The sequence below is a fragment of the Mesocricetus auratus genome, unplaced genomic scaffold (assembly GCF_017639785.1).
Source record: "Mesocricetus auratus isolate SY011 unplaced genomic scaffold, BCM_Maur_2.0 Super-Scaffold_100010, whole genome shotgun sequence".
Classification (NCBI taxonomy): domain Eukaryota; kingdom Metazoa; phylum Chordata; class Mammalia; order Rodentia; family Cricetidae; genus Mesocricetus; species Mesocricetus auratus.
This window is the reverse complement of record NW_024429194.1, coordinates 66,398,042-66,458,989: the sequence shown is the minus strand read 5'-3', so window position 1 is coordinate 66,458,989 and position 60,948 is coordinate 66,398,042. Positions and strand designations below refer to the sequence as shown.

The 60,948-nt window shown below is 48.8% G+C and overlaps 2 protein-coding genes and 1 long non-coding RNA gene across 7 annotated transcripts; 1 reads left to right on the top strand and 2 right to left on the bottom strand.

The window, feature by feature from the left end:
* Positions 1-941: 941 nt before the first annotated feature.
* Positions 942-17,441, top strand: Kcnh3 (potassium voltage-gated channel subfamily H member 3). 3 transcript variants are annotated; one of them, XM_013111247.3, is made up of 15 exons: positions 942-1,141; positions 2,411-2,644; positions 2,994-3,128; positions 3,900-4,033; positions 4,378-4,621; positions 4,877-5,034; positions 5,124-5,331; positions 8,351-8,623; positions 8,816-9,015; positions 9,440-9,689; positions 12,912-13,129; positions 14,312-14,643; positions 15,513-15,619; positions 16,315-16,424; positions 16,512-17,441. In XM_013111247.3, the coding sequence occupies exons 1-15, from the start codon at positions 1,066-1,068 to the stop codon at positions 17,112-17,114; spliced, it is 3,282 nt and encodes a 1,093-aa protein (XP_012966701.1). In that variant the 5' UTR covers positions 942-1,065; the 3' UTR covers positions 17,115-17,441. The 3 variants fall into 3 exon arrangements, with proteins under 3 accessions (XP_012966701.1, XP_021081194.1, XP_021081193.1); XM_021225535.2 differs by lacking the exon at positions 942-1,141 and having other exon boundaries at positions 2,305-2,644; positions 16,318-16,424; XM_021225534.2 differs by lacking the exon at positions 942-1,141 and having other exon boundaries at positions 2,305-2,644.
* Positions 2,154-3,041, bottom strand: LOC121142877. Its single transcript, XR_005879990.1, has 2 exons — positions 2,954-3,041; positions 2,154-2,592 (listed from the first exon to the last, which is right to left on the bottom strand). It is a non-coding gene; the product is annotated as an uncharacterized LOC121142877 (long non-coding RNA).
* Positions 17,435-27,662, bottom strand: Mcrs1 (microspherule protein 1). 3 transcript variants are annotated; one of them, XM_005067213.4, is made up of 15 exons: positions 27,550-27,661; positions 25,843-25,962; positions 25,121-25,259; positions 24,666-24,804; positions 23,974-24,132; positions 23,717-23,826; positions 22,423-22,531; positions 22,026-22,164; positions 19,795-19,870; positions 19,489-19,517; positions 19,278-19,370; positions 19,025-19,107; positions 18,784-18,871; positions 18,405-18,532; positions 17,435-17,840 (listed from the first exon to the last, which is right to left on the bottom strand). In XM_005067213.4, the coding sequence occupies exons 2-15, from the start codon at positions 25,850-25,852 to the stop codon at positions 17,754-17,756; spliced, it is 1,389 nt and encodes a 462-aa protein (XP_005067270.1). In that variant the 5' UTR covers positions 25,853-25,962; positions 27,550-27,661; the 3' UTR covers positions 17,435-17,753. The 3 variants fall into 3 exon arrangements, with proteins under 3 accessions (XP_005067270.1, XP_040609784.1, XP_021081196.1); XM_040753850.1 differs by lacking the exon at positions 27,550-27,661 and adding an exon at positions 26,887-27,334; XM_021225537.2 differs by lacking the exon at positions 25,843-25,962 and having other exon boundaries at positions 27,550-27,662.
* Positions 27,663-60,948: the final 33,286 nt, after the last annotated feature.

The window sequence follows — 60,948 nt, the reverse complement described above, 5'->3', positions numbered from 1 at the left end:
CCGACCTCGAGCAGTCTCCGGCCCTCGTGCAGCCTGGGAACCGGCGACAGAAACTTGAGGCGGAGGGCTTGGGGTTCGCCTGTCCAGCGCGCCCTCTGCGCTCTGGGGGGGGGGGGTCTCAGCCAAGGCGTCTGGACTTCACTCCTGGGGCTCCCCACCCTCGAGTTTCCTCAACACCTGCCTGTACTTTTCAAGGGGCAAGCAGAGTCGGGGCGGAGGGGAAGCTTGGCTGCTCAAAACCGGTTTCAGAAGCACCCCTTTTCGGAGTACTCTGCGCAGTTTGAGTTCCTCAAGGGGCACAGACCTCCAACTACTGGACCTGCCCCGCCGCCTGGTCGCCAGTTTCTTTTCTCACGACGATTTTCTCGTTCCGAAGCACATCTACAACACACACATACACGCGCACGCACACACCCCCAAATCCTCCTCTGGTCCCTCTGGAGGAGAAGGGGCGCCCCAGGCTGCTCCCGAGGCTGTCAGTCTGAGCCCACCCGGCAGTGGTTCTCGCCTCGGGGAGCGTGACAGCGCTAGGGGGCGACAGCCTTCCCTGCCCCCCACCAAGGTCCCTAGGGGAGGGGGATCCCTCCGCGGGAGGCCTGTCTCTTTAAGGAGGCGGCCCTGACTGGGTGTGCCCCGTCTCCATGGTTACCCCGGTGCAGGCGGCGGTGCGGGAGGTAGGCTGCCGCTTCTCCCCGACAGACGGAGGGAGCTGCGGGGACCCGGCGCCGAGCCGAGCCGAGCCCGAGCGGGAGCCACCCCGCCAGCCGAAACGGGAGCCGCGGGCGGGTGGACGAAAGGTGCCGAGTGCGCGGTGGCCGCGGGGCCTGCAGCCCGGAATCCGTGGGCGGCGAGGGGTCGCGCGCCATGCTCCCAGCCCCGACGGCGCGGACGCCCCCTCGCGCGCCGGCCGCCGGTGGGGCCTGCGAGCCTGGGCCGGGCATTGCCCCCCGACGGCTACTCTAGGGGGCGCGGGGCCCGGCGGGGGGCGGCCGAGCCAGGCGCCCTCCCCGGGCGCTGAGTCCCCGCGCCCCGGAGGGATGGGGCGGGCGTCCACCGCCGCCTAAGATGCCGGCCATGCGGGGGCTCCTAGCGCCGCAGAACACCTTCCTGGACACAATCGCCACGCGCTTCGACGGGACGCGTGAGTCAGGCCCTAGCCCCCTAGCTTCCGGACTGCCACCTGCTGCTTGGCACCCACCGGTCTCCCCTCTTCCTCACCCCTCTTGAAGCCGGGGCCATCCTCTCCTTCCAGTCACTTCAGGTTTCCCAGAGATTTTCAGGGTCAACACTGCTAGCAGATGTCCCTAGGCGCGGAGGGTCTGGGTTGAGTCAATAACCCATTGCCCTTCTCAGAGAAGACCAGGCACTGTTGTTGCAAGGGCCGAATCCGGTGACGCGGGACCAGGGCCGGTGGACAGCGCAGAGGGCTCAAAACCCAGATTTAAAAATAAGATTTGCAAAGGAAGATAGAGTAGGCGGAATTCAGCAGATACTGTGTGTGCAAGCCCATCGCATAGCCTAAACACATCGCTTGGAATGCCTACCCAGCCCCAAAGATGAGCTTGGGGACTCCCATCGGGACTGGGGAAGTTTGGAAAAGGCAACTTGAGCTCCCAGATTCTGGGTTCCTGGGCTCTGAACACAGGGAAACATAAAAACAGGGTCCCTCCCCCTATCACTCCCAGCGGGGCTTCCCAGTTCTAACTAGCACCCTCCCTCCTGGTGTAGACAGCCCATAGGAACTCATCACTGAGCTCTCCCTCCCTCCACCCCAGACTTCTCCATCTGCTTTGGGCTTGAAGCCTGCTGATTCAGCACCCCTCATTCCCCCAATACATGCTTGGCTCCAGGCTCTGTTCAGTCACTATGCGTACACCCCCATCCTTGATAGCATTCACTAGTTCCTGAGCCCGGGCATGCAGCAAGGGTGCAAACACAGAACAGGATGGACAGTGGCCTGGGTTGCTTCCCAGACCAAGTGGGTCTCCGTGGGAGGAGCCATGCAGCCAACCTGCTTATCCAATTGGTGGGTGAGCCTGGTAGAAGCACAGGTGGGCCGAGAGCAGGTGCAGTCTCTGGGAAACCCCTAACCCCACCCCTTATTCAGACTGCTCAGGACACGCTCCCCGGGGTACAATACCATACCACACAGGTTGCATGTAACACGCTGCATTGACGTATGCTGATCCTCAAACACACTCAGACATATTCAGCTGGGAGCTGACCCTTGGGGATACTGACTGACTAGCAGACATGCTTCATTCATAAACAGGTCTTGGCCAGTACACACAACACCCCTGGGGCATGAAAGCCCACCCTTCGGTGGGTTTCGAGGGTGTTTTGAGACGCAGGCTGGTAGGTGAAGGTGCCCTTCAGTTCATGCTCTCTTCTGAGAGGCGTTCTCTTGCAGACAGTAACTTCGTGCTGGGCAACGCCCAGGTGGCAGGGCTCTTCCCTGTGGTCTACTGCTCTGATGGCTTCTGTGACCTCACGGGCTTCTCCAGGGCTGAGGTCATGCAGCGGGGCTGTGCCTGCTCCTTCCTCTACGGGCCAGATACCAGCGAGCTGGTTCGTCAACAGATCCGCAAGGCCCTGGATGAGCACAAAGAGTTCAAGGCTGAACTGATCCTGTACCGGAAGAGCGGTAAGGCACCATGGTGCCAACTCACCTCACCTTCGGTGTCGCCCTGGTGGGCTGGGCTCGCACCCCATTCGTGGCCTTGCCCGTCTTCCCATGGACCTGTCCACTCTTCAATCCCTTTCTCTGCCCCCCAGTCTCAGCCTGCACTCCCAGTCTTGACTTTCTCATATTCAGAAGCGGGGAGCACACACCTCAGACTGTCTGGCAGTCATGTCTGCTCTCCTCTGCTCCCTCTCCTAAGCCCTGTCCTAAATGAACTCACAGGGCTGCTGCCTCCCCAGGAAGCTGGTTTCAGCTTGCTTCTGCTGTTACCTTGGGTGGGCAGAGAATGGAAGTCTGTCTCTTTGCCTAGGGCTTCCATTCTGGTGTCTCCTGGATGTGATACCTATAAAAAATGAGAAAGGGGAGGTTGCCCTCTTCCTGGTCTCTCACAAGGACATCAGTGACACCAAGAACCGAGGAGGCCCTGACAACTGGAAAGAAAGAGGTGGGTGCCAGGCCCTGTTGGTTCAGTCGTCTGGGCTTGGACACTGGATACCTCCAGCCTATCCTGGGCTCCCTGAGTCCCACGCGCTCTGACAGAATGGTTCAGGATACTCTGATGTTCTGGGATGGGAGTCTTGTCCAAATCTGCTAGTTGAAACAAAGTTGAAGTTGTTAAATCAGTGTTACTCAGCAAATGGGGGCTGGGAAGCCTCCCTTTCCCCGCTAACAATGCCGCACACATACTCACCGGCCTCCTTTCCACAGAGCATGCCTTATGGCAAAGCCCCCTCCAAGGGCTGGGAAGGCCTTCCAGGTCACAGAGCTGTCGGTAGGCACTGGTCCAAGACCTCATTGGTATCTGGGATGCTGGAAGTTCAGTCCATTCCCACTGCTCTATCCTCACTCGGCCCCGGGTTTACCTCTTCTCGGTGTCAATCTTTAGTGCGGGCTCTTCTGAGCTTCCACGCCTCTGCTGGAAGCATCACGCTGGCTCTGCGTCTTGAGACCTTCTTAGAAACTTCCTCTCCCGGGGCATTTCTTCACTGACTCCTTTTATTGTCTTGCTGGATCCAGACCGGCAGCTGACCCTGGAACTAGTGTACTGAGTGCCCCTGGGACCGCACAGCTCTGATTGACAGGTGACCCGGTGATGTGAGGAATGCCCAACCCCTCACTCTGAATAGACAAAAGGGTCAATGAGCCAGATCAGACTAGCAGCTAGTGTCCTGTACCCAGGATCCTATTACCATCACAGGACCCTCTTTCTGTGCAGGTGGTGGCCGGCGCCGATATGGTCGGGCAGGAAGCAAAGGTTTTAATGCCAACCGGCGGCGGAGCCGAGCTGTTCTCTACCACCTCTCTGGCCACCTACAGAAGCAGCCTAAGGGCAAGCACAAGCTCAATAAGGTGGATTGAGCACTTGGGTGTGTGTTTGGTGTGGGTGCAGGGTCTGGCAGGCTGAAGAGAGCTGGGAGGGGGTCCCATGAGCCCTTTGTGGGTGGAACGAAAGAAGGAATGTGTCGCGTCTGAACCATCGGATGTTCTAAAGAACACCTTGGCTTTGGAGTCAATCCTGGCTCTGCTCCTAAGCAATTTTTCGGCCTTGGCCAACCCTGTCCTCAGCCTTCTGGTCTGTAAGTAAGACCCATGTCAGGGACACATTGAGAGTGCAGAGAAAGGAGATGAATGCTCCTGAGTTAACCTTGGTCCTATCCTTTCTTCTCTACCTGGACCCGCCCCTCCTCACTCAGGGAGTGTTTGGAGAGAAGCCAAATTTGCCTGAATATAAAGTCGCTGCCATCCGGAAGTCACCCTTCATCCTGCTGCACTGTGGAGCTCTGAGAGCCACCTGGGATGGCTTTATCCTGCTTGCCACACTCTACGTAGCCGTCACGGTGCCATACAGCGTGTGTGTGAGCACAGCACGGGAGCCCAGTGCTGCCCGTGGCCCACCTAGTGTCTGTGACCTGGCTGTGGAGGTCCTCTTCATCCTTGGTATGTGTAACGTTGCCTGCTGCTCCACTTAGGGCCGCACGCACGCACGCACACACGCATGCACACACGCATGCACACACGCATGCACACACGCACCTTAGGCTTTTGTAGGGATCATTCTTTGGATGGTTTCCATTGCTCGACAAGCTTAGTCAGGCCACCAGTGTGAAGGCCTGGGGCAGGACCAAGCACTGGACATGTAGGTACCTGTAGTAAAGAGCTGTATCCTACTGACATCTGCTCCTTGTCCCACAGATATTGTGCTGAATTTTCGTACCACATTTGTGTCCAAGTCAGGCCAGGTGGTATTTGCCCCAAAGTCTATCTGCCTCCACTACGTCACCACCTGGTTCCTGCTGGATGTCATAGCAGCGCTGCCCTTTGACTTGCTACATGCCTTCAAGGTCAACGTGGTCAGTGTGGCTGGGCTGGGTGGTGAGCTTGGGACTGACACCGGCAGGGCTAGAGTTGGCCCGGGATGACCTCCCTTCCCCAATCCTAGTACGTTGGGGCTCACCTGCTGAAGACTGTGAGGCTGCTGCGCCTGCTGCGCCTGCTGCCGAGACTGGATCGGTACTCTCAGTACAGCGCCGTGGTGCTCACCTTGCTCATGGCTGTGTTCGCGCTGCTCGCCCACTGGGTGGCCTGCATCTGGTTCTACATCGGCCAGCAGGAGATTGAGAGCAGCGAATCCGAGCTGCCTGAGATCGGTACGGCAGGCTGAGAGGAGGGACGCATGCATGCCACGGGGAGGATGGCAGGTGCCAGGATGTGACCATCTGCGTGTGGGAATGTCAGAGAAAGGGTGTGCATGTATGTGATGGCCGCCACCAGGTGGGGACAGCCCAGTGGCTCCCTGGGGAGTCTCAGTCACCCACAGTATCCTCCTGATGACCAGACCTAGATCTCATTTCTCAAGCTCTTGCCCAGCTGTAGGTCAGGTAAGGACCTGCTGGCTTCCTTTAGTGCCGTCTTTTTTGAAGCTTGTCCCCCACAGGTTCTCCAGGTCACTGCACCTCCTTTGTCTCCTCCAGCTCGTCTGTCTGTCATGTGTATCCGAATCCATGCTTTACCTGAGCCTAAAAAGCAGCCTTCTATCCCAGCATCCTCCCTTGTTCGGTTCTCCTCCTTCCACTAACCACCCACTCAGTCTTAACCCTTTCCACCCTCACCTCTCCACGCCACCCACAGGGTTCTGATTTCCCAGCACTGAACCCCAGCAAGGCCCCTTGCTGCCAGCCACGCTCTTGCTGTGTGAGGTGGGGCCCTAGGCTGAGCCCCTCTTCCCAGGGCCTCCAAGTCCCGCAGACTCCAGACAGGTCTTGGTTTTTGTTTTCAAGACAGGGTTTCTGTGTATCTCTGGTTGTCCTGTAAATCAGGCTGGACTCGAACTCACAGAGCTCCTTCTGCCTCTGCCTCCTGAGTGCTGGAATTAAACGCACAGGCCACCAACACCCAGCTTTCAGATAGGTTTTATTTGCATCTCTCCGCCCTACTACAGCAAGCCATGGTGTCTCCATAAGGACATTACAACTCTCCACCTTCCCATTTAGCTGTCCTGTTCCAGCCAGTCTAACATCTGGTGCCTCCCAGACTGGGAACATCTTTCTTCCACACCTCCAGCCCTGTCAGCTTCTCAGTAACTGAAATTTGTTGAGTTTCCAGCTGCTCGGGTGACCTCAGTGAGGTCACCAGTCAGTCTCAGAACTTGCTCTGATCAGTTCCCCTGAGATGCCGGGGTTCCTGCGAACCTTCTCCTTGCCAGGGGCTTGGAGACGGTGTGTGCCCAGAGGAGCCACTTGGCAGCTCCCCCGAGGCCTCTAGTTGCTGAGCACGAGGAACGGGGACACTCCAGCTTGTTGGTACTTGCCTTTCCCAGGGGAGTATATAGTACAGGCCGCTCTGGGTCAGCAAGCACCCCAACCCTGTCTCCCTGTCACCTCCAAATAGCCCCAAAATACCAAATTCTCAGGTGAACCCCATTCTTTGCAACTGATCCAGACAGCCTTGGTCCAGAGACCACACAAGATGGCTCAGTGAATGAGGTGCTTGCTGCCAAGCCTGGCAGACCTGAGTTTACTCCCCAGGCCAACAGGATAGAAGGAAAAGAACCAACTTCCACAAGTTGTCCTCTGACTTCCACATGCTGCCATGACATGTGCACACACAGAAGGGAGGGAGGGAGGGACAGAGGGAGAGGGAGGGATGGAGGGAGAAAGGAGGCAGGCAGGCTGGCTTTAAAAAAAAAGCCCTCCCTAACTTTTTTTTTTTCAAGACAGGGTTTCTCTGTAGCTTTGGAGGCTGTCCTGTAACTCACTCTGTAGACCAGGCTAGCCTCGAACTCACAGAGATCCGTCTGCTCTGCCTCCCGAGTGCTGGGATTAAAGGCGTGCGCCACCAACACCCAGCACCCTTCCTATCTTCTCTCTCTTTTTTTTTTTTTTTGGTTTTTTACAAGACAGGGTTTCTCTGTATTGTTTTGGAGGCTGTCGGTCCAGCCCGGCCTCGAACTCACAGAGATCTGCCTGCCTCTGCCTCCCGAGTGCTGGGATTAAAGGCGTGTGCCACCACCGCCCGGCCCCTTCCTATCTTTTAAGGTTAAGCACACATATCTCATCTTCCTGGGAGCTGTTTAGCTCCTACCCGGCAACCCTTAGGTTTAACCCCCCCCCCTCCTCTGGCCCCTCCCTGGTAGAGCTCCGAGACAGCCTCTGTCCCTCTGTGGAAGCCTTGCTACCTTGGGCATTCAGCTACTGAGGGAATGGGCATGGATGAGAGGAGAGGTTTGAGGACTTCCAAGACTGGGAAAAAGCAGCTGGGGGAGTGTGGCCCAGGGTCTGCATGTTGACCTTGAGAACTTGTACTTGCTCTCTTCTCCAGTGTCCAGAGAAGACTGGGTAAGTTCAGTCTCTGCTCAATAGTCCATCCTGGCCATGTGTCTGTTTGGGTGTGAGGGAACATAACGTGTCTGTGTGATCATGCAAGTATATACGGAGGCATCTGTTGCAAGTGTGTCCCCCGCCTGTGTGTCAGTGTCCAGTCACCTGTGGTCAGTAGCATACAAAGGCCTTTTTAGTGCAAGTGGGCTTGACTGTGGCTGGGCATCTGCAGGGTGTTTGCATGTGTGTCCTTGTCTCCCCCACTGTGTGGGGTATATGTGGCACCTCAGCGGCGTATGTGTGCACACATCCGTGTGGGTATGTTGGTGACAGCACATGTGAGACTGGGTGCTTTGTGAGGTTGCGGGGCAGGGCGTGGCTGGATGGGCAGAGGCGGGGTTTCCGTAGCAGGTGGTTGGACAAAGAAAAAGTTGTGAGCGGACAGGACAGAGGCGGAAGCTCAGCCATCCAAACTTGGGGACCAGGCTGAGGCTAAACTCAGTGAGATGCCACCCCTACCCCCCAGTCTCTTTGCCTGGCCGCCCCTCTCCTCCTATTGGACGCTTCCTGCGAGATTGACAGCAGCCTTGGAGAAATGGGTGCGATTCTCCTCACTCTGTCGGTGGCACCAGCAGGATCTGGCTGTGGAAGCTGGCAGCCTTTCTCCCGGGCTGTCTTGCTGAGAGTTGAAGGGATAGATAAGGATGTACTGTGCTACCAGAGAAGAGACAAGGTGACAGAAGCCACGGGGTGAGCCTGCATTTCCGTGCTCCCCACTTTCAGGGTGCCAGCTATGTCCTCAGAGCAGCAGACCTGTCCTGCTCTCTCAGCTGCCCCTCCTCCTCCCCAGGCTGGCTGCAGGAGCTGGCACGCAGGCTGGAGACCCCCTACTACCTGGTGAGCCGGACTTCAGATGGACGGAACAGCTCTGGCCAGAGTGAAAACTGCAGCAGCGAAGCCAATGGGACTGGGCTGGAGCTCCTGGGTGGCCCGTCCCTACGCAGCGCCTACATCACCTCCCTGTACTTTGCACTCAGCAGTCTCACCAGCGTGGGCTTTGGCAATGTGTCCGCTAACACAGACACTGAGAAGATCTTCTCCATCTGCACCATGCTGATTGGAGGTGAGGCTGGGCCGTGGCTTTCTGGGCCCTTCCATGCCTGTTTCTCTCAGGGTCCCCAGAGCTAGGGTACACCAGACCAGGGCTGGGAGGGATACCCATGAACCCTGCCAGGAACATGGGGACAGGCAGGGAGCAGAGGACAGGTTCGCTAGCCAGGCGTGGAGGTGACGCTTCCTCTCCACTCTTCCCCAGCCTTGATGCATGCAGTGGTGTTTGGGAACGTGACAGCCATTATCCAGCGCATGTACGCTCGCCGCTTTCTGTACCACAGCCGCACGCGTGACCTGCGAGACTACATCCGCATCCACCGCATCCCCAAGCCCCTCAAGCAGCGCATGCTTGAGTACTTCCAAGCCACCTGGGCTGTGAACAATGGCATCGACACCACTGAGGTGTGGTGGCCTCCTAGGCTGCTCCTTCTAGACTTTTGCTTCCTCAAGGGGTTTGTGCTTAGCCTCAGCAATCAGGAGTGGAGGTGTGGGTGGGTGGGGAATGCAGAAGTTTGGTTTTTCCTGGTTCTCTCGCAGGGACAGCACCCGCACATGAGACAGAGTAGAACCCTCATTGAGTCTGCGGGTGCTGTGTTCACCGGTGTCAGAGTCTGAGGCCAGGAGGAGGAAAGGGGCAGGGAGGGGGCTGCAAAGAGCTTTCTTTCTTCCATTGACTGAATCCTACACACCTTAGTGCTATTCAGGAGGCCCAGGCCTCCTTCCGTTTCCCCCTTCTTGCTCGTGAGGCTGGAAATGGTCGAGAGGAGCTGGCCAGAGGGGGCCTCCTGCCCTGCTACCATGACTCTCCCCTTCTGCCTGCCTCTAGCTGCTGCAGAGCCTCCCGGATGAGCTTCGAGCAGACATCGCCATGCACCTGCACAAGGAGGTCCTACAGCTGCCGCTGTTCGAGGCAGCAAGCCGTGGCTGCCTGCGGGCGCTGTCGCTGGCACTGCGGCCCGCCTTCTGCACACCTGGCGAGTACCTCATTCACCAAGGCGACGCCCTCCAGGCCCTCTACTTTGTCTGCTCGGGTTCCATGGAAGTCCTCAAAGGTGGCACCGTGCTAGCCATTCTAGGTTTGTGTGAGGGGAGAAAGGGTGCTTGATGGCGGGGGGGGGGGGGGGTTGGGGGGTGGGCGGGGGGCTCGTGTGTCTAGGAATTCATGGCCATTCGGCAGAAAGAAATCAGAGAGGGGGTACACCCAGGGGGAGAGGGGAGAGACAGACAGCATAGTCAGGAGCCAGAGCCCTGCACACAGTGTGAAGATGAGTCCGTGACCGCAAGGCCTTGAGGTTTTTCCTGAGGTGAGGCCAGTGAGGAGTCTGGCTTTGAAGGAGAGCCGTGCGTGACGGAAGGGAGACGCAGTGGAGGAAAGTGCAGGGGACAGTTCTGTAGTAGGGTGGAAAGAAGGCTGGACACGGCAGGCCCAGAGCCCAGCTGTGTGACAGCGGAGCCCAGCCTCTGCGTGACAGGGTAGACTCACTCAGATGAAGAGCACACCCTTCCTTTGGCAGCAGAGAGAGGGGAAATGAGACTTCAGTTTCCTAAGTGAGGACAAGAGGTCACCTCTGTGGAGGGGACAGTGCTAAGTACAAGCGCCTCGTGGTGAACTGTCTGCTGCCCAGCCCTTCCATGCCAAGACTTTGCAAACTCACGGAAGGGAACTGAGCACAGAAAAGTGACACTGGAACCCAGCTGTCCAACTCAGTCTCACGAGTGTTACATGGCCTACCAGGTGTCTTGGGAGGGCGATGGTCACACAAGGGAAGCATTTCAGGAGGCTGGGTGTGTACACAGGCGTCAGGAGAGCACATCCTAGCGCTCTGGGAAGCACAGGTCCGCGCTTATGAAAGCCAGTTAAGGAGCTGTGCTGTGCAGCCGTGGGAGACTCTCGGCGGTAACCTTGGAGGGCAAGGAACCGAGACCAGCCTGAATAATCCATTAGGTCATGTGGAAGGGAGGTGATGGCCAAGCCACATCCATGCCCTTGCTGTGGGGACAGCTAGAACCTAGAGGTGTGGGCTTCAGTGAAGACTAGGACACAAAAACACAGAAGGAGGTGGTGATGCTGAACATCCCAGCAGCTACTGGGAGCTCACTCTCATTCCCGGAGGAGGGCCCTCCAATTGGCATTAGATAAAAGAGATGTTGCCAGGGGGCTCAGAGCCCAACCAAGATGACAGACTGTTAATGAACTTATTTTTCTCATCTACCATGGATGCAGCTTCTGAGCCTAGATGTGGTTTATACTGGAACTGAGAAAATGGAGTTATGGGCAGATGTGGCATACACCTAGAATCCACGCCAGGCGGAACACTGGGGCAAGAGCATCACTTGAGCGCAGGAGTTGTAGCCGGCCTAGGCAGCATGGCCAGACCATCTGAAAGAAAGATGGAGTGGGAAAGGGGTTAGCCTAGCAGCACAAGATCCCGGATTCAACCTCCAGGATTAAAACCAGGTCTAGAGGTACATGCTGGTCATTCCAGCACTTGGGTAGTGGAGTCAGGAGGATCAGGAGTTCAAGGCCACCCTAGATGACATAGTGAGCTTGAGGCCAGCTTGGGATAAATGAAACCATGTTTCAAAAACAGAAAACTAAATAAGCAAAGGAGATAAGAGTTGCACCACAGGGGTATGGCTGGTAAGCCTTGAGGAACTGAGGGACGAGTATGGCCAGGAACCCTTGAGTAACTCAACTGGAGACATTAGGAGAGTGGAAAGACAGAGTGTGACAGCCACAGACTAGTCAGAGCAGGGCTGTCGAGGTGGTCACTTGGTAGTTCTGAATGTCTGAAAGTGTGCCTGGCTCTGACCCTGTTTGAGAACTGACTTTTGTTCTGTGTGTTGCGTTGCCCAGTCTGGCCCTCGGCTTGCTCCTAGTTAAGCTTCTGAGGGCTGGGAGTACATGCGCCCAGCTGTGGCCTGGTTTCTGCTTTCTTTCATGCCAGTCTCCCACTGCCTCTTCAGCTGGGCATTCAGGTGCATCCGGCCGGCTCCTGGCAGGACGAGTCTGGCCCTGGAGACTACAGTAGTGTTTCTGGCCCCAACCTGTTTGTGAGCCGATTCAGCCAAGTGCTCCAAGAGGCTATGAGCCTGGAGGCTATGGCCTGGGGCCTGGGGCCAGCGGCAGGTCTCTGGTTGCTGCTGACTTTGTCCTTAGTCCTGCTTCTCATTTTTGTATCACTTCTTTGATGAGGACAAAATGACACCTATCTTATTTCAGACGACATAAAAGACAGCTCTTTCCTTAAAATGTCTCATTGTAATCCAGACCGCTCTTGAAGGACCCAGGGACCCTCACACCAAGAACAGAAAACTTACACAAGGCGTACTCTGCACTCAGCTTTGAGCAGAACCCCACGGACATTTAGAGTGTGTGCCGACTGGCAGCCACCTGTCTTGGTCAAGGCCTTGACCGACCGCCCTTTCTAATCTTTCTAATCACCTGGCTGCTCTGACAGGGCCGAGCTGCCATGGCCGGTGCCCAGGTTGGGGATGAGCAAAAGGGAACAAGGGAGAGGAAGGAAATGAAGTTAGTTGGCTGGTTGGCCACAGACCCGCCCTGATCCAAAATCCCTGAGGCTGTAGGACATGACATCATTTTATAGTTACTGTCAGCCAGGTGGTAGTCTCAGCCTATGAAGGGAAACTCTTTATAGACCCCTGTGGTGCTATCAAGGTGCTCCCCTTCTTACCCTCTGTATGAAGGAGGCAGCTCAGACCAGGGATGGTGACGACATGGCCACCTGACGTTTTGGGCACTAAATGGATACTATCAAATTCTGGTTCATGGACAAGCTGCATCCAAATCACCTGTGGATCTTTAAGAAAATCAGATTGTGAAAATAAAGGCCCGGCCAGAGCCTGGGAGTGTGATTGGTTTAGTTTCCCCAAGGGAGTCTAATTAGCAACCTGTCTTCAAACCACAGGTATTGATGACATCCCACTCAGATGCAGAGGTCTCAGCCCTTGGCAGTGCTTGAGAGCCTGGGTCCCACTGTTCTTCTTCAGTGTGTGTGTGTGTGCACACACGTGTGTGCGTGAGAGAGCCTGGGTCCCACTGTTCTTCTTCAGTGTGTGTGTGTGTATGTGCGTGCGCGCGCACTCGTGTGTTCGTGAGAGAGCCTGGGTCCCACTGTTCTTCAGTGTGTGTGTGCACACGTGCGTGCGTGCATGCATGCGTGCCAGTGACACTGGGGGTCCTACCACAGCCAGACCCTTGGGCTTCCCTCCATCTGCTCAGCCTACAGCCACCTCCCCTCCCCTTGTGGCTTGCTAACCTTGGTCTCTCTCCTCAGGGAAGGGTGATCTGATTGGCTGTGAGCTGCCCCAGCGCGAGCAAGTAGTGAAGGCCAATGCGGACGTGAAGGGGCTGACGTACTGCGTCCTACAGTGTCTGCAGCTGGCTGGGTTGCATGAGAGCCTCGCCCTGTACCCCGAGTTTGCCCCACGCTTTAGCCGTGGCCTCCGAGGGGAGCTCAGCTACAACCTGGGGGCTGGGGGAGTCTCTACAGAGGTGAGGGCGCTGGGTACGTGCATGGAGGAACTGGGGTGCCAGGGAGCAGATGAAACGAACAAAATTGAAGGAGTAAAGAGGAAAGTGTGAGGTTGTGTGAAAGCTGCACACACGCGAGCACACACACACTCACACACACACTCACACACACACTCACACACACACACACACAGCCCTTTCACATCATTTATAAGTCAGTCCAGCTGGGCGTTGGTGGCGCACACCTTTAATCCCAGCACTCGGGAGGCTGAGGCAGGCAGATCTCTGTGAGTTTGAGACCAGTCTGGTCTATAGAGTGAGTTCTAGGATAGGCTCCAAAACAATACAGAGAAACCCTGTCTCAGAAAAAAAAAAAAAGTCAGTCCAAGCCAGGGAACAGTGGCACAGTTCTTTAATTCCAGTACTCAGAAGGCAGAGACAGGTGAATCTTTGTGAGATCAAGGCCAACCAGGTCTATAAAGTAAGTTCCAGGACAGCCAGGACTACACAATAGAGACCCTGTCTTAACAAACAAACAAACAAACAAAACTAACCAAACAAACAAAAAACCAAGCCAGTACAGCTTAGTCCTCCCCGATATCCTGGGCTCTGACCAAAACCTACAGCAAAGGGATCCACACGCAGTTGCTGGGCTGCAGAGGGAGGGGCGGTCAGAGACTGGCGTCAACCCTGAGGCCCTTGTCTCTTCACTGTTAAGTAGCATGTCCTGATGGGTGTATTAGTTACTTTCCTGTTAATAAAACATGACCAGGGCAACTTCCAGAAGGAAGGCTCAAGGTTCCTGAGGGATGACTCGGCAGCAGCCATGACAGTAGGAGCCAGAAGCTGAGGGCTCTCGTCCTTACCACAGGCAGGCAGTAGAGAGGGTGAGGTGAAAGGGTCACATCTCTTGTTGGAACCACTACAGAGGCCTCGGGGTCCCCTGGATTATCTCTAGCCCACACTGTGGTCCTGTTAGTCTGAAGGGCAGGGAAAGGGTTGCTATATCCACATTTGGGTGGGATTTGGGGGGTGATTTCCTCCAGGGCGTGGTGATTTCATCATGGCAGCGGGTCCTTCCTTCCACCAGGGCAGCATTTTCCTCTTCCTGGGTTATCTTTTCTGTCTGTGCCTTGGTAGAGGAGGTGAGTGACACACAGCAGTGTCCATCCATGCTGAACCCCTGTTCCCCTCTGTCCCCAGGTGGATACCAGCTCCCTGAGTGGTGACAACACCCTCATGTCCACACTGGAGGAGAAGGAGACAGACGGGGAGCAGGGACACACAGTCTCACCAGCCCCAGCAGATGAGCCCTCCAGTCCTCTGCTGTCACCTGGTTGCACCTCCTCCTCCTCAGCCGCCAAACTACTGTCCCCGCGTCGAACTGCACCCCGGCCACGGCTAGGTGGCAGAGGGCGGCCAAGTAGGGCAGGGGTTTTGAAGCCTGAAGCTGGCCCCTCTGCTCACCCAAGGACCCTAGATGGGCTGCGGCTACCTCCAATGCCATGGAATGTACCCCCAGACCTGAGTCCCAGGTGAGCAGGCCCTGGACTTCATGGCAGGGCTGTGGTGATAGGACAGAGGCACACCCCGCCACACCCCATCCTGAATATTAGCCATTTTTACTAATTTTTAAAAAGATTTATTTATTATGAATACAACATCTTGCTTCCATGTATGTCTGCACACCAGAAGAGGGCACCAGATCTCATGACAGATGGTTGTGAGCCATTGTGTGGTTGCTGGGAATTGAACTCGGGACCTCTGGAAGAGCAGCCAGTGCTCTTAACCTCTGAGCCATCTCTCCAGCCCTAGCCATTTTTATTTTTGAGATTATGTAATCCAGGTTGCCCTCCATGTGACCCTCCTGCCTCTGTCTCCTGAGTTCTGAGATTACATATGTGCACCATGCTTGGCTTTGTATTTTTAAAAAGGACTTCATCTATAATGGAATGGGACAGGGGACTGTGCACAGGAGGCCAGAAGAGGGCATTGGGTCCCCTGGAGCTGCAGTTCCAGGTGATTGTGAGCTCTATGTGAGTTCTCTGCAAGACTGAAACAGTCTTAACTTCTGAGAGGCATCTCCAGCCCCCATCCTTCCATCTTAACCTACTCAGCCTTCATGGTCCAAACCTGCCTCCTCCAAGAAGCCCTTCCTGATTCCTGCAGTGCCACTACCCATTTAGCAGGAGGCTGACCTGAACTCTTGCTGTTTTTGTTCTCCAACTTGCTCTTCAGCTAAAACACAAGTTCCCAGGAGAAGGACTGTGCTAGCTTCTTAGGATGTCCAGTTCCCCGCACAGCCCTGAGCTTCTGCAGCTGACACATGTGCTCACTGGAACATTCCATCCAGACGCCACAGTGGCTGCCTCTCATCTGATTTGTTTATTTGTTGGGTACACAGGGTCGTAGATGGCATTGAGGATGGCTGTGGCTCTGACCAGCACAAGTTCTCTTTCCGAGTGGGTCAGTCTGGCCCAGAATGTAGCAGCAGCCCCTCTCCGGGACCAGGTACTGGGCCAGGGGGCAGAGAGTGTTGATGGGAATACCCTTTTCCTTACAGACCTCAATCACTGTGGTGTCTGAGCCTGGTGGTAGAGGAGCTGGCAGGGGCAGCCTGTCTGGATGCCTTCTCGGGCTCAGGATGATTGGAATGCAGACTCGGATACCTGCCCTGCTGGCTCTAACTGTATAAGTTTAGCATCTTGGTCCACTTCCTATCTATAAAATGGGTTGTTGTGCACATTAGAGAATATCCTTGATGCCCTTAGCACACGTCGTCCTGACTGGGAGGAGAGAGCTGGAAAGACAGGCAGGCAGCCTGGAAAGTGAAGACTGACAGCACATATTCTAGGTCAGAATGAGGGACAGATACCAAGAACAACTTCCAGCTAGACATGGTGGCGTGTGCCTATAATGCCAGCACTAGGGAGGTAGAGGCAGACAGGTCAAGACCAGCCTTGGCTGTTAGGTAGATCTGAGAGCACCATGGGCTAGCTATGAGACTCTGTCTCATCTGTCCCATGGAGGGACAACTGCCTGCAGGGAGAACACGGAACCGTGTTACTCAGGGCTGCTGGGATGCGTTTTCATGTTGCTAACAGTTTAGGCAAAATTTAGCAACGTGACTAAGGCAGGAAGGCCACTGGGCGAGCGAGGCCAGTGTTCTGAGAGGCTGGGCCTGGATCCTAATCTGTCTCTTTTAGCAGCTCTGGCTGATAACCCCATCCTTTCCACTGAGAGTGGCCTGCTCACCGTCCCCCTGGGGCCCAGTGAAGCCAGGAACACAGACACACTGGACAAGCTGCGGCAGGCGGTGGGTGGAGGAGATGGGAGCAGGGAGGGACGAGCAGGCCCTGCTGAGATGGCTGGCCCATTGACCTTGTGACCTCCACACCCCAAGGTGATGGAGCTGTCTGAACAGGTGCTGCAGATGCGAGAGGGACTTCAGTCACTTCGCCAGGCTGTGCAACTCATCCTGGTGCCCCAAGGGGAAGGCCAGTGTCCCCGGGCATCTGGAGAGGGGCCATGCCCAGCTACTGTCTCTGGGCTCCTACAGCCGCTGTGTGTGGACACTGGGGCATCCTCCTACTGCCTGCAGCCCCCAGCAGGTTCTGTCTTGAGTGGGACCTGGCCTCACCCTCGTCCAGGGCACCCCTCTCCCCTCATGGCACCCTGGCCCTGGGGTCCCCCAGCATCTCAGAGCTCCCCTTGGCCTCGAGCCACAGCTTTATGGACCTCCACCTCAGACTCAGAGCCCCCTGGCTCTGGAGATCTCTGCTCTGAGCCAAGTACCCCAGCATCACCCCCTCCTTCTGAGGAAGGAGCTAGGACTGGGACCCCAGCACCTGTGAGCCAGGCTGAGGCTACCAGTACTGGAGAGCCCCCTCCGGGGTCAGGGAGCCGGGCCTTGCCCTGGGATCCCCACAGCCTAGAGATGGTGCTCATTGGCTGCCATGGTCCTGGCACAGTCCAGTGGACCCAGGAAGAAGGCACAGGGGTCTGACTGCTGGCGGGAGGTCAGTACTGCAAACCTGCACCATCTGCTGCTCTGCCTGGCCTCGCAGCTGTGCACTGCCGCTGGCTCAGGGCAGGGAGCCTGGGAAAGAAGAGGCTTAGCCTAGCTTCAGAGGGTGAGCTGGTGCCTCAGGCAGGCCCCAAACTAGGGGTCCACAGGTTCTGCTCCACTGACCTGCTTGTCCCCCCTCCGCCAGATGGGGGCAGAGGCCTGAGGACAAGGAGGGTTCTGCCATTCCTTGCATGTGCCCGTCTCTACCTGTCCTCATGTTTTTTATATTAAAAAACATAAAAAATAAAAGAAACTACTTTGGAACTTGGTGCTTTTTATTTACAAAAAGAAAAGCAAAAAGGGGGGGGCGACTAAAGCTGATCCCCTGGAGATACAGGAGTGATGTGGCAATGGTGGGACTCTGGCTCTGGGGAGGCGCAGGGGTCCCAGCCTCTCCTGGCTTCCCCATGGTGATCCCACCTTGCTTCAAAGGCTCAAATCAATGGGCCAGCAGTTGGGCCTCCACTACCCACTCTGGGCAGAAGTGTTTTCCAGGAGCCTGAGTTCCCAGCTCAAGGGAGCTGGAATGACAGGGGAAACTGAAGCCAAAGAATGCCCTGGTTTCTGCTACCCGCCTCACTGTGGTGTGATCTTGGCAGCCTCAGCCCGGATGAGGGCAATGAGGTCCTGGTTGATGAGGAAGACAAATCGTAGGCTGGCGATCTGGGCAGGAGAGAAGATGTCTCAGTACACAGGTAGGACAGGATATCCATGGACTAGTTTGTCATGCACTAGGTGACACACCCTTGTGGTAGAATATTATTTTAAGGTGTGTGACTTTTGTTTATGCTGCATTTGTGTAACTCTATGAAGTTGTTACTATTCCTATCTAAAGCATCTGTTGATCCTGATAAAGAGCTGAACGGCCAATAGCAAGGGCAGGAGGTGGGGCTGGCAGGCAGAGAGGATAAATAGAAGGAGAACGGAGGAAGAGGGGGAGCAGCAAGAGAACAAGGAGAGAGCGTCGGGGGCCAGAGACCCAGCCATGAATCAGGAAGGAAAGCAAGCTACACCGAAGTAAGAAAGATAAGAGCCCAGAGGGAAAATGCAGACAGATTAAGATAAGGAACGCTGGCTGGATATAAGCCAAGCTAAGGCTGGGCACTCATTAACTAAGATAAGCCTCCAAGTGTGATCTATTTGGGAGCTGGGTGGCAACCCCCCTAAAAGAGGCCAAAGAGTAAAACTTAGCACTATATACCCTAGCGTTCTCCACCCCCAACTCACTTCCACCACAGAGTTGTTGCTAAGCCGCCACTTGGAGCCACATAGTACAGGCCGGCCATCAATATAGATGGGCCGCCGGCCCTCATTGGCAATGAAGAAGTCACCATTGTTTTTCAGCTTGATAACACCTGTAGAGGAAGAGAGGAAAAGTGATGATAACATGGAAACAACCAGGGGAGAGCAAGTGCCTCTCTGCTTCCTGGGGATGAGGGCTCAAAAGTGCTTGAGACCCCTGGGTAGGGCTCTCAAAGCACCAACTACTTTGGCCGGCCTCACTAGTTCATGAGGGCTCCCTAAGCACGGCCCAGGGATGGAAGCCAGTGAGAGGCTGGGACGATGTCCCCACACTGTTCCCTGCTAGAGTGGCAGGAGTGTATACCTTGCTTTCGGGAGATCTTCCAAGCTGGACCTTCTAGAGACAGGTCCACATCGATCTGGTTGTCCTTGGTTGCTCTGCCCAGGGTGATCTGGGGAGATGGGGGAGGTGAGGGCTCGGGTAGGGAAGTAGGGAAAGGAGCCCCCCACAGGGTAGGGAAAGATGAGAAAACAAGGACTGGGCAGAGAAAAGGACGACGGAGGAGGAGCCTAGGCAGGGTGGGAACAGTGCCAGTCTGTCTCACCTCACGAGAGCGCATTAGGTACCGCACCATGCGGCCCCGCAACACTGCCAGGGTCTGGTTGTCGAAGTCTGGAGAGCTCATGCCTGAGAGAAGAGCAGGGTCAGCAAAGCAGGAACGGCCCAGCCCGGTGTTGGGGTGGGGAGACAGGCAGGGAGAGAGAGGTCTGGCAATCAGCACACCCAAAGAGGCAAGAAGAGGGGCCTGATGGGACAATGGACGCCAGAGCATACCCCTGGTCCCTGAGCCTCCTCACCTGTGATGCTGTCCACTAGCACCTGCCACTTATGCAATTCCTGTTCCAGCTGCCGGATCTCTCGTTTCTGGCGCCGGTCAGCCACCGTCAGCTCTGAGGTGAGGTTAAGTGGTAAGAAGGGACACTTTGATGCCACTAGCACCTTGAACTGGTCCCCTCCATTTCAGCAAGAGCTCCTGTTCCCACACTGTCCCCGGCAGGGTAGACTTACCATGCTCCAGAACTTCATCTCGCATGTCCCTGAGTGGTGAAAGGAGGAATCAGGCCCACTATCAGGCTCCACTACCTGACCCACTAGGGCACCCCAGGCTCTTCAGCCAAAGGGCTCAGGAAGTCGTCTAAGGCCTGGCCTAGCCCTGGGACTGGCGTGGGGAGAAGGGGAAGGCAGTGAGCTTAAGCGGCCCCCAAAGGAGAGGGTACAGCAGGGTGGCTAGCCCAGCAGCTGCACCTGAAGCTATGTCTGCTGGGCAGCCTGGGATGCCCAACAAATTGGAGTCGACCCTCTCCGGGAACTCACTTGAGCTTACTGTCGTCAATCAGGTCCTCAGCATCAGAGAAGTTCAGCACTTGGTCCCCCTTGGGCAGTGGCTGCACTGAACGAACAATAGAGAAAGTATAAATGTGCAGGTCTCTATTCCAGCCCCGATGCCCAACAGCCAGATGAGCTGAGTGGCCAGGCTGCAAGGACAGAGACTTCTGGAGTCAGAGTCACAGAGAGAGCACAGTCCCAAGCCGGGGGCACTCTTGACTTGACATAACGCATCCTGCCAGAGGTGGTTCAAGACGAGGGAACTGATCTGCATGGGCTTCTGGTACATGGCAGGCTTACTCCTAAAGCCTCAAACTAAGCAGGGGAGGACTACTCAGCTCCGGGTACATGTGAGGGAACAGATACCAGACAGCGGATCAGCAGATGAAGCTCTGACCCTAGTTGGGCACAGCCAGGAGTCAAGCGGCTCCTCAGCCTTTGGGCCCCCAAGCGGCATGCACACCATTGGAAAGCACAGGCCGAGAGCTGCTTCACTGCAGTCTGTGGGAATGACCTCCTTATGGGACACGGAATTAACTTTATTGCTTTTAAAAGATAAAACCGAGCAGGATAATTAATACTAGAACCCACCAAATATATTCTGGAAAAATACTGTTTCATGGAAGTTTTCAACTATTTCTGGTGAGAATGAAAGAAACCAAGGTGCCCAGACTATAAGAACTTGGATTTCTGGCCACCTGTGCCAAGACTACTGTGGTCCTCTGCAGTAGGGCAGCTTGCGGCTGCCAGCCTGGGGGGTGGGAGGGCTGCACAGGAGGCAAGAGACTGGAGACAGAGGAGCGGGCTTGCTGGTCACTGCCACCAAGCTGCCTTCATCAGGTCTGCCTGATATCCATGACTCCCAATGTGTGACTAACCTGCTGGAAACTAAGCCAAGGAAACCGTCTGATCCTTGGGACACTGGGCTCTAAGCAACAAGAAACAAATTCCCACACAGAGACTCTTGGAGGAAAAAAATTATATAACCTTTAAGATAAGGCTTTCAGTGACCAGAATGATTCCTAAAATGATGACAAAGAAGCAGGATATGGTGGCACAACCCTAGAATTCCATTTCTTGGGAGATGGAGGCAGGAGGTCAGCCTGGACTGTAGAAAATCAAGACAAAAAACCAACCAAACAAACAAACAAAAAAAGCCAGGTGGTGGCGCACACCTTTAATCCCAGCACTGGGGAGGCAGAGGCAGGCCGATCTCTGTGAGTTTGAGACCAACCTGGTCTCAGAGTTCCAGGACAGCCAAGGCTGTCTGACCCTGTGTTGACCCTAACCCCCCTCAAAAAAAGACAAGCTGGCTTTAAAATAGTTAAACTAAATGTGACCTAGCAAATGTTCTCTGGGAGGACTCAGTGATGGGTAAAGCAGCCAGCCCCTGGACCACTAATCTGTAGGACAGATCTCCTACGATTCGGCAGGGGGCGATCTTTTGGAACACCCAGGAGCCCACTAACGCAGCGAAGGGCCTTACTTCCAGAGTGTGAAGAGTTATGGCGGTGTGGTGCACCATGCAGCAGGCAGTGGATTCGACACCAAGAGTATGCCTAAACCACTGACGCCAGAACCTCGGTCACCAGTCCTCCTGCAGTTTCCTGCATCCTAACCAGATGGCTTTCCGAGCACTTGGCCTCCAGAGAAGGGGAGCTCGGTGATGAGGGGGTGGCAGAAGGCACTCCAGCCGTCAGGGAAGAAAAAGACGGGGGCCTAGATATGAAGTTCCACTGGGGAGTCCTGGCCTAAGCTACCTGACAACACAGACTCCCTGGCCCACGAATGGAGGACACAGAATGGTGATAGGGCAACTTCTAAGGTAGTTAGTATCTCTGGGGTGAGAAACATGGGAAGAGTGACTAAAGACGGACATGCCCAGTTCGCTACAGTTTTAACGCTACCTATAAGTAATATACTAATGTATTGTGTATGTGATGGCAAACTATGTCAAGAAATAGAACAAAAGACCCTGAAACAAGAAGTAGGAATAACTACCGTTAGGACCTTTGGCCCAGGATACCAGGCAAGCTGGCTTCCCTTCCCACAGTGCCAAAGGCCCTGACAGCTCTACAAGAAGCAAATTTTGTTGCTGCTGTGTTTTTTTTTTTTTTGCAAACTGAGGTGAAGAGGACACTAGGGGCTGCTGAGGACTCTCACACATGTTCTCACTCCTCAACACCTGGCTGCTCACGCTGCAGCTGCTGGGGTGTTACCTGTCTGGTCCTCGAGTAAGTAATACTGTCTCATGAGCTGCCAGTGGGCCTGCAGAGCCTTAGCAGTACGGGTCAGGTAGAAGGCATCAGGGTGTCTGTGCAGCAAGTCCTGGAAGGTTTCCAAGGTGGGCTGGCTGGTCTGGGAACAAGAAATATGCTCTTCAAGCCAGGGTTTTCTCATTCCCACCCCATCTCTGTCCCTAAGCCCTGTTAAGGACCTCGAAGAAGCAAACATCACCCAGGGTGCCAGGCTTAGTTTCTCCCAAGACCCACCACAAAGGTCCCTGCAGATGTGTTCATCTGCATGTATGCAGACCATAGACGGGGCGGGCAGGCCTCCCCACACTGTGCTTTTCCAAGGATTCAGCCTGTATCCTGTCCCCGTCCTCAACCTTACCGATCCTACTTTGCTCAGTAGCTGCTCCTCAGCCTTGCTGAACAGGGCCTTGCTCTGAATGGCTGCAATTGCTTCTGGGTGCAACTGCCTCATGGCCTGGCAAGCCAGCCTGAGCATGGAAAGGAATAAGGGGCAGAGCTGAACAGAGGGAGTCAAGTAACCTGGGGTTCTTACTCCCCCTAAACCTATAAGCCTTTGGGACTTAGAGATCCCAAGCCTAGAGGTCCTTGGTAGAAATAACCTGAGGCTTTAGTATAGCACCAGGACATGGTCCAATGAATCAAGAGGCAATTCTCTAGATGAAGCCATACTCTCTAAAGACCCAAGTGTGGTGGCACATGCCTGTAGCTCCAGCCTGCAGGAGATGGAGGAAGGAGGGCCACTCAAAGTTCAAGGCCAGTCTGGGTTATACAGCAAGCTTCAAATCAGCAAGGTAGATATTGTAAGACCTGGGCTCAAAACAAGCGAACAAGAAAGGTCTGGGGGGCCTGGCTCTGAGATCTCTCAGAACCTGCTGCAACTCTCTTTCCTGTCCAGCCAGCAAACACTGACACTCATTAAGCACTGCCTATTGCCTCCTTTTTCCGTGCGGAGGCCAGCTTGTTTTCTGGTGTCTCTGGGCGATGGCTACAGCTTAAGTGGGAGGATGGCAGGACTGTGTAGGAGTAGAAGATGGCGTCCAGCATCAAACCAAGCATTGAGGACACTGAATTAAGTGACTGAGGAGGAGTATGCTGCCTATGTACATGAGCTTATTTGAAACTCTGCTAAAACTAGACAAGTCTTGGGGCTCTTTTGTTTCAGCTCTCCTCTCCTCCCCACCACCTCTCTCTCTGTTTCTCAAGACAGGGTTTCTCTGTAGCTCTGACTGTCCTGGAACTCACTCTGTAGACCAGGTTGGCCTTGAACTCAGAGATCCACCTGCCTCTGCCTCCCAAGCACTGAGGGCTCAGTTCCCTCTTCATGTAAGAACTGTGAGAGGCTGGTGTGGAAAAGTTGAGAGGTGACACTGGTGGACCTGGGGTTCCTGGAACTTGTGGGCATTTGCTTCCTACGCTGCCTTCTTCTCTAGTAGACTCTGCTGCTTCTCTCCCTCCATCCAGGACTAGAAGGAGCAAGAGGAAGGAGCTTATCTTTAAAACCTGGCAGGTTCCCAATGATCCCATAGGATGCAAGGTACCCAGCCCTGCCTCCTAAGCCCTTCCTTTGGCCCCGAAAGAGTCTGGCTCTCCTATACCTAGTTCCAAATTTGGGTGGTCCCCAATAGCCCCCCCACTTAAGCCAGCCCACTCACTTGGAGATGACAGGGTCGTAGAGCAGGGCGTACCAACGCTCTTGAACTTCCCGCAGGGTAAAGCGGCAGCTGAACTTCACACCCAGGTGGACGGATGTCAGGTCATTGGTCTGCAAGACCCAGACTGGTTTGCTCCAGCCTCAGCAATAGGAAGAATCCTTCCCTTGGAAGCTATAGGGTGCTACTAAGCTAGTATGGGGGTTGGGACTTGGAGGGTAGGAGAGAAGGGAGCCCCAGTCCCATGGTGGGTGAACTACCTGCAACACAGCATTGATGAGAAGGAGGTCATCTGCAGGCTTCCATCGGCCCAGATCCTTGGTCACCTGAAGTGGCTGTTTGCTTTTCTTCACACGCTTAGTGAGTCCAGGGGTTGGGGCAGGGCTGGGTGGCACAGGAGTACTAGGGGCCTTGGATACCTGGATACAGAACAGGACCACAATGAACTCAAAGCTGGTGTCAGAAAAGCTGGGGTTTCAAACCTACTGCTTCACATACCGTGACAGCTGCAAGCTCAGGCAACACCAGGGAGCCAAGCTGAGAGCTTAGCTTTCCAATACCCACCCCCACCAAATTACTTCTACATAATTCTTGACCAGATGGGGTCTTCTCTCTGCTTGTGGTACCCTCGAGTCGAGAATGGAGGGTGGGTGGGGAGGATACCAGGGAACTACTCTTGCTGGTGCACTGTCTGGGGCCAGAGCAATGCCACCTGGGGGTTATTTTTACACCCCGCAATGCTGGGAACAAGCTGTCTGCTCCCAGAATAGATACATGCTCTCTGCCTCCCACACCGAATGTGATACAGGATGCACTGGCAGAGTGTGGAGTGCAGCAAGCAGGGAGGAGGGAAAGACAGGAGGGAGGGGTCTAGAGGGGGGCAGGGCAGCCTCATGCATCTGGGGAGACACACACCTCCGCACGCTCGGCCCATGATGGACCAGCTCCTCACCTTCTTCTTCTCACTAGAGGAGGGCTCACTCCCTGAGCAGCGGCCCGATTCCACTCCACTGGTCCCCTTCACCCGGGTAGAGGATTTGGCCAGGCTGCTCTCTACCAGCTCATCATCAAATTTTTTCCGTTTGATGAACCTGTAGGAGGTCCTTCGCTGTTAGCCACTGGCACCACCTCCCCTCAACCTCAAAGAGCAGGCTCCCAGCGGGAGCTAACTGCCCAGTTGCCTTCACTTTCCACCAGTGCCTGGCCCAGTGGACAGGGAATAAACAAATGCTAGTCCTGAGATGACAGGCCACAGAATGTGACTGCCATGAGGAGGGGTCAGTAGGGAAAAGCTCAGGCTGTTTGGACGCCAGGCAGGCTCACACGGCCATTTGCAACAGAGGTTAAGGCATGCGGTACCTCATCCCACAAGCCTACCCCTTCCCAGTTCCTGTGAAACCTGATTACCTGGAAGAGCTTCTGCGTTTAGGGATAGTACCCAGAGCCTGAGACGAAGCTCGCTTCTGTCCTGCCAGTGACTCTTCATCCTCTGAACGGCTAGCAGTGCCTGATGCCATCAGGGTTGAATCTAGCAGCCCCTGGGAATCTAAAAAAAGAGAAATGGTGAACTCAGGCTTCCCAAGTGCCCTCTGCACATGGGACTCCTTTTTCAGCTTGAGGTCTTTTTTTTTTTTTTTTTTTTTTTTGGTTTTTACGAGACAGGGTTTCTCTGTGTTGTTTCGGAGGCTATCGGTCCAGCCCGGCCTCAAACTCACAGAGATCCACCTGCCTCTGCCTCCCGAGTGCTGGGATTAAAGGCATGCGACACCACTGCCCGGCCCCAGCTTGAGGTTTTTAAGGTGGGAGTTCCTTGGCCATCCAGATCCCATCTGGGCTCAGGTGCCACGTGCCATGTCGTGCAGCACATGGTGCTCAGGTCAGACTGGCCATGCCGACACACCGGGCTCTGGGCATAACTGTTCCCTCTGCCACCAAAATGCAGTGTGCCCAGAGCAGCAGCTCAACAGCAAGTTAGTCACTGTGGTTCTGCTGAGAGGGGCATGGTGGTACCGATCCCTGGGGGGGGGGGGGGTGGAGGGTGGGGAGGTGGCAGAAAAGACACTTGTGCAAGGCGGGGAAAGTCACCAGATGCTTGGTGCATCTGGGGAGAGGGCGTGGCCTCACACTACCTTTGTCCATCCTCTCACAGTCCCAAAGCCACTGGCTCCAAACCACAGGGCTAGGAGGAAGGGTCCCACGGGTTCATCCAAGGTTTCTGACCAAGTGAGCTCAGATGCCGAGGAGAGAGTCTGCGAAGGAGAAACAGGGCTCCCTCAGGCTCAGGTCTCCAACGGACCAAACCTACTTTCCACCTGCTTATACTCGATCATGTCCCTGTCTCCTAAGGCAGGGAGGACATATGCAGTGGAGAGAGGCACAAAGCCCCCTCTTAGTTACACTGAGCAATCAGTAGCTACTCCCTGATGTAATGACTCCTACCTTTAATCCCAGTACCGGGAGGCAGAGGCAGGTGGATCCCTGTCGAGTTTGAGGCCAGCCTGACCCACCCAGCAAGCCAGGGATATGTAATATAAAAACAAAAATATAAGTTGCTATGTGGAAGTCCCTGAGACTTTGGAGACTATGACAAAAGGTGTAGACCTGGCTAGTTTTACCAGCAAGTCCCAAACGAAGCATCTTGAGTGTTAAGCAGAAAGAGCCAAGGGCTTCCTGGCTTCCTTTTTCCTTCAGCTACCCACTCACATCGCCAGCGCCTACCCTCTCCCAGGCCGCAGCTGGGGAGGGGAGAGAATCCCAGTGTCTCACCACACCTGTCCCCCGCTTCCATTTGCAGCTTATAAGTAAGTGGGTGGTACCTTCTGAAGATTAAAAAAAGTGGTGTCGCCCTCTGAATGTAGGAGCCAGCTAGGAGGCCTGGGCAGTCTATGGGACCTCTAACAGTGGAGCCGGTGTTTATCCCTAGTGCACAAATGGACTTCGGGAGCCCATTCCCTATGGAGGGTTACTATTGCAGCCCAGATACACGGCGGAGGGCCTAGACCCTCCCCCAAATGATGTGACAGACTTGGATGAAGGCCTCACCGTCCTTGGGGAGCGGGCGGGTTGGGGGGCTGGTAGGGGGCATGGGAGGGAGAGGGGACAGGGGGATTAATATGTAAAACGATTCTTTCTAAGTTAAAAAAAAGTGGCTTGGGAACTATGTGAATACCCACCGCCTTGGGAGACCCGCTTGTAACCCACTGTACTCAGGTACAGACTTCCTGGAGGGCTCCGTCTGCAGACCCCGCCACTTCGGACTCGGGGGTCTCCCAGAGCCAAATTCCGGCTCTGTCCCTGAGGCCGCTCCTTGCTCTGCTCTGTAGGTTACGGCTGAGAAAGGCGGGCACCACCGGAGAGGGTGAAGGTGCCCAGTGCCACAAGCAACTGAGGCCGAGTTTCTTGCCTTCCTTCCCGTCCCTCCGTCCCTCCTCCCGCGAGAGCCCACCCAAGGTGAGGGATCAGTCCACGTCTGTTTCGGGGACTCTGGGGAGGAGTGGCAATTTAGTCAGCTCTGCAACTCCTAGCATTGCACCGGTAAACCACGATGCGCCCGCAGTCTGGCTCTGAGCCCCACGGGCTGGTGACAGCGAACCAGGATCAACCCCCAGCGAGTCTCAGCCCACCTCAAGCATGCCACATTTGCGCATGCGTAACGCCGCAGGCCAGATTCCAGCCCGGTGCGACTTACGCATGCGCAGTGTTTTCGGGGCGAAACCGGGGCGGGGCCCCGAGTCTCGCTGGTTGGGGAGGGGGTTTGTGCCCCGCGGCACATTGCGAAACTCCATTTCACCCCCATCTCTACTCAGAACACGAGGAGACGAACCGCGAGGCCTCACCATTCCTAGGCTGCCAGCTCCAACAATTTCTCCGCGGCGACAGGAGGAGCCGCAGGGCCAAAGCCGGCTTCCGTGAGATACATCTACTTCCGGGTTGCGAGCGAGAGGCCTGCGCAATCTTTTCCGGTTCGTCCTGGAAACGTGAGTGAAAGGGGCGTGGCTAGGGGGGCCTAGTCGAAACCATTTTGCCGGAAACCGGAACTGAGACTTTCCCGATTGGAAAAGGCACGGAGGGAGGCGATAGGCATTGATTAACTGAGAACCTGAGAAGTTTGCCGGTTCAAAGAGTGGCGGGGAGGGCGGGGCTTGCGGTGACACCTAGCCCCCGCGTCCCTGGGAGGGGCTCCGTAATGAGCACTAAGCTTGCAGAGTCTCCCGGGACCGAATTTTGTATTGTTTGATCGGCCAGTATTTTTAGATAAAGTATTCTGTCCCGCCTTTAGTAAGCAGGGGAGAAACGGCGTACAGGACGATCAGGAAGGTGCATGTTTAAGGAGGATGTGCAGAATGGTGGCGGGAGTTTCCAAGGAAACGCCCCGGGAGAAGGAGCTATGCCAGTCGCTTAAAGGCGTGTACCACCTCCGCCCGGCGGGAAACCGGACTTTAATGGTTCCGTTTGTTTCAAGCCCCTTTGAGGGGCACAAAAGCGTAGGAGCTGTGGCAGGCGTACCTCCTTGGGAGAGCGTTTACCTAACGTGTCTGACGTCCTCAATTCAGGTGTCAAGTGGACGACTTGCCTATCTTGACCATGACAGTTTTATCGTTAATTCTAAAGCTTCAAGTCCCCATTAACTTCCTGGGACTAACTTGAGCGAGTGTGCACCTGTTTTATCTCCCTAGACACATTAACTTTTCTGGTACACAGAGTGCTATTTAGAGTTTTGTCAACTTGACATTAGCTAGAGTCATCTGCGGAGAGGGAACCTCGATAGAGAAAATGCCTGCAGCAGGCAGGTCTGTGGGACGTTTTCTTGACTGGATAGATGAGGGAGGGCTCAGCCAAATGTGGGCGGTACTACCCCTGGGCAGGTGGTTCGGTTTTGTAAATGAAAGCAGGGTGAGCCTGTCAGTAAAGTTTCCTCCAGGGCTTCTGCTTGCCTTGAGGTTCCTGCCCTGGCTTTCCTCGGTAGTGGAGTGTGACGTGAAAGTTGTAGGATGGAATAAACCCCTTCCTTCCCAAGATGCTTTTAGTAGTGCTGTTTTGGTCTTGGCAATAGGAAGCCTGGTGGATTGTGCTAAATATAGTGTAGTGTAGTATCTATACTAGATGAGAATTAATTGGGTACTCTTCTCTAAAGGTTTTTTTAAAACTAGAAATCTAATACTTGGTGCGTGCCTGGCAAGCACTGTACCACCAAGCCACATCACCAGCCACAGCAAGGGCTCAGTCTGGTGAAGAGCCGGATTGGTAGGCCCAGTGTTTGTTAGTTATTTTTCTTCTTATTGTGACAAAATTCCTGAGAAAAGCAACGTACAGAAAGAGGGGTTATTTTAACTTACAGTTTTGTGGGGGACAGGATACAAAACATCGTGGCAGGAAAGGACTAGCCCAGGGAAGGGTGTCACCTGCATTTAGGGAAGGTCTTCCCATCTCCAGTAACAGCCTCACAGACACACCCAGAGTGTTGTCTTCTATGTTGAAATAGGAAAAATTAATACAAGTCTAAAAACTTAGACTCCAAAGTCCATATAGGAAAATTAAAAACTTTCAAGCTCCTCTGAGCTCCCAAAAGGCAACCCGACAGATAACACTAAACAAAGAAGTTGGTACTTGACTAGAGGCCTGAGACCAGATAACACACTCCAGCTGTGGCAGCATTTCTCTGTCCTAAAGAAGACCAGACAGCCATCAACTCGAGGTTGTAAAAATCCCTGGCCCAGGAGATAATTAACAAACTTATTTCCCCTACAATATCCTGCTTAATTGTGTCAGGCCTAAACATACAGTTATTGTTTTGTCCTATGTAACCACGGAAGCTTTGTAATCTCAAAATTTTCAGTCTTGTGGATTTTCCCTTTAAACAGAACCCCCCCCTTAGCTGTAAGCCATAGTCTACTTGCTCACCAGCAGGCAGAATCCTCGAGGCAACTTGCATTGTTCCAGCTTCAGGTGAGCTTGGGTCCTTCTGGGACCCCTCCCCCACCCATCACCCACTCCCACAATCTTCCAGAGGCTGCTCCAGGCATTGAGAGGACCTGCCCACACAGGAAAGGCATCAGTCCTCACAGACCCAACCTGCAGCTCTTCCCACACCTGCGTGCCCAGCCTCAGGTGACCTTGGGTCTTCCTGGGACCCCCTCCCCTGCCTACCACCCACTCCCTTAATCTTCCGGGGGCATTGAAAAGACTTGCCCACACAGGAAAGGCATCAGTCCTTCCAGATCCCACCCTCTGGGGTTCCCAGCTTCAGGTGAGCTTGGGTCCTCCTGGGACCCCTCCCCTGCCCACCACCCACTCCCTTAATCTTCTAAGGGCATTGAGAAAACTTGCCCAAACAGGAAAAGCATCAGTCCTTCCAGACCCTACTCTCTGGGGTTCCCAGCTTCAGGTGAGCTTGGGTCCTCCTGGGACCCCGCCCCTCCTCACCACCCACTCCCTCAATTTTCTGGGGGACACTCCTGGCATCAAGAGAACCCACCCACACAGGAAAGACATAAGCCCTTTTAGACCCCACCCTCGGGCGTGCCCAGCTTCAGCTTCAGGAAGGGAGACCAGTGGAGACAGAAGAGATGGGAAGAAGACAGAGTAAGAACTCACTCAGCAATAGAAAGACCAACATAACTCCACCAGAATCTAGAGAATGAGGGGATGCTGGAAATAGAAAAGCTGGGTAAACGATCAGGAACTACAGATATATCACCAATAGAATACAAGAGATGGAAGAGAGAATCTCAGGTGTTGAAGACTCATTAGAGGATATACAGTCATCAACCAAAGAAAATCTCAAATCCAACAAAACCCTAACACAAAATATCCAGGAAATATGGGACACCATGAAGAAGCAAAACCTGAGAATAATAGGTATAAAGAAAGCAAAGAAATACAGCTAAAAGGTACAGAAACATATTCAACAAAATCATAGAAGAAAACGTCCCTAATGAAAATACAAGAATCTTACAGAACACCAAATAGACTGGAGTAGAAAAAGAAGTTCCCCTCGCCACATAATAAAACATCAAATCTACAGAATAAAGAGAAAATATTAAGAGCAGCTAAAGAAAAAGGCCAGGTAACATATAAAGGCAGACCTGTCCAAATTACACCCGACTTCTCAATGGAAACTATGAAAGCCAGAAGATCCTGGACAGATGTCCTATAAACGCTAAGGGAACAAGGATGCCAACCCAGACTACTATATCCAGCAAAACTTTCAATTACCATAGATGGAGAAAACAAAATATTCTATAACAAAGCCAGATTTAAACAATACATATCCATGAATCCAGCCCTACAGAAAGTGCTGGAAGGAAAACCTAGACCCAACAAAGATAACTACACTCACAAAGACATAGGCAATAGATAATCCCACTTTATCAAACACCAAAAGAAAAAGGAGAACCTACACATGATAACACCACTACCAATAAATCAAACAAGAATCATCAATCGCTGGTCATTAATATCCCTCAATGTCAACGATCTCAACTTGCCTATAAAACGACACAGACAAGCAGAATGGATACAAAGACAGTACCCGTCGTTCTGCTGCATACAAGAAACACATCTTAACGTCAAAGACAGACATTACCTCAGAGTAAAGAGTTGGGAAAAGATTTTCCAATCAAACGGAACCAAGAAGCAAGCTGGTGTAGCAATCCTAATATCCAAAAAATTAGACTTTAAATTAAAATCAACCAAAAGACATGAAGAAGGACATTTCATATTCATCAAAGGAAAAGTCCATCAAGAGGAAGTCTCAATTCTGAACATCTATGCCTTAAATACAAAGGCACCCACATTCATGAAAGAAACATTACTAAAGCACAAATTGCACATAAAATCTCATACACTAGTAGCAGGAGACTTCAACACTCCGCTCTCACCACTAGACATGATCTCCAGACAGAAACTTAACAAAGAAACAAAAGAATATAAGTTATGACCCAACTGGGTTTAAACCAGATATCTATAGAACATTCCATCCAAACACAAAGGGATATACCTTCTTCTTGGCGCCACATGGAACCTTCTCTAAAATCAACCACATAATCGGAAACATAGCAAACCTCCACATACAAAAAATTGGAATAATCCACTGTATCTTATCAGATCACCATGCATTAAAATTAGAATTCAACAATAACACAAATTGCAGAAACCCTACAAACTCATGGAAATTGAGCAATGCACAATTGCACCATCCCTGAGTAAAGGAAGAAATTAAAGACTTCCTGGAATTCAATGAGAATGAAGACACAACATAGCAACTTATGGGATACTCTGAAAGCAGTGCTGAGAGGAAAGTTCATAGCACTAAGTTCCCACATGAAGAAACTGGAGAACAGTCACACTAGAGAATTAATGGCACAACTGAATGCTCTAGAACAAAAAGAAGCAAACTCACCCAGGAGGAGTAGACAGCAGGAAATAATCAAATTGAGGGCTGAAATCAATCAAGAAGAAACCAAGAAAATATTGCAAAGAATCAACGAAACAAAGAGTTGGTTCTTTGAGAAAATCAACAAGATAGACAAACCTTTGTCCAAACTAACCAAAAGGCAGAGAGAGAGAGCACGCTAATTAACAAAATCAGAAATGAAAATGGGGACATGACATAACGGACACTGAGGAAATCCAGAGAATCATCAGGGCATACTCCACAAAATTCGAAAATTTAAAGGAAATGGACAATTTCCTGGATAGATATCACTTGCCAAAACTAAATCAAGAACAGATAAACAATCTAAACAGACCTATAACCCTTAATGAAATAGAAGCAGTTATCAAAAGTCTCCCAACCAAAAAACAAAAACAAAAACACGCAGGCCCAGATGGCTTCAATGCAGTATTCTACCAGAAATTCAAAGAAGAGGATACTCTTCAAAGTGTTCCACACAATAGAAGTAGGAGGTTCACTGCCAAACTCTTTACGAGGCTACAATTACCTTGGTACCCAAGCCACTCAAAGACACAACTAAGAAAGAGAACTATAGACCAATTTTCCTCATGAACATTGATGCAAAAATACTCAATAAAATACTAGCAAAACGGATCTAAGAACACATCAGAAAAATCATCCACCATGATCAAGTAGGCTTCATCCCAGGGATGCAGGGATGGTTCAACATATGAAAATCTATCAATGGAATCCACCATATAAACAAACTGCAAAGGAAAAACCACATGATCATCTCACTAGATGCTGAAAAAGCCTTTGACAAAATCCAACACTCTTTCATGATAAAGGTCCTAGAGAGATCAGGGATAACAGGAACATACTTGAACATAATAAAAGCAATATACAGTAAACCAACAGCTAACATCAAACTAAATGGAGAGAAACTCAACACAATTCCTCTAAAATCAGGAACAAGACAAGGCTGTCCACTCTCTCCATATCTCTTCAATATTGTACTTGAAGTTCTAGCTAGAGCAATAAGACAACAAAAGGAGATCAAGAGGATACAAATAGGAAAAGAAGAAGTCAAACTTTCACTATTTGCAGATGATATGATAGTTTACATAAGTGACCCGAAAACTTCACAAGGGAACTCCTAGAGCTGATAAACACCTTCAGCAAAGTGGCAGGATACAAGGTTAACTAAAAAAGATCAGTAACCCTATTATATACAGATGATAAAGTGGCTGAGAAAGAAATCAGAGAAACATCCCCCTTTATAATAGCCATAAACAGCATCAAATATCTGGGGATAATGTTAACCAAAGACATGAAAAACCTGTAGATCAAGAACTTTGAGTCTCTAAAGAAATCAAAGAGGATACCAGAAAATGGAAAGATCTCCCATGCTCTTGGATTGGTAGGATCAACATAATAAAAATGGCAATCTTGTCAAAAGCAATCTACAGATTCAATGCAATCCCTATCAAAATACTGGCACAATTCTTCACAGGCCTTGAAAGAACAATAATCAACTTTATATGGAAAAACAAAAGACCCAGGATAGCCCAAACAACCTTATACAATAAAGAAACTTCAGGAGGAATCACCATCCCTAACTTCAAGCTGTACTACAGAGCTATAGTCCTAAAAACAGCTTGGTATTGGAAATGGTAGACCAATGGAATCGAATTGAAAACCCTGATTTTAACCCACACACCTATGAACACTTGATTTTTGACAAAGAAGCTAAGATTATATAATGGAAAAAAGAAAGCATCTTCAACAAATGGTTGGCATAACTGGATATTGGCTTGCAGAAGACTGCAAATAGATCCATGTTTATCGCCTTGCACAAAACTTAAGTCCAAATGGATCAAAGACATCAACATAAATCCAGCCACACTGAAACTCTTAGAAGAGAAAATGGGAGATACTCTTCAACGAATTGGTACAGGAGACTGCTTCCTGAACATAACACCAGTAGCACAGACACTGAGATTGACAATTAACAAATGGGACCTCCTGAAACTAAGAAGCTTCTGTAAGGCAAAGGGCACAGTCAACAAGACAAACAGGCAGTCCACAGAATGGGAAAAGATATTCACTAACCCCACATCTGACAGAGGGCTGATCTCCAAAATTTACAAAGAACTCAAGAAGCAAGTCTCCAAAAAACTAAAGGATGCAATTAAAAAGTAGGGTACAGAACTAAATAGAGAATTATCAACAGTGGAGTCTAAAATGGCTGAGAGACACTTGAGAAAGTGCTCAATATCCTTAACCATTAGGGAAATGCAAATCAAAACAACTCTGAGATACCATCTTACTCCTGTCAGAATGGCTAAAATAAAAAACCCCAAAGACAATTTATGCTGGAGAGGATGTGGAGAGAGGGGAACACTCCTCCACTGCTGGTGGGAGTGCCAACTTGTACACCCACTTTGGAAATCAGTATGGAGATTCCTCAGGAAAATGGGAATCAGTCTACCACAAGACCCAGTAATTCCACTCTTAGGCATATATCCAAAAGATGCAAATTCATACAACAAGGACATCTGTTCCACTATGTTCATAGCAGAATTATTTGTAATAGCCAGAACCTGGAAGCAACCTAGATGCCCCTCAACTGAAGAGTGGATAGAGAAAATGTGGTACATTTACGCAGTGGAGTACTACTCAGCGGAAAAAACAGTGGAATCTTGAAATTTGCAGGCAAAGAAGAAACCATCCTGAGTGAGGTAACCCAGTCACAAAAAGACACACATGGTATGTACTCACTCATATATGGATTTCAGACATGAATCAGGGGAGTGCCAGTCTGCAATTCCACTGACAGAGAGTCTGGGAAACAGGAAAGAACCTAAGAGAGATATGCATGGTACCCCAGAGAAGAGGAATGAGGCAAGATCTCCTGAACAGATTGGGAACATGAGGGGGGGGAGGTGGAGGGGAGTGGGAGCTAGGAAGAAGAGAGGGGAAGAAGAGGTGGAGAGAGTAGGTCATGGAGGAACAGGAAGGTTGAGTTGGGAGTAGAATAGGGGAGTACAGTATGAGAAATGCCATAATAGAGGGAGTCATAGGTTTGAAGAGAGATCTGGCACCAGTGAGACCTCTAGTGATCTAAAGTGAGGACACCAACTGGCAAGCTAAGCAATAGTGGAGAGACTACTTTAAATGCCCATTCCTGATCATGAATTTGATGATTACCTTATATGTTTTCCTAGAACCTTCATCCAGTGACTGATGGAAGCAGAGGCAAACACCCACAGCTAAACACTGAGCTGAACCCCTGGAACCCAGTGACAGAGAGAGAGGAGTAATGAGCAAATGGGCTTTGAATGGGCTGGTGAAACCAGCAAAGACAGCTGACCTGAACAAAGGGGAGCTCTTGGACCCCAGACCGACAGCTGGGAGGCCAGCATGGGACTGATCCAGACCCCCTGAGTGTGAGAGTCAGTGAGAAGGCCTGGACAACCTATGGGGCCCTGGGCAGTAGATCAGTATTTATCCCTGGCATACAAATGGACTTTGTGTGTCCATAACACAAAGAGGGATGCTCTCTCAGCCTGGACTCTTGGGGGAGGGCCTGGACCCTGCCCTGAGCCAAATTAAAGACTCTGGATATCCCCTATGTGGAAAGAAGTGGGGATAGGGTGGGAGGCTGGGGGATGTGGGGGTGTGGGAGTAGAGCAGGGAGAGGGAACTGGGATTGACATGTGAAGCAAGCTCTTCTCTAAAAAATATGTAATAAAAAAAGAAACCTTTGTTCTTGTATTCAATGAGTAGTCTCCTTGGTGGTCCTACAAACTGGGCATAACAAGGTGGCTCTAAATGAGGCTAAAATGTCAAGATTAACTACCACAAATCCACTTCTGACACCCATGACACCTTATTGCATTTGGCTTTGGTTTTGTTGTTATTTTTTCGGTTTTTTTGAGAAAGAGTTTCTCTGTGTAGCCCTGCCTGTTCTAGAACTCAATATGTAGACCAGATTGGTGGTAGTAGCCTTTAATCTCAGGACCCAGCAGGCAGAGGCAGTGGGATCTCTGTGAGTTCCAGTCCAGCCTGGTCTACAGATCGAGTTCTAGGACAGCCTGATCTGTTATACAGAGAAACCCTGTCTTGACTCCCCTCATAAACAATAAAATAAACTATAACATCATGTAAAGTCTAATGCTCATTTTTGACTGGATGTGAGATTTATTACGGAACATGATTTGGTGGGGGTGTAGGAGAGAGCACAGTGGAAGCCATCAGGATTTCAGGGTCTCCCCCTGTTGTGCCCAAGTTGCAAAGATCCCCAGAGACCACCAGGAAGACAGACTCACCAAACTGCAAAAGCACGGTTTTAATTGTTCATCCAACAATAACACGGACCCGTTGGCTAGCTGTCGCAGCAGCCTGCAGAGGGAGTGAAGTTCCCTGTCTACTGCTAGGTTTTAAAGACAAAAGTTACAGGATTACATCAGTAGGTACAGGTTGGTTTATGATTGGTTGACATTTGGGAACAATCTCAAAGTCATATGTTGGCATGAAATGTCTGTGTACCAATTTTCATTGGTCAGTGCTGAGAGGGAACATTCTGTGGTTTTTATGGCTTTGTCTTGTTACTTGCAGGTGGCCTGTTGTACATAGATACCAATAGTTTTCAGACTGTATCCTGGAGTTTCTTTTGTGGCCAAACAGTAGCCAGGAACCAAGTATCTGGGAGGCTAGGCGGGGTCTGGAGCTTCTTTGTGTTCAGTTTTGGTCCTAGGCTCCTGGAGGCCAGGGGATCTGGAGTTTCTTTGTGTCAGAGGCCTATGTGTCTTTTCTGCAGCCTGTCATGGCTGCTAAAACAGGGGGCTGAGTGAGGGTCTGGACTCTTTATTTCTAAATTTTTAGAAACTACCCCTTTCAGAGACCGCATTATTTACTGGAAAAACCTGTTTTTAGTTGTGGTGTGGTTCAGCCCTAGCACACCTTTAATGCAAGAGTTTCTGCTTATTGTAAACAGGATTAAGTCAACCATAGGTCAAGCTGACAGGAAAAAACAACCAGTTGACCGGGGGGAAAAAGCATAGCAAATAAGAGGGAGTCAGGAGGACAAATAGAAAGATGCCCAGCAAGTAGAAGGGAGGGACACCCAGTCTGAGAGTTTTGTTTGAAACTGCACAGGAGAGAGAGCGCTCTTTCTGGGACAATGGTGGAGGAGGAAGGTCAGCTGGGTGCTTTCTCTGGTAACAGGTTTTCACCCCAGCATCTGGCTCCTGGGTCTTCAGAGTCTTTATTGGTAAAACTGAGTGACTGAGATATAGTTAAAAAAAAAAAACCAACATATAGGTATGCATAATGTAAGAGTTATGGCGCCATGTAAGCTTACATCGAGGTGTGGCAGGGCAGGCTTCCTAGCTTACAGAGAGGTTGTGGCAGAGCAGACTCCCTAGACAAAGGGCTTGAGAACCCACTTCAGGGTGATGTGAAAGAAACACCTTGCTGGGTTTTAGTCTTGGGGTGGCCCGATCTTTCACAGCAAGCACTTTACAGACTATCCAGGCATTGGCCTGATCTTCCTTGCATCTCCAGCACTCTCTATTGGAATGGAAATATTGACTCTGTGCTGTTGTATGTTGCTAAGTAACTTGTATTTTATTTTACAGAGGCCCACAGTTAAGAGATTGCCTGAGTCTCATATGAACTCTGAGGCATTTATATGTTGAATAATTTCAAAAGTGTTAAGACTTTTAAAGGGGGGTCTTTTTTTATTATTATCATTTTTTATTTTAATTTTAAATAGCTTGTTTTACATGTCAATCCCAGTTCCCTCTCCCTCCCCTCTTCCCGCACTCCCCTTCCCCCCTCCCACCCTATTGCCAAATCCTTCCATATAGGGGATATCTAGAGTCTGTCATTTTACTCTTGGTAGGGTCAAGGCACTCCCCTAAGAGTCCAGGCTGAGAGAGCATCTCTCTTTGTGCTATAGGCACATGAAGACAGTTTGTATACCAGGGATAGACACTGATCCACAGCTCAGGGCCCCATAGGTTGCCCAGGCCTTCTCACTGACACTCACATTTGGGGGGGTCCAGATCAGTCCCATGCTGGCCTCCCCACTGTCGGTCTGGGGTCCGAGAGCTCTCCCCTGTTCAGATGAGCTGTCTCTGCTGGTTTTGCCAGCCCATTCTTTGCCAATTTGCTCATCACTCCTCTCTCTCTGTCACTGGGTTCCTTGGGTTCAGTTCAGTGATTAGTTGTGGACAAGTGGTGAAAGGGGTAAACTAAACTCAAAAGCTTTATTTTAATAAGTTAGAAATAAAGGGACTAGACCCTCACTCAATCACAGAAAAGACACATAGGTCTCTGACACAAGGAAACTCTAGATCCTTTGGCCTCCCAGAGCCTAGGGCCAAAACTGAACACAAAGAAACTCCAGATCCCTGCCTCAGCCTCCTAGATGTTTGGTCCCTGGGAACTGTTTGGCCACAAAAGAAACTCCAGGGGAGACCAAAACCTCCCCTATAGTCTCCAAGATATAGTTTTGAAAACTATTGGTATCTATGCACTTTACTTTTACTTTTACTTACTTTTCCTGACTTATAACCTGCCTTGCTGATTTATTTGCATCAGTCTAGAATGTAGGGACTCCAGAGATTGGTATCTTTTACTATATGAGGGAGAACCCAATTAATTCCTTTTAATGAACGGGTCTCTTGCTTTTGCCATATTTATGGTTAATCTTTCCCCAAACATTACTGCAAGTCCTTCTGCCCATAATAGGCAATTTCATCATTAGCAAAAGGTACCACAAGTTTTGCTGGGTCTATTCCTGCTAATTGATGAAGTTTCACTTTTTTGTCTTTCAGAATCAATTCAGAAATCTTTTCTACATCAGTCTTTAATTTTTTTTACTCTGTTTGTGTACTAAAAATATCCATTCTAAGATATCTGCTCTCTGTATAAGAATTCCTGTGGGAGAATGAGTAGAAGGCAGAATATCTAGAATACAGTGAAGCTGTGGATCCAAGTAATCCACATGCGCGCCTCTAATTTATTTCTACCAGAGCCAATGCTCTCTCAGCCTCAGCTGATAATTTTCCTAGACTATTTAAGCCCTTATCACCTTGTAAGGTTTGAAATAAATCACTTAGCTCTTAAGTAGTTATTGCAACTGGGGTCCATAGCCAGTTTACAATCTCTCGGCAACTTTTGAAAGGTATTAAGAGTTTGTAATTGATCTCCCTCAATTTGTTCTTTCTGTAGTAAAATTTTCTGTAAACCTATCTTTTTTTCTGAGACAGGGTTTCTCTGTATCTTTGGAGGTTGTCCTGTAGGCGAGGCTGGCCTCGAACTAACAGAAATCTGCCTGCCTCTACCTCCCAAGTGCTGGGATTAAGGGAGTGTGCCACCACTGCCCAGCCTGTAAATCTCTCTTATATACTAGATAATTAATAGAATCTCTTCTTTGTATTTTCAGGAGCTATTTGTAATCCTCCAACAAGGCAAAATTCTCTGTACTTCATCATACATTCTTTCTAAGGTATCTGGGTCTAAAGCAGCCAGTAAAATATCATCCATATAATTTTAGATAAATTAGATAAATTTTGGTTAGATTGAGCAAACTGTTAACAAATTATTTCTAATGGCTGATGTACAAAATATGACACAAGGTCAGGCTGTTTAACATTCTTTGAGAAGAAATTTCCATTGACAATTTTTAACAGGGTGAGCATTATTATAAGTAGGCACTGTGAAGGCAAAAATTTATTTATCCTGTTCCTGTAAAGGTATAGTAAGAAAGCAGTCTTTTAAATCAATCACTATAATAGACCATCAATAGGTAATAAAGAAGGCAAGGGGATTACAGACTATAAAGAGCCCATTGACTGATTCACCTTATTTTTGGCTCTTTTATTTATTTATTTTTTTGGTGGTTTTTCAAGACAGGGTATCGCTGGGCGGTGGTGGCGCACACCTTTGATCCTAGCACTCGGGAGGCAGAGGCAGGTGGATCTCTGTGAGTTCGAGACCAAGCCTGGTCTACTGAGCGAGTTCCAGGACAGCCTCCAGAGAGAGAGAGGGGGGGGCTTCTCTTTGTAGCCCTAGCTGTCCTAGAATTAGCTCTGTAGACTAAACTGGCTTGGGACTCACAGAACTCCACCTGCCTCTGCCTCCTGAGTGCTGAGATTAAAGGTGTGCACCACCATCACCTGGCTATTTATGGCTCTCAATCCTTTGACTTTCTCCATTTTCCAGATTTATTTTTAATGACAAATATAGAATTACAAGTACTGGCTGATTCTCCCATATGTTAATCATTTAGTTGCTCCTGTACCAGCTATTCTAGTGCCTGTAATTTTTCTGATGTCAGAGACCATTGTTCTACACACACAGGTTTATCAGTTAACACTTTTTTAAAAGATGTATTTATTTACTGTGTATACAGTGTTCTGCCTACATGTCCAAAGAGGGCACCAGATCAAATTATAGATGGTTGTGAGCCACCATATGGTTGCTGGGAACTGAACTCAGGATTTCCGGAAGAGCAGCCACTGCTCTTAGCCTCTGAGCCAACTCTCCAGCCTGTTATTTAACTATTTTAAAGATATGGAGGTTGGCATTTTTGAAAGACCAACAGGTGTTGTGTCCTGCTTATGTACAACCTGAACAGTCAGTAACTTTTCATGATAATAATACCTTTTAATGTTTTTCTCAGAAGCATTCTGGTTTGTTTCTGAGATTGGGAAGTGAAAGGGTTAAAATCAAACCCCAGCAACTTTTCCAGAGTAGAGCAACCCCACCTTGAACTCCAAGTTACCCAGTTCCACCAGGTTCCAAAGAATTAAAAAAAAAAAAAAGGCCACTTTCAGGAAAAATTAAAAGGTCATGGTACAACCCCAAAACCATAGAATGTTCCCTCCCCATGACAACCAATGAAAATACGTAAAATAACAGATTGTACTACCAAAAATATGAATTCCTATGACTCTGCTAAATGTCAACCAATCAAAAGCAGACTTTAAAAGAGTTTGGCTGAATGCTCTTAAGACACCTCTCTGGCGGCTGTTGCATCAGTTTTCCAGGAGAGGTCCCTATTGATTTGCTTCTGCAGTCTTTCGTCTGGTCAGATTTGAGGGTCTTCATGATCAGGGTATAACATTTGGTGGCTCGTCCGGGATCCCCAGAGGATCCCCCACCCCCCACCCCCGACCTCAGACTATGGAAGGTTCTTATTAACCAACTGGGTGAGTCGGATCCGCAGTTCCTTCCGTCCGCTGTTACTTTCTTTCTTTTGTTTTTGCCTGTATTTGGTTTGGGATTTGTATTTTTATTTGTACAGGTCATATATCTAGACAGACCTGGAGGAAGAGTTAGTGGGAGACGTCCCCCTTCCTCATTTGGACGGGGGGCCCACTGGGGGCTATCCGGTCAGGTTTTTAAATCCAACTTGTACTTTTGTAACATCTGAAGATGAGGAGCCCCTAAAAAACAATCATTCCATCGAGCCTGGGTGATCTGAGTCCTGCAGAAATTTGCATCATTATCTGGAGCACCTCTGTGTGACTTTCATGTTTGTCTCTTTTGTGTCCTGTGTCGTGTGTATTTACTTTTCTGCTGATGACTTCACCGCCTGGACAGAGAATGGGTACCACTCCATCCTCAGCCCTTGATTTGACCCTAGCACATTGGAAAGATGTTAGAGAGACTTCCCATAACAGCAGTGTTAAGGTAAAGAAGGACAAACGGGTTCCTTTTTGTTCCTTCCAATGGCCCACCTTTATGTTGGTTGGCCATCTGAAGGGTCCTATCACTTGGATCTAATTTTCAGGGTTAAAGAAGTCATTTTCAGACTCCAAGGGGGACACACTGATCAAATCCCCTACATTGTTACCTGGTGGGGACTCATCAGTCAGGTGGATGGGCCCCTGCCTTGGGTTAAATTCTTTCTTCCTCTAGTTTCCTCTTTTACTCCCTCTGACCCACCCCCCTCACTTTCGCAGGCTCTCCCTATAGAGGCCACGGAGATAGCTAAAATTATTCTCCAGGGAGGGTCAGAGGAGTCTGAAATCTCTACTCCCCCACCACATGCTGGACCTCCACAGGCTCAGACTCTCTCCTGGGAGATATTTCCCCTCCTATGTCCCCCTGCACAACCAGCCAGATTTCACAGTACCAGACCATCGAGGACTGACTGGAATAACTCGGAGCTGGAGAGGTGCAACCCCACAGCAGGAAGTGATTGCTTTACCACTGCACCCCGGCAAGCCCCCCTGATGAGGCAGGGAGTCAACCCTTTCACTACTGGCCATTTGTCTTTAGTGACCTTTACAACTGGTAAAAGAATGCCCGCTTTTCAGAAAACCCCAGAAACCTTATTAACCTCTTAGAAACTGTAATTTTCACTCACCAGCCCACTTGGAACTATTGTCAGCAACATCTCAAGTTTTTATTCACTACAGACAAACAGAACAGAATCTTGGAGGTGTCCTAGAAACTAGTTCCAAGGCCAACTGGGCAACCTTCCACTGATCTTCCACTGATCCTGCTATAGTCAATACCAATTTCCCCTCTACTTGCCCTGACTGGTACTATAACACAGCAGAAGGTAAGGGAAGACTTGGCCCGGCTAAGGTCTACGATGTTAAACAGGGACCTGATGCTAGTCCACAGACTATTTAGAGAGACTTCAGGAAGTGTTTCATAGGTACACACCATATGATCCTGAAGCCACGAGAACAGCACAGACAATCATATTTGCCTGTGTTAACAAGGCAGCTCCAGCTATTAAAAAGAGTTACAGTCTGCCGGGCGTTGGTGGCGCACACCTTTAATCCCAGCACTTGGGCGGCAGAGGCAGGCGGATCTCTGTGAGTTCGAGGCCAGCCTGGTCTACAGAGTGAGTTCCAGGACAGCCTCCAAAGCCACAGAGAAACCCTGTCTCGAAAAACCAAAAAAAACAAAAAAAAAAGAGAGTTGTTAGAAAGACTCGGTGAGAAAAGTTTCAGGGATCTAGTAGCAGAGGCAAAAAAGGTAAATAATAAGAGAAAAATAGCAGAACAAAAGGAGGAGAAAAAGGAAAAAAGACAGAAAAGGGGGCTTGCCAGATACTGGAACAACAGCAAAACAGACTGGAAAAGATTCTACTGGCCACCCAACCTTCCCACAATCCCAGACCTCCCAGACAGACTGGTAAAGAAGAACAAAAGACTAAACCAAAGGTAGGAAAAACCAATGCACATACTGTAAAGAGGAGGGACACTGGGACAGGGAATGTCCAAAAAATCCCAGACACTCCAAAAATACCCAGAATAAGATAGTGACTGAGGGGAACGGGCCTCGGGCCCCCTCCCTGAGCCCAGGATAACCCTAAAAATAAAGAAGAACCCAGTTGACTTAATGGTGGACACGGGCAGAAAACTCAGTCCTGTTAAAACCAGAAGGGCCCATGCCTACCAAGATCACCTGGGTCCAAGGGGCCACAGAGACAAAACCCTACTCATGAACTACCTGACGGGTAACCCATTCATTTCTGATAATACCAGAATGTCCCTACCCACTCTTGGGTTGAGATCTGCTTACTAAAATGAAAGCTCAGATCCACTTTTCTGATAAAGGAGCCACTCTATTCCATCAAGACAGGAAACCAGTTCAAGTCCTAGTCACAAGCAATTTAACTAAAGAATGCGGAATGTACCAAGGGTCAACTAAGCCTAAACCAAATATAAAAGACTGGCTGAGACAGGGTGCATGGGGTTGGCACAACACCGACCCCCTATCTATGTTGAAATCAAGTCAGGGGCAGACCCAGTTAAGGTTCGCCAGTAACCCATGCCCCATGAAGCAAAGCAAAGGATTATACCCCACATAAGGTGGCTATTAAAACTTGGGGTCCTAAAACCTGTACAGTCTGCCCGAAGGACACCCTACTACTAGTAAAGAAGCCTCATACCAATGATTACCAACCAGTACAGGATCTGAGGGAAGTAAACAAAAGAGAAATGGACATTCTCCCAACAGTGCCTAACCCCTATACCTTACTCAGTACACTGCCTCCAGACCAACAATGGTCCACGGTTCTAAATTTAAAATATGCTTTTTTCAGCCTTCTACTGGCTCCTAAAAGTCAGGCATATTTTGTCTTTGAATGGCATGACCCAGCGATTGGAACCAATGACCAGTTAACCTGGACTCAGCTTCCTCGATGATTTAAGAAGTCACCCACCATCTTCAGTGAAGCTTTACATGAGGATTTGAGTGAGTACAGAACCCAAAACCCAAACATTAGCCTTTTACAGTATGTGGATAACTTGCTGATCATGGCTGCTGATCAAGAGAAATGCCTAAAGGGCACAGAGAACCTGTTACAAACCTTGGGAAACTTGGAGTACAGAGCATCAGCTAAAAAGGCCTAAATCTGCCAGCAACTGGTAATGTACCTGGGATGTGTGCTTAAAAAGGGCAACCAGTAGCTTCCAGACACCCACAAAGAAACTGTTAAAGATCCCAACCTCTACTTCTATCAAACAAGTGAGGGAATTTTGGGGATACTGCTGGGTTCTGTCATCTCTGGATCCCAGGGTTTGCAGAGATAGCCCAACCCCTATATGAGGCAACAAAGGGAAAACTGGGTTTTGTCTGGACAATCAGCAGCAGGCATTTGATGTTTTAAGATGAAAGTTTCTTGAGATACCAGCTTTAGGCTTACCAGATATAAACAAACCGTTTTACCTGTTCATGGATGAACATAATGGGGTGATGAAGGGAGTACTAACTCAGACTATGGGGCCCTGGAAGAGACCAGTGGCATATCTATATCTATCAAAGAAATTGGACTCTGTGGCAGCAGGATAGGCCCCCTTGCCTCCGCATTATAGAAGCTATAGCCTTATTGGTCAAAGATGCTGACAAATGAACTCTGGGACAGAATCTTACCATTGCTGCTTCTCATGCACCAGAAGGGTTGCTGAAATAACCACCAGACCAATGGCTAAGCAATGCCCGCATGACTCATTATTAAGCTCTGCCCCTTAACCTGGCCAGAATAACTTTCCAAGTCCCACAGCCCTCAATCCATCTGCATTATTGCCAGATCCCAACCTGGTCACTCCATTCCATGACTGCTCCAAGATCTTGGCACACACACATTGTATCAGACCTGACCTATGGGACACACCGGTGCCAGACACAGAAGAGACCTGGTTCACAGACGGAAGCAGTTTTATCCGAGACGGACAGAGGTATGCGGGGACAGCAGTCACTACCACCTCAGAAACCATCTGGACTGAACCCTTGCCCACGGGGACATCTTCCCAAAAGACTGAGCTAATAGCCCTGACCCAGGCCCTAAAAATGGGAAAAGATAGAAGACTCAATATCTATACTGACAGTAACATTTGCCACGCACATGTCCAGGGGGCCATATACAAAGAAAGAAGCTTCCTTACAGCAGAAAGAGAAACAAGAACAAATCGGAGATATTAAACCTCCTGAAAGCACTTTGGGAACCTTCTAAATTGGCCGTAAACCATTGCCCAGGTCACCAGAAGGATTCAGGACCCGTACAAATGGGAAATAATCTCACAAACAAAGTAGTTAAAGAGGTGGCTTTAACCTCAAAAGTCATGACGACCCTAGTTGACCCAGGAGCAAGGAGTTTGCCTAAAATCCCCAATTACACTCCTGAGGATGTGGCCTGGATACGAAGACAGCCCATGGTACAGAGACTGTGTGAAGGAGACTGGCGGTGGATGGCTGATGGATGTCCCAGCCTGCCAAGAAAATTGGGGATGCAGATACTTAAAAAGATCCACCGCACCTCACACTTGGGAATACAGAGGATATGAGACCTGCTCCAGGGAGCTAATATTAAAATTCAAAACAGAGATCAGGCCATTGAGGAAATCGGTTCACATTGCCAAGCTTGCCAACTAAGCAATGCAGTGCCTTACCCCTCTAATCCTGGCACCAGGGTGAAGGGGATCCCACCAGGTACATACTGGGAACTGGACTTTACAGAAATTAAACCTAGTGAATTTGGCTACAAATACCTACTAGTGTTTATAGATACCTTCTCAGGATGGATGGAGGCCTTTCCCACCAAACATGAGACAGCCAACACCATAGCCAAGAAATTAATTGAAAAGATTCTACCCAGGTACGGTTTTCCAGTGATGCTAGGCTCAGACAGTGGGCCAGCATTTATCTCTCAGGTAAGTCAGGGACTAGCCACTGCACTGGAGGCAAAATGGAAACTTCATTGTGCATACAAACCCCAGAGTTCAGGAAGAACGTATGAATAGAATCCTAAAAGAGACCTTAACAGGTTCCAGCCGGGCAACCTGGTCTTCATCCACAGGCACCAACATAAAACCTTGGAGCCGAGATGGAAAGGGCCCTTCGTGATCCTCATGACCACCCCTATGGCCATCAAAGTAGACCTGACCTGTAGACTCCTTTGCGGTACCCGAGGACTACAAAGGAGAATCCTGGGAGCTGTCCAAACATGCGACAAACCAGCTCAGGATGTGCCTTCTGCTTGACGAACCTGCTCCTGTATCTGCTTCTGCTCATCGTAACAGCTGATGCAAACCCTCAGGCCCCTCAGAGCTTAACCTGGCAACTTTATAATGCAGAGACCAGAAAGGTCCTAAACCAGACATCCACAATAGCCATGCCTGGAACTTGGTACCCCGATATCTCTTTTGATCTTTGTCAGTTGTTTATAGGCTGCTGTTGCCCTGACTGAGTTGATGCCTGCCACTGTGACCCTGGTTTTAAGGCTTGTGTCGAATGGCCAGGCAATATCCACAGCAAGACCAGAAGGCTCCAAGCCTGTAACCCTCATTTCTATGTCTGTCTGGGGCACCTTTCTAACTTTGAGACATGTAGGGGGGACTTCATATTATCATTGTAAGAGTTGGCCTTGTGTGTCTACCAGACTTACCTGGTGGACTCCCCCCTTGAAAGATGATCTCATCCATGTCATGCAAACCCCAACCCTCTCCACCTTGCTCCACTGACAGAGCAGAGCATCAAGGTTGCTGAGTAACAACATGCAACCCCCTAATCCTAATTTTCACCTTGAAGGGTAAACAAACAATAGTTGGATGGGAAACAGGTTGTACTTGGGGACTAAAGTTGTATGATAAGGATTGAGCATTTGGTGAAGACATTGGGGCCTTGTTCAGGCTGTGGTTCTATATCTGACAACCGGAGAGCCAGAATAGACCTATGGGTCCAAACCAGGTTCTGTTGGACAAGCCCAAATTTGATACCAGTAGTCCCAATCAGCCCATCCTTGCCCCACTCTCTAACTGGCAAATTTTAGAACAATGCTCCAACAATCATACTTCTCAATGCCACCAATCCTAATGTTACTAAGTCATGTTGGCTCTGTTATGATATATCTCTACCATACTATGAAGGGATAGCAGTCCAGGGGGAATATTTAATTGAAAATAATTCCAGCCGGGCGTTGGTGGCACACACCTTTAATCCCAGCACTTGGGAGGCAGAGGCAGGCGGATCTCTGTGAGTTCGAGGCCAGCCTGGTCTACAAGAACTAGTTCCAGGACAGCCTCCAAAGCCACAGAGAAACCCTGTCTCAAAAAAAAAACCCAAAAAAATAATAATAATTCCAACCAGCCAAGTGGTGGTCCCACATGCCTTTATTCTTAGCACTCGGGAGGCAGAGGCAGGCAGATCTCTGTGAGTTCAAGACCAGCCTGGTCTACAAGAGCTAGTTTCAGGACAGCCTCCAAAGCCACAGAGAAACCCTGCCTAAAAAAAAAACCAAACAAAAATAAATAAATAAATAAATAAATAAATAAATAAATAAATAAAATTCCAACCAATGTCACTGGAACTCCAAAGTCTCTTTAACTTTACAACAAGTGTCTGGCCAAGGAAATTGTGTAGGTACTTCCCCATCTGGTCACTCTGACTTCTGCAACCTAACAAAGTCAATCACTAGTTTAAACGGGTATTTGGTCCCCATTAATGACACCTGGTGGACTTTTCCACAGGCCTCACCCCTGTGTGCACACTGGAATAATCAAGGAAACCACAGGCTTCTGCATTTTAGTCCAGTTACTCCCCAGACTCATCTACTCACAGACAATCAATTATTAGATCTCATGGAGCATCATAAAACTAAAAAACAGCCTATGACTGCAATTACCCTCAACCTCTCAATAGGTACAGGTATAACCGCAGGTATAGGTACGGGGACTACAAATCTCATATAACAAGGGCAACATTATTCAGCCTTAAGAATAAGCCTAGATAATGACCTCAAAAGAATAGAAAATTCCATTACCCTTTTACAAGATTCTCCTCATTAGCTGAAGTAGCCCTGCAAAATCGTAGAGGTCTTTGCTATTCCTTCAAAAAGGGGAACTATGTGCAGCTCTATGGGAATAATGTTTTTATCGTGACTATTCAGGTCATATAAAAGACAATATGGCCAAAATAAGGGAAGGACTAGAAAAGCGAGGACAGGAATATGAAGCTCAAGGGTGGTTTGAATGCTGATTTAACAAATCACCGTGGTTTACAACACTCATCAACACTTACAGGACCTTTGATTATACTCCTCGGCTCCTAATCATGTTTGGCCCCTGCGTTTTAAATAGATTGGTCCAATTTATAAAAGATTGATATTGAATACTATTCAACTTATGGTACAAAGGTCACAGAACTATAGGCAAGATTATGAATTAAATTTCTGTAGCTCATGATTGAGTTACACCTATGAAAGAGGAGCAAATGAAAGGGTTAAGAATCAAACCCCAGCAACTTTTCCAGAGTAGAGCAACCCCACCTTGACCTCGAGCTACCCAGTTCTACTCTGTTCCAAGGAATTAAAAAAAAAAACCCAGCCTACTTTAAGGAAAAGTGAAAAGGTCACGGTGCAACCCTGAAACCATAGAATGTTCCCTCCCCCTGACACCAATGAAAATATGTAAAATAACAGGTTGTACTGCCAAAAATATGAATTCCTATGACCCTGCTAAATGTCAGCAACGAACCTCACCCACTAATGTAATTTTTTGTGGCTTTCCCCTTTAAAGGAGCTTGGCTAAAAGCTCTAAGACACCTCTCTGGCGGCTGTTGCATCACTTTTCCAGTAGAGGTCCCTGTTGGCTTGTATACAATAAAAACCTTGGTTTTTGCAGTTCAGGTGAGTCTGTCGTCTGGTGGGATTTGGGGGGTCTTCATGATCTGGGCATAACAGGAGGAATGTTAATCTTTGTTTTCCATTGCTGCAACAAATCACACCTCCATAAATTCTTGACTGTATTTGCCATAAATTGCTTTAACTCTCCTATTTGTCCTTTTAGCCCTATATACTATCCTATCTTGTACTTTTTTTTTTTAACCTGAGATAAAGTTCCAATCCCTAGAAGCTGAATATTTACCTCCTGAAGAGGCCAATCTGGATGCCAAGATTTTGGTGAAAAAAAATTGTTACATCTGCCCCTGTGGCTACTAAACCTTCAATTACAATGCTATTTATTTATATTTTTAGTTTTGGTCTCTGATCATTTATAGCAGTTTGTCAAAATACTTGTTTACTGGACTTTCCTGAATTTTTTATTTTATCTACTGAACTGTCCTTGATTACATTTAGAGCAGCATTGTTTTTAACAACAGGCATTAAGTCTTTTAATTGCTCTGTGGATGAGTTTCTTCAATGCTGATAAGGAGTGATTGAGTCAATTTTGACACTGGGGACTTTGAGAGGCCCCTTAGGACATTTCCTGATGGCAAAGAGTTACCTTGCCTGTCCCTTGTTGATCTGCATTCAGTAGTCCAATGCCAACCTTTGCCGTACCTTCTGCACACTCCAGAAGGCTGGGGCCTTCTTTTTGGATTATCTCTAGAAAAACATTGTTTCTAGGAATGTCTTGCCTACAGTCCCTTTTCAAATGACCTTGCTTTACCACAATTAAAACATCTGACATTTTGATTTTCTTAAAACTTTTACAAATTTCTTCTTCTATCAGACTAATATCATAATTGTGGGATCCAATTATCAGTCCTACTTCTAATCCATTTTTTTATTGGTGCTGATCTTGCCTTTAAAGGCTTAATCACCCTTTTGCATTCTGGATTAGCATTTACAAAAGCCAAATAGTCTATTAATATTTGTTTGACTTCTAGATTTTATACTGTTCTATTTACATCTGAAGTCAATCTTTGTAGAAAAAAATCAATGCCTTATTTGTGTCTTGTATAATTTTGTTTTTTGTTTTTTTTTTCTTCAAGACAGGGTTTCTCTGTGGCTTCGGAGGCTGTCCTGGAACTAGCTCTTGTAGACCAGGCTAGTCTTGAACTCATAGAGATCTGCCTGCCTCTGCCTCCCAAGTACTGGGATTAATGGTGTGTACCACCAATGCCCGGCATCTTGTATAATTTTAATAAATGACTCAGACCTCTTTCCTGATTCTTCAGCTTTGCCCCAAGCATTTAAAGCTGATAAACAAGGAGTGCCAATGTATGATCTTCAAATCCAAGCTACCTTTGTGCCTCAGCATATTGACCTTCATCTAGAGACTGATCTTGGGGACTATCAATACCTTTAGCTCTATTTCATTGTTCTATGGCCCTAGTCTCCTCTTTCCACCATGTTTTCTATTGTAACCGAGGACCAGCTTCCAATACTGCTATTGCCAAATCTTTCTAGTCTTGGGGGATAATTCTGTTCTGAGCTGCCCATGAATTTAATATCTGCTTCCCATAGGGTGATGCATACCATATGAAACGATCGCTTCCTCAAATCTCTTCAATTCTAATATTTCTATAGGATTCCCCTTAACTTCTACATAGCCTTTGGGTGTCTATCTTCTCCTGATCATTCTTATATAGTGACTAGATAAACGGAGGTTGGTTTTCTAACAACTTTGGATAACCTGTCTTTAGTTTCATCATGTGGTAGGTTCTTGTCTAAATTTCTGTGCTTCTGAGTATTTTTCTTATTTTCATTTGTCTTTTTAAGGCTTGTATCTTATCTATTCATTTTTCATATTTGACACAAAAATTATTAAGGATAAAATATGAACTACCAGGCTGGTAGTAATTATAATTGATATTATTATCAATCTAAGTTAAGTCATTTATCTTTTTACTTTCTGCTTCTATTTTCAAGTCATCTAAAGTAGAATTATACAGGGTCCTAACACTCTGTGTTGTGATATTTCCCATCCTTAACCTGGGAAAGATTTTTCCTTTTAATATTACTTAACTCTCTCCTTGAGGACTTCCCAGTTGTCTAACCAAGTCTGATCTCTTCTTTGTCTGCAGCTGTGGTGACTTCTCTGTATGGTTGTGTTACATATTGGAGTGCCAAATGTTGGTTTTGACTAAATCTCAATCTTTCAGTTTTACCAATGAAGACTTGGGAGCCAGATGCTGGGGTGAAAACCTGCTAGTCCAGAGAGGCGGAGAAAACACCCAGCTGACCTTCCTCCTCCACTGATGTCCCAGAAAGAGAGTTCTCTCCTATGGGTGTCTCAAACAAAAGTCTCAAACTGAATGTCCCTAACTTCTCCTTCCTGTGCGTTTCTCTGTCCTCCTCCTGACTCCCTCATACTCTCTGTTTTTTTTCCTGTCAACTGGTTGCTTGCCCTACCTTTTGACCTAATGTTGACTTTTAAAATCCTGATTACAATAAGTAGAAAGCTCTTGGATTAAAGGTATGAGCCACATAGGTTTTTCTAATAAATAACATAATCTTGGAGTTCACAGTGTGCTCAAATATCCTGTAACACTTATAAAACTAACACTATGTGGGTGCCACCAACTTCTACTGTTGCTTCAAGATGGAGTCTGCCCCCTGTGTGTCACAGTTGTAGTGGCTTCTGTACACACTATTGCCACATCTGAAACACCTGGGCAAACAGTGTCTTGAAGGTGAGGGTGTAAAGATTTCACTAGACCCAAGATAAATGATAAATGAGTATTTATTAGGGAACACTTACACAGCAAAATACAAAGAACTGCAAAGGCACCTCTCTGCCCTTTCTACTGGACCGGCTGACCCAAGAGAGCCCAAGCAAGCGAGACCATGCCCCATGCCTTATGCTTCCCTCTTTCTGCTTCCCTTTGCCTGAAGCCATGCCCAAAGGGGTGTGGCCACCATTACAGGTAAGACCGCTACAATTCCCCTTTTAGTCTAAGGAAGAAGGTTTTAAGCCTGATGCAAAAACTATATGCAATGATAACAAATGTCAAGTATATTCCAGGAAAAGGAAAGGTAAACATGCACAAATTAAAATCTATAGCCAGCAAGAGCAACACTGAGCAATAGATGTGTACTAAAGTGTCTTGCTAGTTGCTGTTTTCAAACAGTGAATGTTTTCAGTACTAGGCTCAATTTAGATTCTCAGATTTGAGTTTTCATAGGTTGACGTCTCAGTGGATGGGGTATTACCTTTCCTATTGCCCTGATCTCTCTTACTGTTAAGTTGGATAAGATGAGTGAGCAGTAACCATGAATATAGCCCAAACACTATGTTATCATGACATATCCAACACCTCCAAATTAGCCCATTACTTTTTAAATCAGCCTCACTCAAGGTCTGAGGGCACGAGCAGAGTACAGCCAGGTTGTTTGGCAGAATATAACAAGAATGGTGCTGCCAGCTCCTGATAAGAACCCAGGAGCACAGCATTTGTTATCCTCCTGTCATTAGTGTTCTGCTCCTCCAAACTCACACTGAAGGGACCAGACCCTCATCCAGCCCCCTGCTTTAGCAGCCATGACAAGCTGCAGAAAAGACCTAGAAATACCAAGGCCCCTGACTCAGCACATGTACTTAGTTTCCAACCTTCTGACCTTGTAGGAGCTGCCCTCCTCATGACAAGAAACCTATCAGAAGTTACCTGACTTGCTTTACGGTATAAGTAGCATAACAGTGCCCTGCAGAGCATAGCAACTGCCCTGGGAGGACCTATAGGCCATAGCAACCAGTTAACCAATCAACACAGGACAGGCGTCCCAAGCCCAGAAGTGCTCCAATTCTAAGACTGTTGTGTACCCCTAGATACTCCCCATGTTCCCCCCAATAAACTCCCCACTTTGCAGCCCCTTGTGGTCCTTCTCATACCAGCTGCTCTGTTGAGCTGACGAAGGGCCAGAGTTAATGCAGTTAATTCGTTAATAATAAAAGATTCTTTGCTTTTGCATTGTAATTGTGATTTCGGGGTTCAGAATTGAGGTACAGCACCACCCCAGTGGCTTTGAGCATTGTAGGACCCCTCTTGCCTACCACCCCAAACTCTTCAGCTCCCCAACCCAACACTGGTTCCAGAGGCCTAGGAACCGTAAGGTCATGCTTATCACAGCAGTACCCCATCCTCAGTACCATGTCTGTGTCTGTGTTCATTGCTTTTCTTGTTGTTCTCACAAAAGCAGTTTAAGAAAAGATTTGCTTGCACACAGCGTGAGGGGTGCATTTTACGTGGTAGGGAAGCCATGCTTGCAGCAGCGTCAGGCAGCTGGTCACATTGCATCCCCAGTCAGTGAGCAGAGAGAGCTGACATGCTGGTGTTCTGCATGTTTTCTTCTTTTTGTTTACTTTGGAGCTCTGGCTCGTAGAATAGTGCTGCCCATATTTACGGTGGGCCTTCCCACCTCAGCCAAGCCTTCCTAGCCATCCCAGACCTGTGTCTCCTAGGCAACTCTGAATCCCTTCAGATTAGTGGTGGGGATCCACCATCACTCCTGGTCAGAACAGAGCAGGAAGGCTTCCGATGAATTTGAAGAACCAGGATCCTAGTGTGGCTGGAGCAGGGTGATCAAGAAAACTACGCAGATGGGAGCAGAGCGGTGTCCATCAGGAAGCTCATGTCACCTTGTAATTCACAGTGCGCATTTTGGCTTTTTTCCCCAGAGACAGGGCCTTACTATGTAGCTCTGGCTGTTCTGGACTCACTCTGTAGACCAGGCAGGCCTTGGACTCCTAGAAATCCACCTGCCTTTGCCTCCTTAGTAGTGCTGGGACTAAAGGTGTGTTCCACCATGCCCAGCGGTGGATTTTGGTTCTTATTCTTGACATACTAAGCTCTTAATGATTACAAATAAGAATGTGATTCCTAAGATGTGATTTCGTGTTTAAAGCACTCTTTACTGCCTTGTGAAGAGCACATCGTAGGGCCAGAAGAAGAGGCAGGTCAACAATGGGCAGCAGTTCAGGTGAGAGGTGAACTCAGGGGGTGAACTCAGGGGGTGAACTCAGGGGGTGAACTCAGGGGGTGAACTCAGGGGTGAACTCAGGGGATGAACTCAGGGGATGGGCTCAGGGGGTGAGCTCAGGGGGTGAACTCAGGGGTGAACTCAGGGGGTGAACTCAGGGGATGGGCTCAGGGGGTGAGCTCAGGGGGTGAACTCAGGGGATGGGCTCAGGGGTGAGCTCAGGGGGTGAACTCAGGGGACTTAGTGGGTTGGAGGATGGCAAAGATGAACAAAGAAAGGCATTGACATATTTTATAGATGGGACCACAGGACCTCATAAGGGAGTGATACAGCTAGTGATGAACCAGCCTACCTCTATCCTAGTTAGAAAGCTGTTTTATAATAAAGACAAATTAGATTCTTCCTGTTTGTGATTAAACTTCTGTCTTTATTTTTTGTTTTTTCCAGACAGGGTTTCTCTGTGTTGCTTTGGAGCCTAGCTTGGAACTTGCTCTGTAGACCAGACTGTTCTCAAACCCACAGAGATCCGCCTGCCTCTTTTAAACTTCTGTTTTTCAAGGATTGGGCTATAACCCACCTGTAAGCTACAAATGGTTCTGTACTGCCTGCTCCAGGAAATGGCAACTGTTTCAAAAGGTTATTATGACCACCTGCTGTTATGACTATCTTATGACCACCTTGCAATCATGTCTTTGGTTCAAAAGGTTATTATAGCATATATAGTAATTTATCTCTAATTGCTTGTCAAATCCCCCATTTGGAAACCTCCTACCCAATAAAAACCTTATCTTCATTATGTCCAAGGCTGACCTCTTGAACCCAACTTTAGGGGGAGGTAACCTATGTACTCAAATTTAAAAAGCTTGCTTTGCTGGTTGTGGTAATGCACACCATTAGTCCAGTGCTTGGGAAGCAGAGGCAGGAGGATTTAGGAGTTTGAGGCCAGCCCGGTCTACAGAGTTTCAGGACAGCCAGGGCTACACAGAGAAACCCCATCTCAAAAAAAAATCTTGCTTTAGCCGGGTGTTGGTGGTGCACACCTTTAGTCCCAGCACTCGGGAAGCAGAGGCAGGAGGATCTCTGTGAGTTTGAGGCCAGCCTGGTCTACAGAGCGAGAGCCAGGATAGGCTCCAAAGCTACACAGAGAAACCCTGTCTTGAAAAAAAAAACAGAACAAAAATCTTGCTTTAATTAATGTGGCTGTGATGGTTTGATTTGGGTCCATGGTCTTTTTCCTTGAATCTTTGGGATTAATACTAGGAAAGGAAGGGGAAATATGAAATGAGACACAGACAGCCTAAGAAACTGGGTGGCTATGACTGAAATCGTAGCTACTTGGACACTGAAGCAGGGGAATCACATGTTTGAGGCCAGCCTGCACTGCATAGCAAAACCCCGTTGAGAAAGAAAGAAACGGAATACATCCCACATCTAAAACCACCTTGGCATCTTTCCCACCATCTCCTGCTCCAAGGCCCTAGGTTCTGCCCTCTATCCTGCTTTCCAGCTTTCTTCCCACTGCCCTTCCTCCCGTTAAGTCATAGTTCCCAGTGTAATTCTACTTAGTTCTGACCACTGTTTGAAACCCCCCGCTCTTCTTGGAAGAGAGCTGCCGCCTCTCTGACCTCATCCCCTTCTCCTTCTGTTACCAGAGGCTTCTGGGCCTCTGTCCAGAGAGTGGAAAAGAAGGACTCAGGCAGTTTTGCCAAAGGAGCAGAATAACTTTATTCCAAGCAAAGCAATAGTACAGATTATGAGGGAACGCACTGTCGAGACTGTCATCAGGCCAGGTGAGGGGAGGGCACTGAAGGGCCCTAAGCTACAGCCTGGGGTCTCTTTTTATTGGATCTAAAAGGAAGGAATGGTTACTAAGGAGAATAGTTCGAGTGTTTCTCTATTTTAATTGATAGATTAAATCATGTATTGTTTTCCTACAATACATGTCCCCATAATGCATCTGATTTTAATCATATGCGCACTCAATTATGCATAAGCTTAAGATGGCAAATAGACTCCCCTAAAACTTACCAGAAGACATCATTTTGTCTTTGTTGTACATGGACCTAAAACCAGTTAAGGCTGGATCAACCTTCTATTCTTCGTACCCTGATATGTTGGGAATACAACTGAATAGGAACTGTTTTAATTTGATAGTACTAGGGACAGGACTATGAGAGTACTCATAACCTGATGCACACAGAGGGTTGAAGGAATTCTGAGGTGCTAGGTGCATTGTTTGAGAGGGGTACGTGTGCACAACACATGCAGGTGAAGGAACTTGGCTGCCAAATGCATTACTGCAACAGGGGGTGTATGCATAGTGAGTAGTTCCTTCTTCAGTGATCTGAAACGGGTGAGAGGATAGAGAAAATGGGAAAGCTGGGGTTGGGAGTCTAGCACAAGCTATGTCTTAGGTCAAGCAAGCTTACTAAGAAGGACAGCATCTTACACACTTTTTTTTTCAGGGGAGAAATGAGACAAAATGAGCAGATAACGAAGATATGTTGGGACAAAGTCTTCAGGAAGCTAATCAAACATTGTTGCATAAAAGGGAACACAGGATATCACAAGTTTGACACACTGAGCACACAGCAGCCTTGGGCCTGATAACCATCGCTTCTTAGGGGAGAAGAGCTGGGTTCTCCCACAGGAAGCAAAGCTATCCCCAGGCCCTGGTCCCAGACCATTACTGGCTTTGCCAAGCATATTTCCTGGATTTTGACAAGGAATTATGTTGTTTCTCCATACAGCAAGGACCAGGGAAAGCCTTAGAACAGCCTGGCTTTCAACACTGAACAATCTCTTATGCTTTCAGTTGCCTTTCTAGAATTTAAACCCCATTCTCTGTCCTCCTTACCCTGCCCAGATATTTGGCTGTGATGGCAGCTATGTGAGTCTTATACTTGTTGAGTAATTATCTTTATTTACTACACAGGAAGAGTCTGTGGGAGGCCCAGAAGTGGATAGTTGCAGAAACGAAGAGCTCTGAGTTAAATGGGTTCAGTTTCCGGCACCTGCAAGGTGTCTTGGAGGTATTGAGTTTACCAGGCAGACATGATTTGGTTAGGAAAGCGGCCTGGGAGATGCACACAGGAAATCACTATCTGAAGATAAAGGTGTGAGTGCCCAGGAGAAGAGTAGAGATGGGCGGAATCAGGAAGGACTGAGACCAGGGCAGGGACCCTCCAGCTTTCAAGATGAAGTAGAGAAGCGGATCTCACACAGATGCAGAGGACATGGATGAGAAGAAAAAGCTAGCAGTGATGTCAGCCATCCAGCTTAGTAAACCGTCACAATGGAGAACAGGCTCTCGCAGTCTTTCCCTGGTATGGGTGTGGTTTACAGCGAGGGCCACATTCACCGGTCCTCCTGGATCTTTGCTCAAGACTCCAGGCTCCTGAGAGATTAGAACACAGTGGTTGGGAACTCAGGATCTGGAGTCAAACTGTTTGATTTTATTTATTTATTCGGTTTTTTGAGACAAGGCCTCTCTATGTAGTCCAGGCTGTCTTGGAGCTTGTTGTGTAGACCAGGTTGGCCTCAGATTCAGAGAGATCCACCTGCCTCTGCCTCCCGAGTGACAGGACTAAAGGTGTGTACCACCACATCTGACATTTGGTTTTATTTTTTAAAAGATTTGTTTTATTATTATTCCCCTCTTCTCCTCTCCCCTCCTCTCCTCTCTTCTCCTTTCCTCTCCTCTCCTCTCCTCTCCCCTCTCCCCTCCTCTCTCTCTCTCTCTCTCTCTCGCTCTCTCTCTCTCTCTCTCTCTCTCTCTCTCTCTCTGTGGGTGTGAGTGTACATGTGTCATGACATGACAAATATATGGATATCAGAACACACCTTGTGGGAATTAATTCCCTTCGTCCACCAGATAGGTTTGGGACTGAACTCAGTCTTTACCCACTGAGTCATCTCACTGACTCCATACTTAATTTTTTTCAACATGACTAAATTTCCACACTCAGCTGGGTGTGGTGGTGCATGCCTTTAATTCCAGCACTCAGGAGGCAGAGGCAGGTGGATCTCTGTGAGTTTGAGGTCAGCTTGGTCTATGAAGCAAGTTCGAAGACAGCCAGGGCTGTTATGAAACCCTGTCTCAAAACAAAACCAAAAAAGAAATTTAGACACACAGTCTAAAGTTCATAATTATACTTAGTAAAAAGTTAATTATATTATTTTCATTAAAGAGAGGTGTGTGACAAGGTTTACTCCTGTAGCCATTTGTATTTAACATGGCTCTGAAAGTACTTACATATATAATTACAGAAGAGAAAGGACTGAGATATAAAAAATAAAGGACTAACATGTTTAGGATGTTAGCTTTCCTTTTTAGACTTTTGGCCACTTGACACAGCTAGAGTCATTTGGGAAGAAGAAACTCAACTGCGAACATTTCTCATCAGATTGGCCCATAGGCAAGTCTGTAGGGCATTTTCTTGATTGATGATTGATGTGGGAGGGCCCAGCTCGCTGTGGGTGGTGCAAACCTAAGCAGGTGGTCCTGGCTTATGTAAGAAAGCAGGCTGAGCAAGCCACGGGGAGCAAGCCAGTGAGAGCACCCTTCCAGTGAGAGCACCCTTCCAGTGAGAGCACCCTTCCAGTGAGAGCACCTTCCAGTGAGAGCACCCTTCCAGTGAGAGCACCCTTCCAAGCCCCTGCTTCAGTTCCTGCCTCCAGGTGTCTTCTTTGATCCCCTGCCCTAACTTCCCCTGAAGATCCACCTGTAATCCAAACCCAAATAAACCCTTTCTTCCTTAATGTGCTTTTGATCATGAGCCTTATCACATCAACAGAAAGCAAACTAAGACAATCACTTATTTGCAAAGTCCAAGGACATCAACTGAAAAGCTAATACAAATAAGACATACTTTACAGTTATTTGTGTGTGTGTGTGTGTGTGTGTGTGTGTGCTCTCATGCACATTGAATCCAACTCAGATCATCAGGCTTGATAAGTTAAGCAAAACAGACGTACGTTAATGTACATTAACAAAGTAAATGAAATAGCACTCTAATCATAAATATGCTAGATCTAGGTACTTAAAAATGCTAGCAAAAAAACACAAAAAGAAGCTTGGATAAATGGAGAGACACAGTATATCTTGAAGTAGAAAGACTCAGTATCGTAAAGATGTCATCCTCCATAAACTAATCTATAAATTTAATATGGTGTAATAAAAATACCAGTAGACAACACAACCTGAATGCAAAGTTCATGTGTAAATTTATACCGATTTAAACAGCAGCAGTAACAACAAACTAGCCATGAGCATTTTGAAAAGGAAGGTTAATGAGAGGGAGGAAGCTGCCCCAAATAGTACAGTGAGCTCGAGAGAATGTCAGTGTGTGCATAAGTAGTTCCATCAAGGGAACAAAATGGTCCAGAAATAGATCCAAGACATTAAAAGAATTTAGTATGTTATAAAGATGGCATTGTCTGTCAGGAGGGATAGGATATATTATACAGTCAGTAGTATTGAGACAACTGTGTAGCCACCTGGAAAAAAATAATGTGGAATCTCTGCCTCACTTCTCACACTAAATTACACCCATACCAATCAATTGTGTTTAAATAAATGTAAAAGAGTAAAATCACAAATTTACAATGCCATAGTGGGGAGGAAGGGCTTTTCAGATGGTACAAGATGTCTCAAAGGATAAGAAAGACAAATTCTGTCAACAGAAAAAAATCTATAATTTCTACAGAGCAAAAGCACACCATAAACAAAGACAAATGGAAAAGGGGAGGGGGGAGACTTGCAACTCATATCACAGACAAAGGAACTAATTTGCTTCATGTATACAAAAATCTTTTCAAATCAATATGAAAAAAGAGCAAAATCTATAAGAAATGGGTTGTTGATAGAAGAGAAGAGTGACCTTTAGACATAGTAAAAAAAATTACTCAAGTCCCTCATAAGAAAATTTAAATTACAGTCAACTATAATTTTTCACCTGTAAATTGGTAACAATGTCAAATATTTGATGATGGGTCAAAGTGTAAATTATCATTGCCTGTTGGAGATACAGCAACATATGATTTTTGATCCAGCATATCTGCATACATGGAAAATAAACAATGTACAAAGTTAAAACATTGGTAGCAAAAGTTTAGAAAACACACAGACAGTTCTCACTAGAGGACCAATCAGCAGAACAGTGCGTCCAAGTAATGAATACAGCAGCCGAAGGGCGAGTACAAAGGCTTTACAGAGAGATTAAATATTTTCTTAAGAAAAGAAAAAGCCACCAGGAGGTGGTTGCTCACACCTTTAATCCCAGTACTTGGGAGGCAGAGGCAGGCAGATCTCTGAGTTGGAGCCCAGCCTGGTCTCAGAGCTAGTTCCAGGTCAGCCAGGGCTGTTACACAGAGAAACAAACAAAAAGAAAGAAATAAACAGAAAGGAAGAAAAAGAAAAAGAAATGACCACAAAGAGTTTTTAAGTGGAGATGTTCTATGACGTCTACAGTGTAGGTCTCTCCAGCCTAGCGTGGAACATTGTTTGAAAAGAATAAAACCAAAGAGACCAACAGAGAGATGGCCCAGTGGTTACGAGCCTTGGCTGTTCTTCGAGAGGCCCCAAGTTTGATTCCCAGCACCCACATAGCAGCTCACAATTGTGTGTGACTCCAGTTTGAGGAGATCCAATGTCCTTTTCCG

What these genes read in the sequence shown, in the direction of transcription:
- Kcnh3 (XM_021225534.2), top strand. Translation starts at nt 2,305, where the DNA reads ATGAAAGCCCACCCTTCGGTGGGTTTCGAGGGTGTTTTGAGACGCAGG. An exon ending in GGAGGTCCTCTTCATCCTTG is followed by an intron (nt 4,622 to 4,876) that starts GTATGTGTAACG and finishes CTTGTCCCACAG; the next exon opens with ATATTGTGCTGAATTTTCGT. An exon ending in CACCGTGCTAGCCATTCTAG is followed by an intron (nt 9,690 to 12,911) that starts GTTTGTGTGAGG and finishes CTCTCTCCTCAG; the next exon opens with GGAAGGGTGATCTGATTGGC.
- Mcrs1 (XM_005067213.4), bottom strand. An exon ending in AAACGCAGAAGCTCTTCCAG is followed by an intron (nt 24,805 to 25,120) that starts GTAATCAGGTTT and finishes GACCTCCTACAG; the next exon opens with GTTCATCAAACGGAAAAAAT. An exon ending in GCAACAACTCTGTGGTGGAA is followed by an intron (nt 17,841 to 18,404) that starts GTGAGTTGGGGG and finishes TCTCCTGCCCAG; the next exon opens with ATCGCCAGCCTACGATTTGT.